Raw genomic sequence first — 63,808 nt, 5'->3', positions numbered from 1 at the left:
TTACAGCGCTGGGGGCGGCTTTACAGCGCTGCAACTCGCAAGTGTAGCCAAGGTCTTAGTATTTGTGATGGGAAACAGGTTGGTGAGAGTTAAGAAGATATAATTCCCTAGTTAAGACCCCACCCAGTGCAAGAATTCTCCCTTTAAACCACTAAGCATAATACAGCTTAGTGCCTTTCTCACTGTCTTGAAGACAAATTGGAAACAAAAGAGATTCTCTCCTCCCCACCTCACCGTACATAATTATGATACAGTCATGCCTGTCATCATATATTAAAATCTTGGTTTCTGCAGGTTGTCAGCATTCCTTGCTTCTAAACTTTAAAAGTGGCTTTGACTTTTCATCAACAGCACTGGCCCATCCCTAATAGCATGTTTGTTTCCTTCTTCTCAGGGCTGGGTTCTTTAAATGGTAACTGTTAAACCTAAGGGCAGTTATCCCAACAGGTATAAACATGAAATCCTGTTTTCACAGATCAAAAAAGGATTGAAGAACAAATTGCATGATGAAACCCCTACTTTAAAACTACTATAAATAAGTGTAGCTTTTTAGAGCTGGAATAAATCTGTGCCAAGCAGGAAAGCCTAGGAGCCTAGCTTAATTATAAATATTTAATTATTCATAAACTGTATGATTAGTAAAAATACCCTTTTAGTGTGTAGCTTATTTACAGTAGATGAGATACTGATTCTCTGTATTCAGATTTTCACTGTTCATCATTGCCTGTATTAGAAGATGCAACATCCATTCCTATGCAGTTTATGCCTAATTTTTGTATTATACAAGAGCTAGTTAATTCCTGCATGGTCTGCTGCACTGAGTTTGCAGTGGAGTTTTTCAGAAAGACTTACACATTTAATAATGTGTGTCAGTGCTCTGGGTGCATGTACACTAAGGAAAACAAATTTTATAAATTAGCTATCAGCAAATTCCAAACACTTCTTCACCCCTGTAGCCCACAAGGAGTAATGCAGATACTACACTTCAATAACCTTACAATTCTGAATGAAACCAATCAAGCAAGAAAACCCATCAGAGGTAAGCTGGTCTTAAAGGAGGTCTAAAATCTGTTTGGCCTAAAATGCAGGTTTTGTTAAAAGAAAAAGGGAAGGAGGGGGGAAAAGAAAAAAAAAAAAGGAAAAGCGTGTTAGGGAGTGGAGGGAGCAAATGACATTTAAGACTACCTAATAAATGCTTTCATGATTTTTTGATTTTTTTTTTTTTAAATTTCAGTGAACACAATTTTTGCTGGGATGATTTAGTACAGAAAATTCTAACCCAACAGGCATTGTACTAGTGGTTCCCAGAGAACAGAGCACTGGTGTGGGACTCAAGAGACCTGGCTTCTATTCTGCCACTGGCCTGCTGGTTGGCCTTGAGCAAGTCACTTCATCTCTATGCCTCAGTTTCCATGTCTGTAAAATGCAGAAAATAATATTTGCTTCCTTTGTAAAGTCCTTTGAGATCTACTGATGAGCTGTTAGCGCACCCATTCTCAAATTCTGCATGGTCCAACTCCCCTTCCAGCCTCAGTCCTATAGCTCCCCTACAACAACTGGAGCACTTGACTACACAGAATTAAAGAAACAAGATGAAAATAAAGTAGTTTTAAATTGATGGATGTGACTGCTTGACCCTGCCCCCCCCTCCATCTATATTTTTTCTCTGACTGTATGACTTTACTTGCATTAGATCTTCCCACAGTGCCAGGAGACACAAGATCTCTAATCTCTTCTGATTCTAGTTTTGTACTCTTGTATGTTCATTGCCCCTCCTGTTTTGCTACTCTGTACAAATGTAATGGCAAGTTGAATCTAAGATACATTTTAAAAAATACAAAGCAGCCATGCAGTGTGGACTGAGGTGCTTGGGGTGTTTTTAGTCTGCAGAAAAATAATCTCTGAAAAGCCTGAATGTGTTCTGGACTAAGTTCCAATTCCCAGGAAGTGTCACTGCTTGGAGACCACCACTTGTTTTTGCTTTGTGACAGAAGACCAAAACTTGGATGACCAATGTAGAAGAATCAGAAAGAGATGATAAACAAGGAGTGAAACTAAACAGTACAGCTAGGGTATCCAAGCTAAGAGGATTTAAAGAGTAAACAAACAGCATAAAAGGCAAATTATTTGCTGTTTGAATGATCCCACACGTAGGTATTTGTGATCCAAGAACCCCTCAATGCCAACTGGCAAGGGGGGGCAGAGTACAAGAATATCCTAATTCTGGTATAGTATGTACATTCTAGTTAATCAAAGAATGCCATAGGAGGTTTAGATGACAGCCAGGGTCATACTGGTCACGAATATAGTTGTGAAATGTATTCACAGATACTATATAAAGGAGTTATGTATATATTGCAAATATGTTTTAAAGTCTGTATGAAAGCAGAGTTAAGATAGGCTTTCTATCAGACATTGGATGTTTATGCTCCTGTCTCTGTCAGCATGTAAATTAAGCATTGTAGGCTACGGGGAGGGAGGCACGCTTACATGTTAAATCAACAGAGAGATGTGAAGTCAACAGAAAGAACTAACAGGTATAGGTACACAACGGGGAAAAAGAACCTTATTTTAACATGAACTTCAAAGCTTTGTTTGGGCAACACAAAAGACACCCCGTCCTCCCCAACCTAGGAAATAAACGGACAGCGGTTTACTTTCATGAAAAAGAAATCACAACCAGTCTGTGTTGCAATGCTGCATAGGACATTTATGATAAAATAAACTTCTTTAGACGGGGTTAGCCTGTTAGTTTAATCTCTAGAAAGCACATTATGACTTTGTTTTATATGTAACCTTTTGTTTCCATTATCCTTATTCACTGTCTCTTGACTCTTTGCTAATAAAAATTATTGTTTTTACCACAAATATATCTCACTGCTGTAGTATTAAGCAAGGTGCTGATCCTGCATTGACTCATACAAGCTGTTCCCTTGGGGACAGCAGACCTAGTATTTCTGTAGTGAGAGGATAAAGACTGGAGCCTAGAGCCCTGCACGGAACAGTGTAGAACCCTGCAGCGGGACTGGCATTCCATAGGTCCAGCAGGAGCTGCTGCCATAATAGCAGGGCTCTAATGGAGACTACAGGGGAACACTTTGAAGGGACTCATGCACTAGAGTGCACTTACTGTTAGCCTGCAGGGCAAAATAAGGGCTGCCACAGGCCGAAGGAGAGTGCTTGGGTGGCTAACAGGCTGGTGGTGTCAGGGAGCTGATACCTAGTTAAGCACAAACAAATCTCCCTCCTCCTGGAGGCAGGGTAGCAACAAGCGACTCTCACTCCTGGGTACCCTGAGAACCATCATAGTATAACATTACAAGAGGCTGGCCCTGCTGTTTGTCAAAAGGCAGAACCCCTGGGTTCCTGAAGCTGCAGCCTTCATTTTAATCATTAAATTATGGTGCCTTGGGAAGGCAACAAAACAAACCAAGACAGACCTTTTTGTATTAGAGTTCTGTATCTGGAGAAGACTACAAAAGTTACAAGACTGGCTACTAAAAAGTTAAGCCCTTCAGATCTGGTTGATAGTTTTATTGCTCAGAAGCAACGAACATCTCTTTTCAGCTTTTTTGTCCTTTTAGTTTTACTTACTGTAGAAATCCATTGTTATTCAGAGCTTATCACATATTTCCTAATTAAACTTTGACATTTTTGCAGAGGGGTGGGGCATAAATTAAACAAAATTAGTCCCTGGTGTAACTTAATTGAGTTCATGGGACTTACACCAGGAAAAAAAAAAAAAAAAGAGCCAATATATTTTGAGTATAAGCAAGGCAGTTTTCTTAATTTTACACTGCAAAGAGAAAACTTCATACTATTAGTTCAGTGGTAGATCCAGAATAAAAAGGGCCCAGTAGCATAATTAAAATGGTAGAGCCAAAGGACTGGAGACAGCATGGCTAACAGACCCCCTCATCACAAAGGCTCAAGGCCACACTTGCCACTGGGGAAAGGGTTCAGCTGCTCTGCAGTTAGAGGAATTTCACCATCTTATTCTAGCAGTTATTTTGGCCCTCTTTGGGCTGCTACTGCCTTATTTCCCATATGATGGTAGAAAGGCATCTAGGTCACTGCAGGAAAGCTACCTGGAAAACAAGTTAACTTTAAAAATATATATATATTTTAACTGCACTCCTGCTGTCTTCATTATCTCGGTGAAGGAGGCTCCTTGTGATCAGTGATAGTTTCATTTTCCAATACAACCCCTCAATAGATTCTTTCATTAAAAATTGTGTTAACTATTTTGAATTAAATGTGCTGAGAAAACACTGCACAGACCAGGCAGATACCAACATTAAAGAACAAACAGTATTTTTCCTGTCAGATCTTTTAATAATGCTAATAAAAAGAAAACCCAGCCTGCCTTATTTTCCTTTGTTCTGCATAATCTGTTGACACAGCAGCATGCTTGATTGCATTTGAAGAATGTTTTTCTGAAAACTTTCCATGTATCACTTGCCTAATTTTTCCCTAACATGCCCTTACATAGCTCATCACTAAGATTTGTAACAACAGATACCCATCATCTATGCTAAAAGGACAACACTCCCAATGTTATGATAAAAACCTGTAATGAGTGTACAGCATCCTGAGTCCTTTCATATTATATTAACGTATTTCTATTTCTTGATTAGTCCTGCTATTACATATCATGCTTTGGAGAAAGTGCTTAAAGAAGCTGATAAAAAAATGATTTAATCTTTTTTTAAATCACAAAGCAGTAAAGCCAGCAGGCAAGCGTGCAAACAGCACGAAATGGCACTCTAAGGCAGAATCCAGGTCCTTTGTTTGGAGAGAGGTTTCCAAATTTAGGGAATCTGAGCACTGGGCTCCAAAGAATCCATCACCTTTGGTATGGGAATAGAAAATTATGCCTCAGAGCCTTCTGCCTCAGCGCTGGCTGAAAAGGTCACTCTTCTGCTCCCTCCAAGAACTGTCAGGGAGAGAAGGAGATAAGCACCACTTGCCATGCTCGGCCCAAATATTTTGGTGTTTTGGCATCAATTCCATCTCTGTGGTGGGTCAGCAGGAAGTGCCAGCAAGAACCATATCTCACTCATGAAAAGATAGAGGACGACTTTCTAGGGTATCTTCGCTCTTTCAACAAGATGCCAGGCAAAGAATCCACTGAGATCCCCTCACAATCCCGTGAAAGAATGAGTAGGTCTCATCTCTCAACCAGCATTGAAAGGCAATGGTTAAAACCACATTGTCAAGAGCTGAAGAAGGGTGTTTTCCAAATCCCTATCTTTTGGAAGCCAGAGAGGGATTCATGTATGCAGCATGACTGACTCAGCATGCTTCTGAACATATTATTGTAGGATAAAAATGACTAAGGCTTATACAGCACCAGATTGGTATGCAATGGAACCAATGACTGTGAATTAGTAAGCTTTAGCTAACACAAACTTGCAGGATGAGGGACACTTGTAGAAGAGTCTGAGAAAGGTCCTGAAGTGATGTCCCCCCATGAGTTATTCAGGGGTATTTAACATTATTAGTAGTATTATCTTAATGCTCAGCAGCCCCAATTAGGGACAATGACTCCATTGTGCTAGGCACTGTACAAACAGAACAAAAAGACCATTCCTGCTCCGGAGAACATACAATTTAAGTACAAGACAAGAAACAACAGCAGGTTGTAATGAAAACTGATGGTCCTTTAGTTATGCAGTCTGATAACAAGACAGTCACTCACTCAGTGGCAAGTAAATTTAAAACAAATACTTCACACAGCACTGGTATAACCAACCTGTGGAATTTACTTCCACAGAAGATTGAGTCATGCTTGTGGAAAGAATTCAAATAGAGCTGAATAATTTTATAGCCAACATTTGCAGCTGTGTATGCTAAGATAATGGTAATCAAATATGACTCAGGGCATAAAGTGTTCCCCAGTGGGAGGGCAGGTATGTAGCACTATAATCGCAACAATTTTGGACACTTACTAATTACTGTGGAATAAGATGATGTATTTTACACTAATCTTTTTGCTTAACTATTGCTAGACATATATTTCTAGGAGTATGGAGTAATTTGCTTGGCTTTTTCTTTAAAGGCTGTTTGAACCATCATGTAGTTCTGGATCAACTGTTTTTTTTGTTCAGTATGTCATTTCTAGTGCCTTACCTCCCCCGTAGCTTATTAAAGAAACATGAACTTCCATCCTCATGTCTTCCTCACCTATTTTAGCATTTGGCCTGTCCCATACAGATTTTTTGTTAAGGTAGGCAGAAGAACTGGCTCCTTATATTAAGGCTTAAAACACTGAGGAGCTTGAAGAACCAGCAAAGAAAGCAATATGTAGAACCTCTTGGTGGAAATAACACCAAATGCGTGTAGGTGATCAATTGAGTTTTCTGCTCTCATTTGATGCAAGAATTAGTGTTACTACTGAATTCTGTATTGCAAAAATCAGTGTGCTCTGCAACAACTCTTTATTGTGAGAGACTTTAAAAGATTACATCTATTTGTTTCATAATAATCAAACACTGCGGCTAAGAGTGAAGAGAATGCTTGAATGCGGAAGACTAAACAGATTGAGGGATCAGGAAAGAGGGACTGATGGGTAAAAAAAATTAAATGGGAGAGACGCAAAGTTTCAAAATGAGTTATTAATATACATCTGAATACAAAAATATTACAATAATTGCAAAGCCTGAAATGAACCCAAGATGTTTTCTTTACATCATCTCTCTGATAGTTTGGCAAATGCTTGTGTTCTTTGTTCTGCTGTCATGTGCTCACAGGCTTCCAAGATATTTGCCACAATTAAAGTCTGTTGAATTGTTTTTGCCTTTACCCATATTCTTCCATTCATTCCGAACACTATCTCAAAAGGGTACAGTTGTCCCAATTCCTGAATGATTTCACAATTGGGAGCTAAAAGCCTGAAAACAAAGTAAAAGGGATGTCAAAAGAAGAAATTGTGTAACAAATACATTTCAGTGTTGCTAGTCAATAACAGGACCACTGCTAATACCACCAGTAGTATGAAGGCATGTGTAGCAACTTCAATAGTTAAGGCTGAGTTGAGAGCATGGATTCAAACTATATAAAACATAGTAATATTTTGAATTTCTTGTTTAGTGCTCATGTAGGAGTTTAATTTAAACAAATTCCAAAACCAAGACGAAATTAAGAGTTAAGATTAAATTAAAAAAAAAAAAATCCAAAAATTACCCTGCAGTGACACCGTGCAACAATCATAATGAAGACAGTCTAGTGTTTGTGAACCAGATTTAATTAAGTTGATTTTTAGCTCCTCATTTGTGACTGAGCAGTTAATAGGATTTATTCTAACCTGGAACAGCTCATCCAGACTCTATGTGAAAGAGGTGCTAATTAAAAATCTTTAAACAGAGGGTGTTTTTTTTGCTATTGCCCCTCCCTTCCCTCATCCCCTACACAGAGTTTGGAGGGAGGAAACTGATTTTTTGTTTGTTTCTTCATAGTCCTTTTCTTGGTTCTCTTTGGAAGACAGATTTCTAAGGATGCTTGAGAATGCCACTGAAGGCTGTGTGAAGACTGTGTTCAAGGAATTGATGTCATTCTCAGACCAGTTGCTATATACAGATTCTACTCTACCACTGAAGACTGAATATGTTCACAGAAAAAATGATTAGCCTCCATAGGTGACGAAAGCAAGTTTCTGATGGATTGGGTTCACAATATTTTCTAAATAATGTAGCAACAAGATCAAGTAGAAAAGAAATTCCACTTCAATACACCACCACCTATTAAAGTTAAAAGGTAAAGTCTACAATAGAATATGACAGGTTTCAGAGTAGCAGCCGTGTTAGTCTGTATCCGCAAAAAGAAGAACAGGAGTACTTGTGGCACCTTAGAGTCTAACAAATTTATTAGAGCATAAGTGTTAGTCTCTAAGGTGCCACAAGTACTCCTGTTCTTTTTAATAGAATATGGTTAGAGTACATCTTTCTCAAGGAAGCAGCAAACATACCAGAGGCTTATTAATTTAAAATGCCAGTTTGTAATTGAGGAACAGAGAGAGGAGCATTTTTAGTTTTGTGACATCTGTTGGTTTCTACTTATTGTATTTTATCATTCATTTCCCCTTTCTTTATACTATATTATATTTGTATGCAGATTACAAATTTAGGATCACAAAGATCAAATAACTTTGTCAAGCAATAATGTTGACAATACATGCCCTAAGAACAATATAATACACATCTGTTACTCCACTTGTCATACTGCTCAGACCTGCTGGTTATGGACATCCAATGCTACAGCATTAAATATTAGGGTGCATACCAGTTTCCAACAAGATAAAGAGTTTCACTCATCTGTCACAGCTCAAAAAATTAACAACATTCAGCTTCTCTCTCATTCCTGGGAAGTTAAAAATTGTAATACTTACTTTCTTATTAGACCTAAAGAAACCTTAAACAACAGGCCTTCGTGTCCAATTACTCCCATTCCATTCGCTCTTCCACTGCTGTCTATACAGACCATCTCTGGTTCCATGTCTTTATTGGCTACAACGAATTGACCATAAATAAGATCTCCCACCTAAAACAAGTGATGGGAAATGTTCAGAGAAACTGTATCACGTCTGTATATCTTTTTTGTTAAACTCGTGCCTAGGTTCTTGGCTGCTGGTGGGTGCAGAGCACCCACTAATTTTTCCCTGTGGATGCTCCAGCCCCAGAGCACCCACGGAGTCAGCGCCTATGGCTCAGGCAGGCTCAGGCTTCGGTCCCCCTGCTGGGGTCATGTAGTAATTTTTGTTGTCAGAAGGGGGTCGCGGTACAATGAAGTTTGAGAACCCCTGTTCTATGCTATAAGAAAATATCTACATTTTTCTTTATAACTTTGAAAATGTTTGCACCGAACTTCTGAACCCAGGCACTGGAATCATTCCCCCACCCCCCACCCAGTAGGGCTATCAAAATCAGATGGGCAATCAAGGAACATTGAGATACAATGGATTAGTTAATGGCCCTATCCCATCTTGGAAATCCTATGTGCAAGAAAGCTCATCATGTGGACTTGGAAGCTGAATGAAGGAAATAAAGTCTCAGGAAAATGTTCTGTCTCCCTCTTTGCTGTTTGAACTCTGACAGGGCCAGAGAGTCTAAGTTGAGGCAGAGATCCCCAGGGGTTACCCCTGGGCCTGCCCTGAAGGGCCCTTCGAATTGACAGATCATTACAGCTCTCATGCGCTGAGGATTTAGGTTCTAACTAATTTATATGTACACACTTACTTGCTTTAACCTGTAAGTAACTCTCTTATTTCTTTTTCCTAGTTAACAAATCTTTAGATATTATTACAGGACTGGCTACAGGCATTGTCTTTGGTATAAGATCTTGGATACCAAATTATCTGGGATAAATGTCTCTTGGACTGAAAGCAACAAAGCAACCTGAACATGGAGTGACTTTTACTGGACCATTAGTCCAGCTTGTCTGGGTGGCAAGATAGACTGGAGAGTCTAAGGGGAGTGTCTGTGATTCCCTGGTAAGACTGTTCCAGTAACAAAATGTAAACTCCTGGATCACTGCCTTGGTGAAATCTAATTATAGAACACATCACCAGGTTTGGGTGGGGGTGGGGGAGAAGTCTACCCTGTTTTAAAGTCTGCCCTGAGATAGGAACACACAATCGGGACCTTCTCCAGACAGCATGACAGTCACATTTCATAAGAGCCTGTTTTATAAAATGTGAATTTTAGGCCTAAACCAGGGGTCTCAAAAACGCGGTGGCCTGTGGGGTTATTTTCTGTGGCCCATGAGCTTCTTGCAGCCCCCCTGCCCTCCCCCAGCGTTTACCTAGAGCGGCTCCGGCCCGACCCGCACGAGGGCCACATGAGGACTAGTACATTGGCCTGAGGGCGCATTTACTGACACCTCCCCCCCGCCGCCGCCCTCGGCCCCGCTCCCACTCCACCCCTTCTATGAAGACCCACCCCTGCCCCGCCTCTTCCAACCTCTTCCCGAAATCCCCACCCCAACTCCGCCCCCTCCCTGCTCCCACGGAGTGCAGGAGGGGTGTGGGGTGTGGCAGGGGCTCAGGGCAGGGAGTTGGGGTGTGGGGTGCAGGAGGGGTGAGGGGTGCGGCAGGGGGTCAGGGTGCAGCAGGGGGCTCAGGACAAGGGGTCGGAGCGCAGGAGGCGTGCAGCAGGGGTTTCAGGGCAGGGAGTTCGGCTGCAGGGGGGCTTTGGGGGCGGGCTCCGGCCCGACGTGCACCCGGACAGGCTCCCTGCCTGCGTGCCCTGCTCCCACGCCGCTCCAGGAAGCGGCTGGAACCTGGGGAAGGAGGGGCGCAGGGGCCTGTGTGTGGCTGTTGCTTCAGGCACCGCCCCCAGCAGCTGCCATTGGCCAGGAATGGGGACCCGCGGCCAATGGGAGCTGCTGGGGGCGGTGCCTGAAGCAACAGCCACACGCCCCTGAGCCCCTCCTTCCCCAGGTTCCTTCTGTTTCCCGGAGCGGCGCAGGGAGCCTGCCCCGGTGCACGTCGGGCCGCAGCCCGCCCCCCGAACACATCCTGCAGCCGAACCCCCTGCCCTGAAACCCCTGCTGCATGCCTCCTGCACTCCGACCCCCTGCCCTGAGCCCCCTGCTGCACCCTGACCCCCTGCTGCACCCCCCACCCCTGAACCCCACACTGCACCCCTCACCCCTCCTGCACCCCTCACCTCAACTCCCTGCCCTGAGCCCCCGCCACATCCCTCCTACACCCCCTGGGAGCAGGGAGGGGGCGGAGTTGAGGTGGGGATTTCAGAGAAGGGGTTGGAATGGGGGCAGGGAAGGGGTGGGAAGAGGCGGGGCTTCATGGAAGGGGTGGAGTGGGGGCAGGGCCAAGGGCGGCAGGGAGAAGGTGTCAGTAAATACGGCCCTCGGGCCAATGTACTAGTCCTCATGTGGCCCTCGTGGTCATTTGAGTTTGAGACCCCTGGCCTAAACTGATTTCTGACTCTCTTTGAAGGGCTATTCCACTGCCATCTTCTGCCAGTAATATCTGAGAAGATACAGTTACAACATCCTCTGTACAACAAACGGCAAAGCCTGGCACCTACTACTGCTGTGACAGTCAGTGATCAAAAGAAGAAAATCCATGATCTGTAACTGACTTCCTCGGCCATTGCCCAACATAAAGGCCTAGGAGAAAGGGAAGGAAACAAAGCCACTACAGAAAGAAGTTTGTACATGTCATGGAAAATCTATCACATATCAGAACATCTTATGACTAAGGGATACAGGCAAATATTTGAGTATATTTTAAATTGTCACTTTGCAAGAAAGTGAAAATATAATACTTTAAAGGCTTCAATACTGTCAATATATATAACAAGAACATTACCTGCACATTTGGTCTGTTTCTTTTGGTTGCACCTTCAAATGCCAAGTAGGACAAAGAAGCTTGCTCACTTCCACCAACATCCACTTTGAATACGTCACCTGCCTTGATAGTCACTATGCCTATCACATGATCTCCCTTGACTGGGACATACTGAAAATTAAAACAAACATGTACAAGAAATAAATATATCTTTTTACATGTATATACACATCCATACAATACACAAGCACCGTGTACAAAAAAGCTGAGTGACCAAGCTTATTTCCAAAATAAAAGTTGCTGAAAAAAAAATCTTGATACAGTATCAAAATGAACTTCTATTTTTAGAAGGCACAGACCCCACTGAAAATACTTACATTTACTTCAACAGGATTATTCATAAAAGTTAAGCATGTGCGTTTACAAGATTAGGGCTTCACAGTCTTTATAAATAAGGGTAAATCTACAGTGTAGCTAGAAGCATGCTTCCCAGTGCGAGCAGACACATACACTAGCTCTGCTTGAACTAGTATGCTAAAAATAGCAGTGTGGCCAGGGTGGCACAGGCTAGCCACCCGAGTACAATAATATCAGACACTGTGGGTATGTACTCAGGAGACTAGCGGCTGCCACACTTTTATTTTTAGTGGATTAGCTTGAGCTAGCACACCTATCTACCTGCACTGGGAAGCACACTCCCAGCTGTAGTGTAGACATGACCTAACTGTTGTGAAGACACCTTTAGGGTAAGTCAGTGGCTCCCAAACTGGGGTTCGTGAACCCCTGGGGGGTTGCGAAATGTTACAGGAGGTTCTTGGGAAAAAGAACTCTAATGGCGGTAAGAGATGTCCCTAGGGATCCTGGGCAGCATGGGGCCAGCAGCCTGGAGCCCCTGGACTTCCAAGAGCTAAGCAGATCAAAGCAAGCAGTGCTATCACACTAAGGAGTGTGACGTTGTGCAGTCTATATGGTTTTATAAAAACTTGATAATAAGTCAATATAATGTAACTGAGATGGTTTTAGAGAAAATACGGTAATAAGTGAATGTAACGTAACTGGGATATGCTTCATGCAAAAGGTCTCTTGTAAGGTATCATTACAAAGCTTATAATCTACTGAGTATGATCATCTGATTTGTATAAATGTACCACTCTTGTATCCAAAACTAGAAATATAAAATGTAACTCTGAGGGCCTATTGTAATTGTGTAAAGTGTGGACCATTAATGATGGCTTGGAATCTTGATGACTCCCATTGTCTGCAGATGGCTGTATTTACCTGTGAGTCTTCCTGTATATGTGTGTGCTGGCAAGTGAGTAATGAAGTCTTGCAGTGACATGTGATCATGTCACCTGAACTGGAATCCATCTTTAACCTGGTGCTTTTCCAGTGAGGTGGGGGTGGAAACCCAGAGAGACAAAGAGTTCCCACCTTATGCAAAAGATATATAAAGGGGGGAAGAGAACAGAGAGGGAGAGAAGCCATCATGAAGAATCCCCTAGCTATCACCTGAGCTGCAACAAGAGCTGTACCAGGGGAAAGAATTGTGCCCAGGCCTGGAAGGTGTCCAGTCTGAGGGTGAGATTATCTGTATTCAGTTTGATTAGGCATAGATTTGCGCATTTTATTTTATTTTGCTTGGTGACTTACTTTGTTCTGTCTGTTACTACTTGGAACCACTTAAATCCTACTGTCTGTATTTAATAAAATCACTTTCTATTTAGTAATTTACTCAGGGTATGTATTAATACCTGGGGGAGCAAACAGCTGTGCATATCTCTCTATCAGTGTTATAGAGGGCGAACAATTTATGAGTTTGCCCTGCATAAGCTTTATGCAGGGTAAAACGGATTTATTTGGGTTTAGACCCCATTGGGAGTTGGGCATCTGAGTGCTAAAGACAAGCACACTATTGTGAGCTGTTTTCAGGTAAACTTGCAGCTTTGGGACAGGAGATTCTGACCCTGGATCTGTGTCTGGAGCCAGATGGGAGTGTCTGGCTCAGCAAGACAGGGTGCTGGAGTCCTGAGCTGGCAGGGAAAACAGAAGCAGGGGTAGTCTTTGCACATCTGGTGGCAGCTCCCAGGGGGGTTTCTGTGATCCAACCCGTCACAAGGAGATTTAAACTTCAAGACTCTTTATAAGAAATGGAAAGGGAGGTGGATATTTTTTGCTGTTTTTAAAATTATATAGTCAGCTAGTATTGTTTTTAATATTATTATGAACAATTTTAAGCTTTGTTGTAACGTGCGTTGTTTGCCTGGACTGCTCAAGACCTGAATGCTTGTGTAGGAGGAACTCTTTGAGTTGGCTTCTTAAATGCCTTCATGCTGTTTCCCATCTGAAACATAGGAGCCTTGTCTTACAACAGGCTTATTCAAAGTGATACAAGCTATAAAAGTGAGATCTTGGAAGAGTGTTGCTGTTTTCATAATGCAATAAAAATACTGTAATGATAATAATTAATAACAAATAGTGTGTAATAAACATGTCATAAAAACAAATTTTATATTTCCAAGATTACTGCTTTTATAATGTATACTCAAGTAAAGGAGAAAATCCCTGGAAATATTCATTTTTAGAAGGGGGTTCACGAGACTTGACATTTGAGTGAAAGGGGTTCACAGGTTGTTAAAGTTTGGGAACCACTGGGGTAACTGTTACCTAACTTGACTTCCATCCACATACAAATCTCTAGCTCAAGTTAATTGTTGCTTTAAACTCAAGCTAGCTGGCCCATTGAGGGAGTGGGTGGGTTGATGCTTGAGTGATGCTGAATCTAGTAATGCTGTGTGAATGCAACAGCTCAAATTACAAGAGTCTCATCAGTAGCAAATCCAATTATTCTGTGCAACTCCAGTGTTGTTTTCTAGTGTGGTGGTCACTCTCACTGGAACTAACCTAGCTTTGAGTACAGTAATGAGCAAACTAACAAGAGCTAACAGCTACAGTGAAGACAAGCCATTAGAGCAGGGGTAGGCAACCTTTCAGAAGTGGTGTGCCGAGTCTTCATTTATTCACTTTAATTTAAGGTTTCGCGTGCCGGTAATACATTTTAACGTTTTTAGAAGCTCTCTCTCTTTAAGTCTATATTATATAACTAAATTATTGTTGTACGTAAAGTAAACAAGGTTTTCAAAATGTTTAAGAAGCTTCATTTAAAATTAAATTAAAACGCTGATCTTACGCCGCCAGCCTGCTCAGCCTGCTTCCAGCCTGGAGTGCTGTTCACCTAGGCCTGCAGCGGGCTGAGCGGGGCCTGCAGCGGGACGCCAGCTGGCAAGGGGTCAGCAGCCAGGACCCCAGACCTGGGGGGGGGGTCAGGGGTCAGGGCAGAGGGCTGGGTGTGTGTGGGGGTGCAGGGCAGAAGGCTGGGGGTGGGGGTGGAGTTCAGGGGTCAGGGCAGAGGGCTGGGGGTGTGTGGAGGTGCAGGGCAGAAGGCTGGGTGTGTGTGGGGGGTCAGGGCAGAGGGCTGGGGTGCTCGGCTCATGGGGGTGCTCCCAGCCCCCTGCCATGAACGGCTCATGGCAGGGGCTGGAAGGGATATGCCCTGTTTCACCCCCTTCCCCAAGGCCCCGTCCCTACCTCTTCTCTGCCTGCTCTACGGAGCAGCGAGCATGCTGATGCTCGGCTCTGCCTCGCTCCCCCCTCCCTCGCAGGGGCCAACTGCTGATCAGCGGCAGGGAGAGGGAGGGGGAGGAGGAGGGGCAGGAAAACACCATGCTGGGGAGGGAAGTGGGGGGAGCGTGGAAGCTTGGCTGCCGCAGGACCAAGCTTCTGCCTCCTGCCCCCCCAGGGGAGAGCGGTGGGGCTGAGGGCAGGGACCCTCCCCCCGACTCTCCCCTGTGGGGGCAGGAGGCAGAAGCTTGGTCCTGCAGCAGCCAAGCTTCTTCCCCCAGCGTGGTGCTTTCCTGTCCCTCCTCCTCTCACCGGGCAGGCAGCGTGCCACTCAAAATCAGCTTGCATGCCGTGTTTGGCACGCGTGCCATAGGTTGCCGACCCCTGCCTTAAAGTGCTAGTATAAAATTAGGACTGCAAAAAAAAGTGCGGAAAAGACATCCTGATTGAGTGTCTCTCTAAGAGGAAGTGACAGGAAAATCACAAGGGACATTTAAAATTGGACGAGACATTGGTAATGATCCTATAACGAACAACCCTAACCCTACAGTAACGGGATAGATTAGAAGTAATGGTCTTCATTTTTAACTTCTATAGTATCTACAAATTTCTGTTAACACGATGGCTAGTGAAATAATCAGTAGTGCAATTTAAATCTTCATTAATTTTCAGCATTAACGCTCCAATAAGGTTACTACAACAATTTACACATCATAAAGATACTGTTTCAGTATGGCAGCAGAATGAGCAAAAACATTACACTGGTCTCTGTTTGGATGGTTTCTCTTTTAGGAGGACCCTTGTCCACATTACCGCTAGAACTGAGAGTTTGCAACCAATTAGGGTCACCGTCAGCTTCACCAATAACAGTTTGCCACCACACAGCAACTTTTCAGTCATTAGGGCCATGTTTCTATTTCTGTAATTAGCAACTCTGCCTAACAGAAGTTTATTGTGAGAAATTTTGGCCAGCTATCCCATAAGTTGCTGCAGCCTGCACCAAGTGTGGTTATTTTAGTACCTCCTCAGCCCCCTTTTTTCCAGATGAGGTTACAGTTAAGTCTTCTGAGTAAGCTTAGATGCTGGGGAGGATTCCCACACTTTTGGCACAAAGAGGAAAAAAATCTCCTATTGTTACCAGCAGCAATGTATTTTTACCAGTGATACCTCTAGCTTTCTCAGCTACCAGTTGCAACACTCAACCACATAACTAGCAGGTTTGTTGAACGCAGCAAAGGGCAGAAAAACCCTGTATACAGTAGCACTCCCACTTTTGCTACCACTAGAGAAACCACAGCAGTGGTAAATTAATGCCCAAAGCCTGGTACTCATGAGGCCCTGGAATTGAACAGCAATTTATGTACACCGTTGGATGTACAACTCAACAACTGTACAGTGTTATGGTAGGATTAGTTATTACAAGAACACAGTTGTGGGTGACCCCCACACAACAAAGTAATAGCGTGCATAACGCCTTACAAGAACTGATATCTATGCCACACTAGGCTTCAAATCAGGGATTATTAGCAGCATCATAAACAGATTGTAGTCAATCACGCCACTGACAAGTGGCACAGTATAGTAGTAATTTGTGTGTGGACGGGGACTAAGTGGACACCAGACGTTGCCTGCAGCCCCGCAATTCCCAAGAAAAGCAATGGAAGGGGTTTCCACTCCGGTTCTGCGACTTTGAGGCTCTGAATGAACGGTGCCACAGCGAGCTTTAAAGAGGAAGCGAGGTGCAGCGCCTGGAGAGTGAGAAAGTGAGACGAGAGGAAGGAAGAGAGGGACCGTCCCAGCAAGGGCGAGCTTCAGAGCAAGTTCACCAGGCTTCAGCCAAGGCGCTCTGTGCGCAGAGCCGCACGGAGCCCACCGGGGGAAAGGCACTCGCAGCACCCACCCCCGCTCCGCAGCGCCGCCCGCCCCTCATCCCTTGGGCCCGCCCCCGCCAGCTCCGGCGCTCTCACCCGCTTCTGCTGGGAGTCCACCCAGTAGGCCCCGCCCGAGCTGCCTCCGGCCCCGCCCGGCTGGCGGTGGCGCAGCAGCCCGCACTTGGTGACCAGCAGCCCGGCCCGACAGCTCCTCAGGCCCGGCCCGCACACCAAGCGGCCCGGCAGAGCGGCGCCCGGGCCTAGCCACAGCCGCTCCCCATCCGCCTCGGGGTGCGAGGGCAGCAACAGCACGTCCCCTGGTAGCACCACCTGCCCCACGCGCTCCTCGGCGGGCAAGGCCCCAGCCTCTGCCGCCGCCATGGTCAGGGTCAGGCCTTTTCTCGGGCCGGCCAGCTTCCCCGAGCCTAAGGCGCGTGCGCGACAAGGTGCCGCATGCGCAGAAAGCACAGAAAAGCGGCGGGGGGGGGTCACATCCGTGCGCAGGCGCACAACTAGTCTTTGCCTGGCTGCTGTTGCGGAGGAAGAAGCCCGGGTGTCCGTCGCTCCGAACTGTCCCAGCCGGGGCCGTGCGCGAGGCTCCTGCCATGGCGGCGGGTGTCGGGGGGGCCCTCAGGCGAGGAGCGTTGGGTTGGTGCAGCCGAAGGGCCTGGCCCTGCCCTGTGTCACAGCTGTGCTGCTAGGCATTAACTAAGGGCCTCAGTGTAGCCCTAACTGGCTACTAAGCCTGTAAAGTCAACCTCCATCTCCGCATAACTGCCCCCCACGCCCGGACTTCACAATGAAACTGTGCGATTGCCGGGCGGGGGTCTGCCCCGGTGCCACACTGTCATAACTATAAAGGGAAGGGTAACAGCTGTCCTGTGTACAGCACTATAAAATCCCTCCTGGCCAGAGACTCCAAAATCCTTTTCCCTGTAAAGGGTTAAGAAGCTCAGGTAACCTGGCTGGCATCTGACCCAAAGGACCAATAAGAGGACAAGATACTTTCAAATCGGGGGGGGGGGGGGGGGAGGCTTTTGTTTGTGCTCTTTGTTTTGGGAGTGCGTTCCTCTTGGGGCTGGGAGGGACCAGACATCAATCCAGGTTCTCCACATCTTTCTAAACAAGTCTCTCCTATTTCAAACTTGTAAGTAAAAAGCCAGGCAAGGCGTGTTAGTTTTACTTTGTTTTCTCAACTTGTAAATGTACCTTTTACTAGAGTGTTTATCTTTGTTTGCTATACTTTGAACCTGAGGCTAGAGGGAGGTCCTCTGAGCTCTTTACGTTTGATTACCCTGTAAAGTTATTTTCCATACTGATTTTACAGAGATGATTTTTACCTTTTTCTTTAATTAAAAACCTTCTTTTTAAGAAACTGATTGATTTTTCCTTGTTTTAGATCCAAGGGGGTTGGATCTGTATTCACCAGGAGTTGGTGGGAGGAAGGAGGGGAATGGTTAATTTCTCCTTGTTTTAAGATCCAAGGGGTTTGGATCTGTATTCACCAGGGAATTGGTGAAAGGTTTCTGAAGGCTTCCCATTTGGGAATGGTGGCAGCGGACCAGAGCTAAGCTGGTAGTTAAGCTTAGAAGTCTTCATGCAGGCCCCCACATTTGTACCCTAAAGTTCAAAGTGGGGATACAGCCTTGACACACACATTGCAGGACCAGCTCCCGGATGCCTGCAGGAATTGCAGGTAGTCAAATCTGCTCACTCGTACGGTTGACTGGTTCTATTTGTAATATACACAAACCAGTTTTTTCTCTCTAATATTTTAATAATTGACTCGTGTACATATATACTAACTTCTAAACTAGAAAGCTGGAGTTAGAATGAGAAAACGGAACAGAAGACTGATTTGCCACTGGATTCTTAACCAGTTGCGACATCACCTGGCCAAAAAAATAATACTAGAGGGTTGATTATAGTACAACCATGTCAAATTGACTAAGGCCTTGGCTACACTTGCAGATGTACAGCGCTGTGAGTTAAACCTGACTTTGTGCAGCTGAGTAGGGAAAGTGCTGCAGTCTGTCCACACTGACAGCTACCCAGCGCACTGTCGTGGCCACATTTGTGGCAATTGCAGTGCTATTGGGAGCGGTGCATTATGGGCAGTTATCCTACAGAGCACCTTTTCCCATTCTGGTGCAGTGGGTTGTGCGAAGGGGGTGTGGGTGCGGGGGATTCTGGGTCCTGTTCCAATGCCCCGTGATGCATCGCTTCGCATCACAGAAATCCCTTTGTTTCCGTCTACCTTTGGTGCCATCTTTCAACGGTTTCTGTGCAGCGCGATCTGTCTGCGGGAAATGGAATCTGAACTGCTGAGGTGTATGCTGACGAGTCTCGCCAGCACGTCACGTTTGGCTGTCGAACTATTCCTTAAGATCCAAAGTGACAGAGTGAGGATGAGGAGTCCGACGATGCAATCGAGCCACATAACTCGTACGACACGAAATTGCTTGTGGCATTCACGGACATGCTCATCACCGTGGAACACCGCTTTTGGGCTTGGGAAACAAGCACTGAGTGATGGGATCACATCGTCATGGAAGTCTGGGATGATGAGCAGTGGCTGCAGGACTTTCGGATGAGAAAAGCCACTTTCATGGGACTGTGTGAGGAGCTTGCCCCCACCCTGCGGCACAAGGACACGAGATTGAGAGCTGCCCTGCCAGTGGAGAAGGGGGTGGCTATTGCAATCTGGAAGCTAGCAACTCCAGACAGCTACCGGTCGGTCGCAAACCAGTTTGGAGTGGGAAAGTCGACCATTGGAATAATGTTGATGCAAGTTTGCAAGGCCATTAATCGCATCCTACTCAGAAGAACTGTGACTCTGGGTAACGTGCAGGAAATAGTGGATGGCTTTGCACAAATGGGGTTCCCTAACTCTTGAGGGGCAATAGATGGGATGCACATTCCTATTCTGGCACCACCCCCCTTAGGATCCGAGTATGTTAATTGGAAGGGGGTATTTCTCTATGGTTCTCCAGGCGCTTGTGTATCACCGTGGGCGTTTCATTGACATTAACACAGGCTGGCCCAGAAAGGTGCATGACGCACGCATCTTTCGGAACACTTGGCTGTTCAGGAAGATGCAGACTGGGACTTTTTTCCCAGAGCGGAAGATCACGGTAGGGAAAGTTGAAATGCCCGTTGTGATCCTTGGAGATCCCGCTTACCCGTTAATGCTGTGGCTCATGAAACCCTACAGAGGGAGCCTTGACAGCAGCAAGGAACGGTTCAATTACAGGCTGAGCCGGTGCCGAATGACTGTGGAGTGTGCCTTTGGCCATTTAAAGGGCCACTGGCAATCTCTGTATGGGAAGCTGGACTTGGCCGAAAACAGCATCCCTGCAGTTATATTCGTGTGCTGTGCCCTCCATGATATTTGTGAAGGGAAGGGTGAAAGCTTCACTCAGGCATGGACCTCCGAGGTTCAACACCTGGAGGCTGAATTTGCACAGCCAGAGAACAGGGCTATTACAGGGGCCTAGCGCGGGGCTGCAAGGATTAGGGATGCCTTAAGGGAGCGATTTGAGGCTGAAAACCAGCAGTGATATCTGGTGCCCTGCATGGGAATGAAGTGCAGTAGTTCCAATCTTTAGGAATCAGTTTCTGCTAAGCAGACAAGCAGACTTGCAGTGCCTGTTTATTTCCTGGGCTAAGGAGTCTTACTTTATGCAATAATAAAGAATGTTTTCAAAGCCAAAGAATCCATTTATTGAAAAAAATATATATATTTATTGAAAAGAAACAAGGGGGTGGAGTGGGGAACAGTATAATCACAGATTCGCGTATGTCCTGTCTGGTGCGCTATGCAGTGAGTGCTGCACTTCAGGACAGCTATACTGCATGGTGATGGGGGTTGAGTGCAGAGGGTAAGGGTTGTGGTTTTCAGGGCTGGGTGGTGAAGATACTGGTGTTGGAGGCAGCGGGTGGCGTGAAGAACACGGAAGTTGGGGAAAGTGGGTTGGAGGTGACAGTGGGGCACAACGGAAAGAGTTTTGGGACAAGGGCTGTAGCGGGGGGTGGCGTTTGCGGTACTGCTCCTCTTTCTGCATGGCTACCAGCTCCTGGATAGTGTCTGCTTGGCGCTCCAGGATGCTTATGAGCCTATCAGTGCTTTGCTGCCGGTGCGCGGTGCTTTGTCGCCGGTGCACTGCGTTTTCCTGGCAGATTCTGCTTTCCCTCTCGCTCCAGTTCTGTGCTTTCTCATTCTCTTTAATAGATTGCCGCATCACTTCTTGCAGCATGTCTTCTTTGCTTTTTCGCGGTCTCTTCCCGAGTCTTTGCAGTCTCTGAGGAGGCGATAAGAGGGACGGCTGAGGTCTCAAGGTTGATGCAGCTGTATAGGCAAAATGGAACATTTAACAGAGGCAGCATTGTTTATACCAGACAGAGTAATGATTCCCCCCGCACTTAAGGAGTAGAAAACACACAGGGTTTGTAATAATAGCATAATTTTCCCGTCTGAAACAGAGTACACATCCCACGGGAGCCTCAAAATGGTGAGTAGGGGGGGCTGATTGTTTCAGGGCTGTACTGTCCTATGGGTTTCTGTGCCTTGGGGAGTGCCAACAGCTTCAGGGGGCACCTACACTGAACCCTGTCCCAACATTTTCCACAGGAGTTCGTCCTGGACGATATCTCGCTGCTGAGGGTGACCTGGGAAGCAAGGGAGGGTCTTCTACTGCAATGCGGCTTCCGCCCTGGCACATATGCAGCTTGCCTGTGTGCAGCAATGGTCCCCCCCGCCTCACGGCACAGTGGTACAGACACGTTAGCCTTGCTGGGACAAGAACCACGGTGGCTCTCCTGATAAACCTGCGCAAGCGCATTGCACATGTTCTGGATGAGACATTCGAGGAGATTACCAAGGCTGATTACCGCGATGTGATAAACCACATCAATCCACTATTCCGCATCTAGGCATGCATGCCTAACCCTCCTCTCCCAAAGAGCCCGCACCGAAAAAATTCCTTCCCAAAAAAAAAACCCACTTACCGGGAACCTGCTCTTCTGTTTGTCCTCCACCAAGTACCGGCCGCTGTGACTGGCTACCTTCCTCCTGGCTCAAGAAGAGCTCCTGGCTGCACGGCTCAAGGGATTCCGGGGTGTCTCCATCCGGCCCATCACCATCACTCCCGTTTTCCTCCTCCTCTTTTTCCTCCTTTCCTCTCCCCCCCCCCCAACCGGCTCTGAAGTGTCCATGGTGGTGCTTGGAGTGGAGGTGGGGTTAACCCCAAGTATTGCATCCAGCTCTTTGTAGAATCGGCAGGTTGCGGGGGGAGCACCCAAGCGGCCATTTGCATCGCGGGCTTTGCAGTAGGTATTCCGCAGCACCTTCACTTTAATCCTGCACTGCAGGGCGTCCCGGTCATGGCCCCTTTCCATCATGTCCTTTGATATCTTCCCAAAGGTATCGTAATTCCTACTGCTGGAGCGCAGCTGGGACTGTACAGCTTCCTCCCCCCGAACACTGATGAGGTCCAGCAACTCGCCATTGCTCATTGCTGGGGCTCACTTGGCGCGTGGAGGCATGGTCACCTGGAAAGATTCGCTGATAGCACGCCACGCTGGGCTGAGCAAACAGGAAGGGGATTTTTAAAATTCCCGGGGAATGTAAAGGGTCGGTCACATAGTTGGTTACCTGAGGCCAGGGCAGTAGAGTTTGAACTGATGACCAGAGTGGCTAGAACAGGCATTGTGGGATACTTCCGAATAATTCTGGAGGCCATTCACAGCGCATTGAGCGGCCACACTGGCGCCGCAGCGCTGCAGTGGCAGCGCAATACTTGCTATTCCTCTCGGAGAGGTGGAGTACATGCAGCGCTGCAACCAAGGAGATACAGCGCTGCAAATGCCTTACCAGTGTGGATGGGGAGTGAGTTACAGCGCTGGGGGAGCCTTTACAGCCCTGTAACTCGCAAGTGTAGCTAAGGAAGACCTTAGAAATTCCCCTGCCAATCTTCTACCATGATCTTAAATAAAAAGAACCCTAAGAGTTTATTTGCGTATCAAAAATGTAACATGAACATCCAGAATATTGAAGAAAATAACATAAGGCAGATGTAATACAAAACTTTTAAATCTTGTCTTGCTTCCAGAAGTTGCATGAGGTGAATTGAAAAATACTTTCTTTTGTTTTTTACAGTGCAAATATTTGTAAGAAAAATAAATATAAAGTGAGCACCGTACACTTTGTATTCTGTTTTAATTGAAATCAATATATTTGAAAATGTAGAAAATATCCAAAAATATTTAAATAAATGGTATTCTATTATTGTTTAACAGCACGATTAATCACGATTTTTTAAAATCGCTTGACAGCCTTACTGCTAGTTAATACATTTTTTAGTGTGTTAGCTTTTGTTTCTTTGTTTTAGTCCCAAGTTTTTAAAATGTGGCTTCTAATTCTACCATATACTTTGGCTGCACAGTCATTTGATCCTGCAAATGGTATAATTTGCATGAGCAAATGAAGGATAGAAGTTAAGGCACCTTTAAAAAAGCTGACTCCATATATAGTAATCTTTCATCATTATCATATAGTACTAAAATGTAAGTGTGCCAGATACGGCAATTTCCTGTGTATTTCTGGGAGACTTACTGAATTAAGTTTAAGGTATTTTTGGGGTCCACAGTATTAAATGCAACTTTTATATGTTATTGTGGACTGTGAGGCCTAGGAATTCAAAGCACTGTTTGGTAACTTGTAATTGCTGGCAGTAACACTGTTCATAGTCTGTGAAGAGAACAGCAAAGTGCAGACACTGGCCGTTTTAGGCAGTCTGGCTTGCTGGGAATATCAGTGTAAAGCAGCTTAAAAAACCCCAGTTAGGTGGGAGAGAGATGGGGGTCTCCACCCAGGACAGGTCATGGCTAAGGAGCCAGAAACCTTCAAGTGGGTGCCTTTGGTGGACCATGAATTGGGAATACAGGTGCAGTTACCCTGAAACTGTGACATGTGATGGGAAGGCAGTGTGTGTGTGATCTATGCCACTATGAATTGCCAGCAGTTACAAGTTACCACACAGCTCTTTGTAAGCAAGTACATTAATTCTTAAGGTGACAGCAATAAAGAAAAAACATATTAAAATAATAAAAGAACCTACACATACTAAAACAGTTACCAGAGGTCATCCCCAGCTCCAGCCACAGGCTCTAGTAGGTGTCAATCCTTAAAAATCCACAACTGGGTTCTTACCCATCTCAGATTCAGAACTAGAACTCCTGGCTGAGCAGTTCAGCTGTTTCTTTATATAGCTCAGGCCTTTAATCTCTAGTCTCTGGGAACAGGTAATTAGCAGGCAATGACCCACACTTCAAGGTGTAGCATCAAAAGGCTGAGATTTTGCATAACCAGAGGTGAGGAATTTGCATTAACCTCTCCTTGGGTATTCTCCAGGAAATCCACTTCACACTTATTGTCCCAAGTCTATTTTTATTTGGCACATTTTCAGTATAATCCTTTGAACTCCCAGGCCACACATCTCCCCTCTGGAGAGATTACGTGCAATCCTGGCCCACAATAATACATACATTTTGCACTGAATACAATGGACTCCAAAGATACTTACATTTAATTCAATAAGCTCTCCCAAGGATGTGTGGGAAATTGTCATATCTGTCACAATAAGCAATCTTCAAGTAACTCTGCCCATATTTCATGGCACTATCTCCTAAAGCAGGGGTGGCCAACCTATGGCTCCAGAGCCACATGCGGCTCTTTAGAAGTTAATATGTGGCTCCTTTTTTAGGCACCGACTCTGAGGCTGGAGCTACAGGCGCCAACTTTCCTATGGGCCAGGGGGTGCTCACTCCACCCCTTCCCGCCCCATCCCCTGAGCCTGCCATGCCCTCTCTCCTCCCCCTCCCCTCTAGAGCCTCCAGCATGCCACAAAACAGCTGATTGGGAGGGAGAGGGAGTCAATGATTGGTGGAGCTGACAGCTCGTGACCCTCATATAACCCCCTTGCGACCCCCTGAGGGGTCACGACCTGCAGTTTGAGAACCCCTGTGCTATCGTGTTGTCGTTGTATGTAAGGTGAAGTTGGAAAGGACACAAGTTTTTCCTCTTATTTCCATGATTCTAACATTAGGGGTGGATGGGGTGTGTCCTGCCACTTACTACCTTAACTGTCATTATATGTAGTTTTTGTTTGCTAATGGTAGATTTAGGGCTTGCTTCACAGAATTCCAGCTGACTTCTGTGGGAGTTACATGCAAATAAGGTCTGTAAAATAGATTCTACTTTCTGGAGAAGCATGATCAGCTATAAAGTATTCTTCTCTTCCTCTCCCTTTCCTCCTCTGGAATTTCTTACATTGTGAAAAGCCTATTTGGAGACTGTGACTGAGGCTCTTACATTCCATCTCTCTAGTTCAAAGTCATGTGCATGTGTTATGAAACTTTTAAATCGTACATTTTTATTGAGGAAAAACCTCAACAACTTTTGATCCAAATTATTTTGATGGCTTCCTGAATACATACAAGAAAACATGATTTTTGACACTTCCCTCATTCAAATTGGATCCAAAGCATGCATAATCGTAAAAAACCTATAGACTAACTGAACATACAGGATAAAATAGCTTTTAATAACCTAGATTTTAAAATAGGATCGGCCATAAGAGCTGTGTTAAAACCTTATTAAAAACTTCAAAGCAGTTTAAACAAATTCTAAATTTAGCAGTAGCAATTACTCAGAAGATATTTTATTTAATTATTTAACTAGAAATCCAGGATACTGTTTTATAGACAAAATGTAAAGTTGCCAGTTTCATTTGCTTTGTGACTGAGATTTAGTAATATCTATCACTTTAAGAAGGTGTTCTAAAGGATGCACTATTTCCAAAATTAGCAATTACAGATACAGTAATCAAATTGGATCCATTAAATATCAGTACAAAATTAGTAGTGTCATTATATTTCCCAGGACATATTTTAAAAAATTAATATAATAGGTGGTGTAGGATGCAAGGATGCAACAGGTACAGAAAGTTGAAAGAAAAAAAATGCTCCAAAGTCTTTTATCGTGCACTGCTTTATTTTACTTTCCCATGCAAATACAGACACCAGTCTGCACACACATATTACATTTCAAGATCAGGGCCTTAGTATCTGTGGACCATCATGAACAGAAAGGAAGACTCTTTCCTACTCATTTCCAAAGCACCGTACACAATAGGAAGATAATTTAGTCAGTTCACATGCCTTATTTTTTGTCTTTCTATTAACTACTGTGTCTTTGGTTTGCATGTCTTATTCATTCCTAGGTTTGCTGAATTCTACCAGTCATCTCAGAAAGCTTTATGGAATCTTTGCTTGCAGTGTTCTCATTTGAGGCTTCCTCATGAGATGTACTGTTAGTGATTCATTCAGCTCACTCTCATTCATGTACTGAGTCGTCTTCCCTGTCAGGTTTGTCCCTTGATGGTTCCTGGTTTGTTTCAACGGCTTTAACATCTGCCAAAATGTTCACAACATTCTCCTTACCCCCCTTCTATGTATGAAAAGAACGATTTTTTCTGTACAGACATAAACAAATACACTCTTTGGCAAAATAATCAAATCACATTATGATCTGTTTTGTAATATTTATTTCCAAAAATGAAGAATGATTTATAATATCTAAAAGGCAGGATTACTGTTTATTCATTGATTCTCCTTTTTCAGTGATTTTTAGCAGTCTCTGGAGATCCAAAATTAGGGCACAATCAAAGCTTTCAAGAGCATTTTGCCCCACAACTTAATCTGTGAAGTAAATCTGACTGTACCAGAAATCTAGTATGAACCTATAATCTAGCACACTTGGGAGTATTTGACCAGGAGAGTATCAGAGCTGGAAAAATAATAAATAAGCAACAAGTTAGGGCTGAGGTAAATTGTCAGATCAGATTGGGGAACACTGCAGTAGCTTGTCTGCTCTGTGCCAGGATCTTGCCAAACACCACCAGCTCTTACTTGTACAAGAGCTAACACTTAAACAAACAGAATTACTTCACAAGTTTACAATGACATGGCAATAAAACACTTTTATGATTATGAAATTATAAGCAAAGATTTGCAGGCAAAGAATACTGTTACTTTTCTATAAGCAAGTAGGCATGAACAATTTCATTTCATTCATGAATTTTAATACATTCAGCTCTTACATTTTGTACCTATATGCAACAGTTGGGTTTAGTGTATGGTTAAATCACATCTATGTAATCCTTAGTTCTCCTTTTGGAGCCAAATAGCCCTATAAAAATCATTTTGTGATTCATAGAAAACACTGTTGTGGTGTTGCTCAAAGGCCTGGAATGGGGACTTAAATCATCATTGCTGCTACCTTTAGTTAAAAATCTCTCACTTGCAGGAACAACGTTTTGCTCTTCTACTTCAATTGACAAAGTTTCATTCAATGGCACTCGTTCCTGAAGAATAATTAACCACCCCCACCTACAATTTTCTGCACTCTCTGAGATGAGCACAAATCCTATCTAGTTACTTAACTCTTGACAATGCTTATATTAACTTTGTAAGAATTATTTGTTTATTTCCTCAGTCCATTGTGTCTTTATTTTTCTACTACTTCTTTCATATTATATGCATCACGAAATCTGTTACCTACAGCCAAGCATTCAGAATATGCTGCAAGGAGTAAGTCCAGGATATACTCCTTAACGCACTTAAAACTGCCATCACCAAACAAGGACACTCCATCTGAGAAGTAGATTGCATTATGGAAGAGGCCACCCAAATAGCCCAAGAAAACATCCTTCAATACAGAAATAAAACCCCCACTCACCACAAACCTAGTTGTCACCTGTTATACCACACTGGAATCCATATTGGGGAATCATCAAACAACTACAACCCATACTTGATGGGGACCCGACCCTGAAAGAAATCTTTTCTGAGCCTCCACTTCTGGCTTCCAAGCAACCCCCAACCTTTTCAAGCTTATCAGGAACCAGCTCCCAGACAAGAACACCTCAACTCAAAGTGGCACCAGACCCTGCCAGCACAACAGATGCAAAACCTGCAGACATATCTCCACTGCTACAATGGTCAACACCTACCAGAACACACCTTTGAAGACCCATGGATCCTACACTTGCCTATCATAACATGTTAAACCTCATACAGTGCACTAAATGTCCCAATAGTAACTAAGTGGGTGAAACCAGACAATCACTATGCTCTCGAATGAACTCACCAAGGAAAATTATAAGACAAAACACCCTATCACCTGTGGATAAACACTTTTCACAAATTTCAGAGTAACAGCCGTGTTAGTCTGTATCCGCAAAAAGAAGAACAGGAGTACTTGTGGCACCTTAGAGACTAACAAATTTATTAGAGCATAAGCTTTCGTGGACTACAGCCCACTTCTTCGGATGCATATATTTTCACAAAGCGATCACTCTCTTTCTGATCTATTAGTCCTCATCCTCAAAGGCAACCTGCACACACTTTCAAAAGACAAGGCAGGGAGTTTAAATTCATAACTTTACTAGACACTAAAAATCATGGACTGAATAAAGACACTGGATTTATGGCTTATTACAACAATCTGTTACCCACTAACTCCCTCTTTTTGTCCTATGACTGCAGAGGTGTTCACGGGCCACTCTAGAATGGTCCCTTACAATATGTGATAACTACTTACACTAAACTATCTATTCCACCTTGCAATTGTGCTATGACTCTGGCCTGGTTTACACTACAGAGTTAGGTTATGTTGACCTAACTCTGTAAGCATTTATATTAAAATGTAGCTCCAACCGATGTAACTCATCTACTACACCTCTTTAAGAGGCTTAGGTGGACACAGGTCAATCCGGTGTCAGTGTAGACACTGTATTGTTTACACCAACTGTTAATGCCTTTCAGAAGCTTTCCCACAGTGCCCCACACTGACAGTTAAATAGGTACAAGGGTTCCTGGTGAGGATGCGCACAGCCATAACAAGGAATGTAGTGTGGATATGAAAAAACAATTTAATTACGGCAGTGGCTGTACATCGACCTAACTTAGGTCGACTTAATTTTGTAGTGTAGACTTGCCCACTGAGAGTACCTTTGCCAGGCCATGTCTACACTACACACTTACATCGGTATAACTACATCAGTAGAATAATCCAAACACCTGAGCAATGTAGTTATACCGACCTGACCCGTTGTAGACAGCGCTGTGTCAGTGGGAGGGATTCTCCCACTGACACAGCTACCACCTTTTGGGAAATGGATTAACTATGCTGATTCACTCTCCTGTCAGCATAAGAGCATCTTCATTTAAGTGCTACAGTGGCGCAGTTGTGCCAATGCAGTTTTAAATGTACATTTGCCCCCAGACCTGAAGAAGACCTCTCTGTGGCTTGAAAACATGTCTCTCACCAACTATTGGTCCAATAAAAGATATTACCTCACCCACCTTGTCTTTCTTTCATATTGGTATGTTGAGTCAGATAAATGATGTTTGGTAATCAATAAACATTAATCACTCATTTACAGTATTAAATATCAGCTGTTCCATTTTCCACAGTTAGAAAGAGAAACAATTACCTAGTGAATTCAACACTGTGAAGACAAAGAAAGTTAAGCTAGCCAGCCAGCTTTATTTAGCCATGTTTTTAAAATGTGGACAGGACATCTGACATTTTTGAATTTTAGCAAACCAAGTCCCCCCTCTACCTAATAGTTTGTAACTTCACCCACTGATCTCTCTTCAATATCCAATGACAAGTGATTTCACCCACTAGCCATATATCCCTTTCCCAGAGCACCAACATTACCACCCTTTTGCCTTCATCTTCTAGGCTTTTACCTAATGCTACAACTTTTTTATTGTTTCATAACAAGTATAACAAGAAATTTGTTGTTCTCATCACTTTCCTTTAAACTTTTTAAAATAAAGTTTTCATTCGTGTGCTGAAATTAAAACTTAATGCATTTACTATTTAAAAACATTCCACATGTATGTTATGATCCTGTAAATATTTCGGAGTGAGATAGGAAAGAAAAAGAAAAACCCGAAGAATAACTAGGTCGCTTTTGTTTTCAGAGAGGAGGAAAGGAATGGATTTTGCACAATCCTCTTTTAAGTCCAAGATTTTCTCCATTTATTTTCACTGTAACTATCCAGCTCCCTTTAAAGATGGAAACAGGAAATGCTTCTGATGTCAGCAGGATCATGGGACTCAAGCAGCTTCTCTGACTAGATTGGAGAAGGAACTTTTTGTGACAGTGAATTGCAGAGGTTAACATTAAGCTAGAACAGTTTGTTGATTTTTAAAAACACACCAAGCATCTTATTTGCTTCCTTAATTTCTGATACACTCTGGAGAGGTACCTTCATGACTCCAGCAGATACAATTTGTTGCACAAGGAACTCTAGTTCACAGCCAATCAGTGTACATGAGTTTATTTTGTCAGTATGCAGTACATTTATCCAGTTTCTTTTCTATTCACATAATATTGCCCACTCAATCGCAAACCATGACTGTTCTTCATTTGGCAATATATAATTTGATTTTCAATCCTTGTTTTCTCACTCTTGTATAGCGGTGTGCTTTTTGAATACATATTCCAATTTTTTTTTTTTTTGGATGAAGGTGTACAAATTCTATTTAAGGTCAGATTTTCCCTCCCTTAACTTCTTCCCACCACGAACTAGAGACATACATCTGTGAGTGTAGATACCATCCATGGCAGTGACTTAAGAGATTAGTCCATGGTCTCAGGTGTTGATTTTTGCCAGATGTTTCATGCTAGGGCTTCTGCTTCAAACTACAATTTTGTTACACTCATAAGGTATCACTCCTGTTTAAAAAGGCATATCATCAGCCCTCCACCTGCAACAGAACTATTGATGTTCACAAAGAGCCTGCACTGAGTGGCAAGGTTCAGGGGTGTGTATGAATGTGAGCTAGGCAATTAATAGATAAGGAGATAGAGTGAGGCCTGGTCTACACTACGAGTTTAAGTCGAATTTAGCAGCGTAAATTCGAATTAAGCCTGGACACGTTCACACAACGAAGCCCTTTTTTTCGACTTAAAGGGCCCTTTAAACCGGTTTCTTTACTCCACCTCCGACGAGGGGATTAGCGCTAAAATCGGCCTTTGCGGGTCGGAATTGGGGTAGTGTGGACGGAATTCAACGTTATTGGCCTCCGGGAGCTATCCCACAGTGCTTCATTGTGACCGCTCTGGACAGCACTCTCAACTCACATGCACTGACCAGGTAGACAGGAAAAGCCCCGCGAACTTTTGAATTTCATTTCCTGTTTGCCCAGCGAGGAGAGCACAGGTGACCACGCAGAGCTCATCAGCACAGGTAACCATGATGGAGTCCCAGGATCGCAAAAGACCGAACGGGAGGTACGGGATCATGGACTGAACGGGAGGTACGGGATCTGCTCACCATATGGGGAGATGAATCAGTGCTAGCTGAACTCCGTAGCAGTAAACAAAATGGCAAAATATTAGAAAAGGTCTCAAAGACCATGAAGGACAGAGGCCATAACAGGGACGCACAGCAGTGCTGTGTGAAAATTAAGGAGCTAAGGCAAGCCTACCACAAAGCCAGAGAGGCAATCGGAAGGTCCGGGGCAGAGCTGCAAATATGCCGCTTCTACGCGGAGCTGCATGCAATCCTAGGGGTGCAGCCACCACTACCCCAACCGTGTGCTATGACTCCGTCAATGGAGAAACACGCAACAGGGAAGTGGGTTCGGGGTACGAGGAAGATGAAGATGAAGAATATGTAGATAGCTCACAGCAGCAAGGAAGCGGAGAAACCGGTTTCCCCAACAGCCAGGATATGTTCATCACCCTAGGCCTGGAATCAGTAACCCCCGAACTCACCCAAGGCGTGCTCCCAGACCCTGAGGGCACACAGGGGACCTCTGGTGAATGTACCTTTGTAAATATTACACATGGTTTAAAAGCAAGCGTGTTTAATGATTAATGATTAATTTGCCCTGGCAATTGCGGCCAGTACAGCTACTGGAAAAGTCTGTTAACGTGTATGGGGATGGAGCGGAAATCCTCCACTGACATCTCCAGAAAGCTCTGCTTCATGTACTCCCAAAGCCTTTGCAAAAGGTTTCTGGGGAGGGCTGCCTTATCCCGTCCACCATGGTAGGACACTTTACCACGCCAGGCCAGTAGCACGTAGTCTGGAATCATTGCATAACAAAGCATGGCAGCGTATGGTCCCTGTGTTTGCTGGCATGCAGACAACATCCATTCCTTATCTCTCTTTGTTATCCTCAGGAGAGTGATATCATTCACGGTCACCTGGTTGAAATGGGGTGATTTTATTAAGGGGGCATTCAGAGGTGCCCGTTCCTGCTCGGCTGAACAGAAATGTTCCCCGCTGTTAGCCACGCGGTAGGGGGGAGGGGTGAAGTGATCATCCCAGAGAATTGTGTGTGTGGGGGGGTAGTTGGGTTTGTGCTGCATGTTAACCCGGAAACTGCAGTCCCTCCTTTTACATTGCAAATCCATTTTAAATGGCCAACCCAAGGGGTGCTTGGTATGGGAAATGAGGGCGCTACTGTTTGAAACCATTCCTACATGTTAAGAAGGTTAAAAAAGCCAAAAGACTGTGGCTTACCATGGCTAGCTGCAAGCCGAATCTGTTGCCTGGCACTGCGTGAGTGATCTCTCACACCAAACCGGCAGGCCCTCAATATAAGAGGAAAAATGCGACCTTGTAACGAAAGCACATGTGCTGTGTAATGTGAACAGCAAAATTTAACGTGAAAGAGTGTACCCATTGTTCTCTAAAATGTGTCTTTTTTAACCACCTCTCCCTTCTCCGCCACCAGCTGCAAATGTTTCTCCTTCACAGAGGCTAGCGAAGATTAGGAGAAAACGGCGGACTCGGGAGGATATGTTCTCGGAGCTCCAGATGTCCTCCCATGCTGACAGAGCACAGCAGAATGCGTGGAGGCAGTCAATGTCAGACTACAGAAAAGCACAATATGAACGAGAGGAGAGGTGGCGGGCTGAATCACGGGATGAACAGAGCAAGTGGCGGGCTGAAGATGATAAGTGGCGTCAGCTTGCAGACAGAAGGCAAGAGTCGATGCTCCGGCTGCTGGAGCATCAAACTGATATGCTCCAGCGTATGGTTGAGCTGAAGGAAAGGCATCAGGAGCAGAGACCGCCGCTACAGCCCCTGTGTAACCAACAGCCCTCCTCCCCAAGTTCCATAGCCTCCTCACCCAGACGCCCAAGAACACGGAGGGGGGGCCTCCGGCCACCCAGTCACTCCACCCCAGATGATTGCCCGAGCATCAGAAGGCTGGCCTTCAATAAGAGTTAAAGTTTTAAAATGCAGTGTGTCCTTTTCCTTCCCTCCTCCCCCACCCATCCCGGGCTACCTTGGCAATTATCCCCCTAGTTGTGTGATGAATTAATAAAGAATGCATGAATGTGAAGTAACAATGACTTTATTGCCTCTGAAAGCAGTGCTCAAAGGGGGGAGGTGAGGATGGGGGGGGGAGTGGAGGGTTCATCAAGGAGAAACAAACAGAAGTTTCACACTGTAGCCTGGCCAGTCATAAAACTCGTTTTCAAAGCTTCTCTGATGCACACCGCGCCCTGCTGTGCTCTTCTAACCGCCTTGGTGTCTGGCTGCGCGTAATCAGCGGCCAGGCGATTTGCCTCAACCTCCCACCCCACCATAAATATCTCCCCCTTACTCTCACAGATATTGTGGAGCGCACAGCAAGCAGCAATAACAATGGGGATATTCTTTTCGCTGAGGTCTGAGCGAGTCAGTAAGCTGCGCCAGTGCGCTTTTAAACGTCCAAATGCACATTCCACCACCATTCGGCACTTGCTCAGCCTGTAGTTGAACAGGTCCTGACTACTGTCCAGGCTGCCTGTGTATGGCTTCATGAACCATGGCATTAAGGGGTAGGCCGGGTCCCCAAGGATCACGATAGGCATTTCAACATCCCCAACGGTTATTTTCTGGTCTGGGAAGAAAGTCCCTTCCTCCAGCTTTCGAAACAGAACAGAGTGCCTGAAGACGCGTGCATCATGTACCTTTCCCGGCCATCCCACGTTGATGTTGGTGAAAAGTCCCTTGTGATCCACCAGGGCTTGCAGCAGCATTGAAAAAGTACCCCTTGCAGTTTATGTACTCGGCATCTTCTGGGTGCTTGGCAGAAAATACTGGCCGCTTGGCAGAAAATAGTGTACTACGACTGATAGCCACCATCATCATTGGGAAGGCAGCAGAATATGACTGGGGGACATATGGAGTTTCATCCATTATCTGATCAAACTGCAGTATGATGATGACGGATTCCAGTCGTAATACACCATCTACTGCCAAAAGGCAAGGGGCTTCTGCTGTGTAGCAATGCAGTACCACGTCTGCCAGCCCCATGTCTGCCAGCACCCAGATCACCGATGAAGGCTACCAGTCATACTGCACTGTCTACTGCCAAAAGGCAATTAGCTGCTGCTGTGTAGCAATGCAGTACCACGTCTGCTGGCACCCAGAGGACATATGGTGACGGTGAGCTGAGCTGAGCGGGCTCCATGCTTGGCGTGGTATGTTGTCTGCATGGGTAACCCAGGTAAAAAGGCGCAAATCGATTGTCTGCCGTTGCTCTGACGGAGGGGGAGGGGCCTGACGACATGTACCCAGAACTCCCCGCGACACTGTTTTGCATCATTCAGGCATTGGGATCTCAACCCAGAATTCCAATGGGTGGCGGAGACTGCGGGAACTGTGGGATAGCTACCCATAGCGCAACGCTCCGGAAGTCGACGCTAGCCTCGGTACTGTGGACGCGGTCCGCCGACTTAATGCACTTAGAGCATTTTATGTGGGGACACACACAATCGGCTGTATACAACCGATTTCTATAAAACCGGCTTCTATAAATTCGACCTAATTTCATAGTTTAGACATACCCTCAGACTACCTTACTTTGGAAATTCCTAGCTTTAATCAGGCTACGGCACAACATTACTTAAAAAGACACACAGACATTTGACTGCAAAACTTAAATTACCTTTGTGATTTTTTTTTTTGTTAAATACATGGCTTTTATTCAAGTTTAGCTGGGTTTTGTTACATTAAAATTCTTCCAGGAATATTTTCTTTTTTAAAACTGGTTCATAATGTAAGTCCCACAAATAGCAAAACTATGATAAATTCTGTTCCTTAACTAAACTGAAAAAAGCAGTACATTTCTAGCATATTGTTTCCCAGGCAGATTAAAAATTGACTGTCTTTTTACTTGTTTGTTGCAATAAGTTTTCTTGTTTTATAGAAAAACATTTTTATGGACAAATCATGTTATATCTAAAACACAAATTTATTTACATAAAAAAGAGGTTGCTGAAGTCATTCTATATTTGACTAAAGATTGGTGCTTGTCTAGTGGTATATGTCAACCCACTTTTTCAAAGTGTGTTATGTACTCAAAGCAGGTTGAGTCCGAAGGAACATTAACTGTAGTACCTATGAATGGAGCCAGTAAGACTGTTGAGAACATGTGGTGAGAAAAACTGTTTAGACATTATTTGTATTGTTAGGTATAATACTTACTCTAAATAACAGTCTCATCATCCTCTACAACCATTGCCAAATTAGGGGTTCCAGACTTGTTGGTCAGATCTGCTGTCATCTTTCTTGGATACTGTTCAATAATTATCTTCTAAGATAAAAGTTACATTTGATTCAAACAAACAGAAAGAAACAGACAGACTATATGCCTCATCTCTTTCCCAATTAAGCCAATGAGGTTTTGCCACTGACTGCAGTGGGAGCAGGATTAGCCCTGTACAGAATATTTTTCTATATTTTTTAACAGTAAGGGTATGTCTCCATTACAAACCTAAGTCGACCTATATTAAGTTGACTTGCATCACCACAGTAGTTACTGTGGTGGCTGTATGTCCACACTACTATCCTTGGGTCGGTGGTGCACATCCTCACCTGAAGGAGGCGGGGGAGGAGGGGAGAGAGGAGCTCGGGCTTCTCACCTCAGCTCACAGATGAGAGTGGAGTCCGAAGCTGCCTCCTCTTCTCGCCCCGGCTCCCAGTTGGGAATGGGGTCCGCCAGGAGCAGGGTCCAGCAGCCCAGCTCTCCCAGGGACCAGGGGGTAGCTGGGCTCTATCTGCCCAGCTTTCTTGTCAATTTCCCAACAGGAGCCGCAAAATTGACAAAACAGCCAATGTAAGGGACACTATCTACATAGACGCTGTGTCACTCTAACTACACCAGGGGTTCTCAAACTGGGGGTAGGGACCCCTCAGGAGGCTGGGAGGTTATTACATGGGGGGTTGCGAGCTGTCAGCCTCCACCCTAAACCCTGCTTTGCATCCAGCATTTATAATGGTGTTAAATATATAAAAAAGTGTTTTTAATTTATAAGGGGGAGTTGCACTCAGAGGCTTGCTATGTGAAAGGGGTCACCAGTACAAAAGTTTGAGAACTACTGAACTACACCAACATAAGCCTTACACCTCTCGAGGAGGTGGAGTTATTATATTTGAGTAGTAGGGCATTGGTGGGAAGAAGGCTGTAGTGTAGACACTAACATAATTAAGTTGACAGAAGGCTGCCTTCTGTCGACCTAACTGTGTAGTGTAGACCAGCCCTTAGTGCTGAGAACTTCAAACTGGCAGGCTAAGTATGACATTCAGCACATTATCTCCTAGTAGCTCACACTTCTGTTCTTCATTTCTGCAGTGTCCAACTTCACTCATGTTGCTGGTTGTGTGATGCCATGCAAGTCATGGAGAGTCAGCCCCTGAAGTCTCATCTACATTGTTAACTCTGGTTCAGCTCCACCAATGGTCATGACTTTCTGAGCCTCTGATGGGATGCACAAACCCCACGCTGGGCTCAAAGGGGGTTTAAGGAAAATACTAGACCCAGATAGCCCCACTCCTCCAGATCAGCATGTTCTAGCTGGGGAGGAAGCTTAAAAGGGAGCAATCCAACTCAGATCGGGGAGGAAGACAGACCTTTCCTGAGGGCTCCTGAACAAGGGTGTCGAAGAAGTCTCCCGGGTTGGAAGGGGACTGAGCCCGGTTTGGGCTGAAGGTTTAGTTGTCTTTTTTTTCCCTTTTGTTATCTTTTATTGTACTTGGAGCCATGGGGAGAGACAGATGGTAGGAAGTGACCCAGGTGGTAACTCCGAGAGTGCTCCGAGAGCCAGACTCTGATTGGCTCTTGTAGGGCCCTGAGTCAGAGCCTGGTGGAGTAGGAGGACCTGGGCTCCCTTATCAAGTGCCCCTCCTCCAAGAGGTGTATAAGCCTCATTCCCCACCGCCTTCACTCCCTGTAAAAAGAGGGCAAGGATATTGAAAACCCAAGGCAAAGCTAAGCCCATACACACAGGTGAGGAACTGGACTGACACCCCAAGGGTCCCTTTCTCCTCCTTCTCTTTCTTTCTCTTGCTCCCTCCCCCCAGTCGAGTCACAGTATGAGTAGGAACAAAGGAAGCAGTCGTTACACAGAACAAGGGATCCTGGTATAAGGAATTTGGCCGGTAAGATTTTGAGAACATATGGTGAGAAAAACTTTGCTTTGAATTTAACATGGTTTGCTAGGTTAGGCAATAGTTGTGTTTTATCTATATGTTTCTTGTAACTCCATTTGAGATAACAAGATTAGTGCAAATCAGTTCTATTAATAAAATGACAGACTTTATATACGACCTTGTTTTATCCAGAAGAGGGCTGGGCAGTACAAGACCTACCTTTCTGGGGAAAAATCTGGGAGTGGGGGTATACTGGGGTCACCTTACAGTATAATTCAAGTTGGTAAGAGCCTGAGTGTGACTGGCAGGCTGCAAGTGCATACAGAGATAGCTCTGAGTAACTTACATGCTAGTGCATGTTTGTGAGCAGTCTTGAATGGAGGCCATAGCAGCAATGCACTGTAAAGAGCACCCCAGGTTAGAGGGCAGGAGTGACACATCTACTCGTTAGTTTAGTTTGTACCCTGGCTATGTCACATCCACTAGACCACCTGGCCCTCCGCAGACCCTATCACACTGCCCTAGAGCAGGGTTTCTCAACCCCTAGATCAGGACCTAAAATTGGGTTGCCAGAATGTTTCAAAGGGTAGCGTGGCAGTTCCTGTGTCTCCTGTCCCATGAGACTAGTTAGGCTTGCCTCTCTGCTCCAGGCACTGCAACCGCTGGGGTCCCAGCACAACTCAGGCTTGGTCCAGCAGTCATGATGATGGGAGTCTGGGCAGGCCAAATTTGAGTGAGTGGCAAACTCATGCGCCAGGTCACAACTCACACAAATTTGGTCTAGTCAGGGAGGTAGGGCCAAACCAGAGCAGTGCTACAATCCTGGAGGTTGCAATGGCCAGAGCCAAAAGCCAAGCCTAGCCAGCCCCACAGCACAGGAGCTGCCACTGTGGGGTGAGTGCTGGCAAGACCCTTTCCCCCGCCCCAAGGGGGCAGAACCTAACCGAAACCACCCCAGAGCCAGGGCCGGCTCCAGCTTATTTGCCGCCCCAAGCGGCGAAGCAAAATAAATAAATAAATAAAGCCGTGATCGGCGGCACTTCGGCGGTAGCTCTACCGCACCGCTTCATTCTCCGGTGGCAATTCGGTGGCGGGCCCTTCCCTCCGAGAGGGAGTGAGGGACCCACCACCAAATTGCCGCCCAAGACCCGGACGTGCTGCCCCTTTCCATTGGCCTCCCCAAGCACCTGCTTCTTTTGCTGGTGCCTGGAGCCGGCCCTGCCCAGAGCCTCCACCCCCCAGACTATTTCCTAGGTTGTGACAGGGCATAAACATTTACAAATGGATCTTGAGCCCAAAAAGGTTGAGAACCACTGCTCTAGAGAAGACTAACCAAAGGCTGCTGCCAGCAATTAAAGCAGTGTTTTGGTTAGATCTCTTAAGCCATATTCGTAACACTTGGAGGCCAGAAGGGACCATTAGATCATTCTGATCTCCTATGTATCACTGGCCATTAAATTTCACCCAGCTGTTCCTGTACTGAACCCAGTAACTTGTGTGTGACTACAGCATACCTTCCAGAAAGGCATCCAATCTTGATCTGAAGACATCAAGACATGGAAAATCCACCATCTCCCTTGGTAGTTTGTTGCAGTGGTTAATCACCTTCATTGTTAAAAATGTGTGCCTAATTTTTCATTTGGGTTCAGCTTCCAGCCATTGGTTCTTGTTACGCCTGTCTCCACTAGATCAAAGAACCCTTTAGTGCCTGCGAAGGTCCTTACATACTGTAATCAAGAGACCTGAAGAAGAGCTCTGTGTAAGCTCGAAAGCTTGTCTCTCTCAACAACAGAAGATGGTCTAATAAAAAATATTACTTCACCCACCTTGTCTCTCTAATACTGTCACCAAGTCACCTCTCAGGCTATGTCTACACTACAGACCTTACAGCAGTACAGCTGTGCCGCTATAAGGTCTCCCATGTAGCTGCTATAATCTAACGGGAGAGCTGTTCACATCAGTGCTTTTGTCAGTGAAATTTATGTCAGTCAGGAGTGTGTTTTTTTCACACCCCGAACGACAAAAGTTTTACTGACAAAAGTGCTATCGTAGACATAGCCTAAGTCTTTTTGATAAGCTAATCAAATTGCACTCTTTAAATCTCTCACTGTAAGGCCTTTTCTCAAGCCCTCAAATCATTGTTGTGGCTCTTTTTTACACCCTCTTCAATTTTTCAACATTCTTTTTAAAATACGGGCACCAGAAATGTATGCAGTATTGTCGTATCTGGCACACAAATGCCTCATACAGAGGTAAAAATCACCTCCCTATTCCTTCTCACTACTCCCATTTATACATCCAAGGATTATATTGGCTCATTTTGCCACAGCATTGCACTGGGAGCTCATGTTGAGTTGCTCATCCACTGTGACCTCTGAATCCTTTTCAGGGTCACTGCTTCCCAGGGTACAGTTCACCATTCTGTAGGTATAGCCTAAATCAGGGTTTCTCAAACTTCATTGCACTGTGACCCCCTTCTGACAACAAAAATTACTACACGATCCCAGGGAGAGGGACCGAAGCCCAAGCCCCGCCTCCCTGGAGTGGGACTGAAGCCAAAGCTTAAGGGCTTTGGCCTTGGGTGGGGGAGCTGTAACCTGAGCCCTGCCACCCAGAGCTGAAGCTGAAGCCTGATCCCTGCTGCCCAAGGATGAAGCACTCAGGCTTTGGCTTCAGCCCTGGGTGGTGGGGCTCAGACTTTGGCTTCAGTAAGTCGAACGCCAGCCCTGGCGACTCCATTAAAACAGAGTGGTGACCCACTTTGGGGTCCTGACCCACAGTTTGAGAACCGCTGTCCTAAATTATTTGGTCCTAGATGTAAAACTTTGCAGCTGGCTGTATTAATTTGCATTTTGTTTGAATAGGCCCAGTTTACAAAGTGATGCAGATCACTCTGCATGAACGCCCTGTCTTCCTCATCATTACCACTCTGCCAATCTTTGAATTATCTATAAATTTTGTCAGCTGTGATTTTGACATGGTATTCAAAATGCTGGCAGTCTCTTTATACTAGGACTTCTAATGTGTCTACCACTGATGAAACAGGACCAATGTTACCAATGTTTAGAAAAGATTTCCCAATGTAGACAAACTGCTTTTATGACTTGTGACACAGCGGACAGGGAACTGACAATATGAGTAAGCCTGGACATTGCAAGGATGAAGAATATAAATATGAGCTGTTGGATTATAATCTAAAATTCCCTCTTGGGCAGGTAATTGGGGATACTGTGAGAATTCCTTATCTCTTGTCTGTAAAATGGGGATAAAAATTATTTACCTATCTATGCTAATTTCAGGAGAATTGTGAGGATTAATTTTTTAATATAAAAAAAAACATTTTAGATGAAAACTACTGCATTATTAGATTAACAATGCTATAAGTGTTAAATAGCTTTATTAAGATTCAATTTTCTTAAGCATGTAAAGATAATAAGATTTCAGTTTTAAAATGTAGTACACAAGATTAAATTCTGCCAGACCTGATAATGTGCTTCAGTTTTCTGCCTGATCAGGAGCTCTTCTGCTTTCAGTTTTTGTACCATTTCCAGTTCTAACAGGGCCTTTGCACGATCTTGTATGAGCTGGGCCCTCTCTACCTTCCTCTAGCATTGCAGAAAAATTATGACATTGACCAATGACAAAATATGGAAACTAAAATCAGCCAAGTTGGGATTAAATGTCAAAAAAGATTTTTTTAAAATGAAAGGAAATTCACCTCTTCTTCTTTATTTAAATTTTTCTTGTATTTGTAGAGCCAGTATGCCAGATAATTAATTGGGTCTGCTGGCCGATGCTCTGCCACCTCTGCAAGTCCCTCAGCTAAGCATTTTCCTATGCATTTTTTGAGGTACTCTGTATCCATTCTTATCTTCTACCAAGCGCTGCACCAATATATTAACTGAAATGTTTTAGACATTATTGAGTGAGAACATGTGCACTAACAAAAGGTTTCATATGGACATTGGTGGTCATACAAATCTATTTACATTGCCTTGGTGATACATCTCAACCCTGACATGGGGAACCATTTCTCGTAGTAAGGGAATAATTCAGCCTTAATGGCCGATACATTCTTGAATGACACAGCTAAGAAAGGTGGCAACTGAGTTGTTGGTTTTGTGAGATGAACATCACTATACTGATACCAGCAACTCATTTCACCTAGCCTATTGGAAAGACATTCGCTGGTAACCACTTTTGGTTACTACCATCTTGGTTCTCTAGAAGTGAAAGTCCCTGTATTGCACTTCTAATTAAATTCTGTATCGATCTTGGTAAAATATTACTTCTTAAGTATTGTTTTATTCCTACTGGATCTGCAGTATAGCCCTAACTAGCACAATCTGCATGGCACTGAATCAAACGCAATAGTCTTAGTTTTCATTTTTCACAAATAGAGTACAAAATGTTGGATTTATAAAGAAGCTTCCAGGCTAATTTAGACAGCGTAAGTGGCTTTTACAGAAGAAAGTGTAAATGATAAGAAACTGACAGTGCAGTGACAGTGTAGGGCAATTATGGGAGTAAGTACTAAGGCTATGTCAACACTATGGACCTTACAGCGGCACAGCTGTACCACTGCAGCTGGGTCGATATAAGGTCTCCCGTATAGCCGCTCTATGCCAGCGGATGAGAGCTCTCCCGCCAGCATAATTAAACCACCCCCAACAAGTGGCGGTAGCCATGGCAGTGGCACTGTCCACACCAGCTCTTTTGTCGGTGAAACTTATGTCGGTCAGGGGGGTGTTTTTTCCGACAAAAGTGCTAGTGTAGGCAAAGCCTAACAGTATGCCTATATTTAAATGCTATATTGGCACAACTCTATAATGCGTCAGTGTAGACACTACCTCAACCAATGGGGAGGGATTTTTCCATTGGTGTAGGTAATCCACATCCCTGAGAGGTTGTAGCTAGGTTGATGGAACAATTCTTCCATTGACCTAGTGCTGTCTACATTAGGGGTTAGGTCGGTATAGCTACATTTCTCAGGGGTGTGGACTTTTCACACTGTTGAGAGACTTAGCTATAGTGATGTAAATTCCTAGGGTAGACTGGGCCTCAGACTGAGTCTTTACTCCTGGGGGAATTCTGCACTACTGTGTGTGCGCATAATTAATGAGCTGTGCATATTTTTATTTTTTTGCGCAGAAAAAAGCTTCTACAGAAATGTTGCTGCAGTTCCACCTTTTTCCCACCAGAGGGTGCTGTGGTGTAAGAACAGTAGCAGCAGCTCCCAGCCAGCTGGGGAAGACAAATAGCCTGCCTTCTTTGCAGTGCCTGTCAGGCCAGGTCACGAAACAGGGGCTATGGGGAGACAGACAGCATGGGGTGTTGGGGGGTGATGTCAGGGCCACATTGTGATGGGGAAGGGGGTGCAGAGCTACATAGAGACAGGGGAGTGGCTAGGTGGGGGCACAGAGACACATGGGGACAAAGGGAGAGGGTACAGAGCCACATAGGGATGGAGGAGAGGGTGCAGGGCCACATGGGGATGGGGAGACTGAGTCGGGGTGGAGGGACACATGTGGACAGGGAGTGTGGGAACACATGGGGACAGGGGTAGATGTGCTTGACCGAATGGGAGATGCTAGGAGTCAGCCATGGTCTGGAGGGGGGCAGCTCCCTAACAATCCTCCCCGCCCCTCAAAAACATACTTTTCCTACCCATACCCATATTTCCCACCCATTCCCACAACCCTCCAACTTCACACCCAGGTTCCTTCCCAGCAATTTACTCCCCCAGCTCCTCCATTACCACTGACTCCCCCAAGCCTTTGCTTCTGAGGGGTGTGGTAAATATGGTTCTGTATTGTAGTTTAAATGAATTATTACTCAGAGTTCTGTATTAATATGCCTAGTAAGGAATCTATTTGTCAAAAAACATTTCCTGAATCGTTTTTTTAGTCTGTATTGTTTCAGACATACTTGGTGACAGGTATTTTGAAATAAATGACCAAAAATAATTAAAACTGGTGTGATTATTCTGTGTTATTTTGACAAATAAAATATGCAGAATTTTAAAACACTGTACACATATATTTTTTTTTTTTTTTTTTTTTGGTGCAGAATTCCACCAGGAGTAAGTCTTGTACACTGGAGTCTGTTTGAGTGGGAACCCCTTCTGTCCAGGTTACTGAGGTTATTGTGTCCTCTCCAGGAACAGACCAGGGGCTCTTTACCTTCCCTATGGGTAGCTACCGCAATGAGCAGCGGGGAGTTGGCACGCTGCTGGTATTACGCGAGGTAAAGTAGCAGAGGTTTCTGTTGTGTAAAGATCAGTCAGTCACTCACCGCTGGGTGTAGGGGACGGGACAGTCCTTTGTACACATGGTGACAGGCTCCCGAGCCGTGCTGCACGCTGGGGCCCCACTATCACTCCCCCCCCAGCCAGGCTGCCCGCCCGGGGCTGACTGACCCCACCAGGTGCCCGCTGCGATGCCGCAGCCCACGGGTGGGCGGAGCGCGGTCGGTTCCCCGAGAACCAGGCGCGCCCGGTCCGGCCCACACGCCGGGATCCCACCGTGTCCGGCTCTCCAAGGCGAGCTGCCCTCAGGCCGGGCCGATGTTCTGCCAATACCCGGCCCCGAGGGGGTTAACCCCCACCTTACTCACGTGACAGCGCCTGGCACCAGCCCCACCACCAATCCTACCGCCCGGGTCACGCGGGCGGCTGCCTAGCGACGGGACGCTCTCGAGCAGGCCCCTCCCACTCCGCGCGCTGCGGGGGTGCCCTCTGCGGCTGCGCGCCCCTCAAAGCAACGGCCGGCGCCCCTTTCCCACACTGGACGCTCGTTCGCCCGCCGAGTCCCGCTTACTCATCACACGCGCATGGTTCGCTGGCACGCGCTGCACTGCTGCTTGGCGAACGCACCCGGTAGGGCGCCCAGGCCGCAGCAGGGGGTCGCGCCCCCCAGAGAAGTGGGGTGGGGGCATGAGCTCGGGCCTTGTCGTCCCCAGTGGGGCTCCGCTCCAGTGAATCTGGGCTGTGCGCGGCGCCGCAGCGTGGGAAGGGGCGCGGGGGAACCTTTCAAAGCGGTTTCCCCTCGTGAAGGGGGCGCGGGGGGCCGTGTGCGCGGGGGAGCGGCAGGGGGCGCCATGTCCGGGGTCCCGTGCGGGTGGCTCTGCCCTGCCGATGGGTCTCCCGTGAGTCTGCGGGACCTTCTCAGCACACTCCTTTCCCCCAAACCGCCTCCAGGCCGGTTATAGCAACAATGCACCAGCCGCAGCCCCTGGTCATCTGCTTCCCAGCAGCCGTCCCCCAGCCAGCAGGACCATCGTGTTGGTTCATAACAAATCATATAAACCAGTGGTTTTCAACCTTATTTCATTTGTGGACCCCTAAAACATTTCAGATAGAGGTGTGGACCCCTTTGGAAATTTTAGGCATAGTTTGGACACCCCTCCGCCCCCGGGTCCACAGATTGAAAACACTGTTTTAGCCCAAGCTAGATAGTGCTACAGCTGTTGAAAATCAAAACACAAATACACACAACTATAATTTTGCTTGCATTTTCACCTTCCTGGAAAGAGTTGTTTTTCATCTCCATTCACCAGCATTAAAAACTGACAGATGATCATTTTTGCCCTCATTCTTTGCTTATACAAAGAGAACAATCTTAAATTATGTTTTAGCGCACCACAGATTGCACTGTGAACACTCCTGGCCTAAATAAAACGTTGACTAGGTCTTTTACATTGTTATGGTGCTTAAGTATTTGTAAGGGAGCTATTATCCTTGTATCTAAATTAGAAATATTCTTTACACTTGATATATTTTCTGCTTTCCAGTTTGACCCTCTACTTTAACTGTATGTAAAGGGCCAGTGCTTACTAAAGGGTTTAGAAAAAACTGATATTTTGCAGATGATAGCAAAAAGCTAAATGTATTTTGAGTTCTAAGTTTAACACTAAAAATGAAAGTGTGTCAAACTATTTTTTTTTCTGTGATCTTTTATTACTTTCAAAGCGTTGGGAATCATATACTAAACAGACCGTGATTTCAGTACTGTATCTACAATAAGCAATATTCGGTCAGTGTTCACACACAAATCCCAAAACAAGGATGTTAGTATTATCATTGTTATAGTCGTATCATTATTATATTGTATAACAGTATTGTAATAGTAGTAATATATTGGGTCCTGATCGTACAAACACTTATACACATGCTTAAAACTTAGCTGACGTGAGGCTGTAGGAAAACAAAAACTGCATTCTGAGTCAATATATTTTTAATCTCATGAGTAGCAGAGATGAGACATATGCCCATAAATGAAGCCTTTTATGCTATTGATATTTGTCTCATACCTAACTGTTCTTTTCTTGTAGAAATGGTTTAAACAAGAAAATCAAGCATCCCAAAAACAAAGTGTACAAACCATGCCAAGAATGTAAATATATTTGAAGAGTGGGTTGCAGAATCCTTTGAGGTGAGAGGAAACTATAGAACCTTCAGGAGGTAAGTGTGTTCAGATGTGCATTCTGTGGAGGTGCATTGTGACAAAACACTGATATATGCCAGTGTGCCAGAAAGTAAGATTTGAACTTAACAGGAAGCATACCTAAGGGGTTTCTGTGCAAGAGACCAGAAGGAAGGAATAGTCTGTGATGTTTCTGTTCTCCTGCATTTGTGTGACTTGCCTTTAGATAAGGTCTGTTTTCTTCTTCTTAAATAGGTCATACACAGAAATTATTTAAATTCTAAGTAGCTTCTAGGTTCCTTTGGAATCCACATTGAATTCAGTGAAGTGTGTATTTAGGGACAGAAAATAGCTATTTGGGACTATTAGAGAAGAGCTAATAGAATTTAGCACTATAAGGAAAACTGTAGTGATCATGTACTATTGTAACTGGAGATAAGTGAATATTTCCTAAACTAGGTTAAGCAACTACTGCTTCGTGGAAATTACATTTTGAAACAAATGGAGCAGAATTGTACTCTATGTTTTGGATACATACAGGCAGGTGTAAGAGAGGTATTTACCTAACAAGAATGGTCCCTACGCTGTACATATTTTAAAAAATTCTCTCTGAACTGATGAGTTATGTATATCTCATTGTGCATCTCCATCTGAAGTTCTATAAAACTAGTTGACAATGAGCCATGTTTAAGAGAGTTTGTTGTTTCCTTAAATGTAATCTAGTTAGAAAGATGGTTAAAAACTTTTAAAACAACTGAAATGATATGTCCTTCAAGAAGTTATAACATTGTAAAGAAATTGGTACAACATAGATTCTAGTATCCTTTTAATATTTTACTCAACAAGTAGTCCCAATTACCTCAATAGGACTTTTTTTTGTGGAGAAAGGTTATACTCAACATAAGTAAGATTTTAGAATCTGGCCTTACATAAATAGAATATAGTAAGAATAAATTTTAAAGCTTGTTTTTATTATTTCATTATCTGTATAACTATGGACGATGGTGGTGCTTCACTGGACTGGAGAACAAACATATCCTGGGAAGTATATTAAGACAAATATTATTTTACAGTCTGAATGAACAGAGAATCAGAGATTTTGACTTCAATGGGAGCAAGAGCAAGCCTCATCTGATCTGCTTTTAATATGCTTCAAATATAGTCAGAAGACAGAGGGTCTAAGATTCAGAGGAAATTAAAAGCCAAGTTCATGAATAATCACTGTAAATCATAGTTGAGAAAAATGCTCTGTGAATGATGTTTTTTCTCAAAATATCTGGCAGATTGGAACTCTTTTGGCAAAGGGGAGCACGTCTAAAGTTGGGGAGAAGTACTTTCTTAGGCAGTGTAAGTTCATACCAACTTCCAGGGTCTGCCTATGCTTGCTTGTAAATTAAAGATGTTATTTGTTTTTAGGAAGGATGGTCTTGTAGTTAGGCACAGGATTGGAATGTCTCTTGCTTTATTTAAATCATACCATACTGGCATATAATATAGATTATTTATTTCAGAAAGTGCACATCCACTTCATTTTCTGATTAAAATACATCAGATGTGTGCATGCTCTTTGTCAGTAACGCAGCATTAATGAAGATTTTTATGGCTATAACCTACACATTTGTTTTGATTGTATTCATGACTTTTATTCACCTAGCCACAGAAGAACAAACTTTTATTCACAAGAATTCTTTCTGGAAGCAAAATCTCTCAAATCCTAGTATGAATACATCTGTTTATTAGAGCATTTGTATTGGGACTACTCTCGTAGTCATTTTGCAAAGCTGTTTTAATTACTCTCACATTAGTCTAACAATTACAAATATTCACAGATAATTTGTGAACAAAAAAGGGAATTCTAGTTTATAAAGCTTAGGCCATCTGATCAGGGAGCAGACACAATAACATGTGACTTAGATGTCTAGGTCATAAAGTATGCATAGCAAATATTAATTGCAATCAGCTCAAAAACTCTGTGATAAAATGTTCATGCACAAAGTATTGAACACTTGTAAAAAATGAGCAAACTAGTATTTATTATAAGTAATACTACAGTGCCTATAGACCCCAACTCAGATTGGGACCCCTGCTGCTAGGCATTGTTCACACAGTGAGAGAAAGTTTGTGCCTTGAAGAGCTTGCAGTCTAAATACGCAAGATGGACAAAGGGGTGAGAAGGGAATCGACACAAATGACCTTTTCCAAAGTTATCCAGCAGGTCATGGCAGAACTGACTCCTAACCTAGTGCCTTGTCAACTAGATAACACTGTCTTTAATACAATGCACAACCTCTTCAGAGCATTCACAAAAAAAAAAAACGGCTGAATTCATTGGCTAAACTATTTGCAACAAACTATTTGATATGGTCTAGTCAGTAATTCTTAAAATATATTTTAGTTTAAATCGGGAATCACCATTTAGTGTCTGCTTCCTTTACATTTTTCAGGAGGTGTGAATGGAGTCTGAATACCTCAAGAGATGCCTAGGAATATGCTTGGCAAAGGGACTTGCAGAAGTGGTAGAGCATCGGCCCATAGACCCAATAGAGTATCTGGCATACTGGATTTACAAATACAGGAGAAATTTAGATGAAGAACAACAGGTGGATCTCTCTGCATTTAAAATGATTACTGTTACTCTTTCACAAACTTTAATGACAATATAGCCAATATTAGTTAATCTTTTTTCTGATTTGTCAATATCTTGCAATGACAGAGGAAGCAGGAGAGGGCTGAACTTGAGCAAGAGCGTGAGGAGGCCCTGAAAGAACTGGAAATGTTAGAAAAAATGAAGGAAGAAGAACTCATGTTCCAGCAGAAACTTGCAGAGGAGCAGCAGGTCTGGCAAAATATAGTCAATAATAAAAGTAATTAAAATTTCTAGCAGATAATACTGTGGCATTGACATCTCATAATTAAGGCTAAGTTTTAATCACGGGTATTTTTGTAAAAGTCATGGACAGGGCACAGGGAGTAAACAAAAATTCATGTCCCATGACCTGTCTATGACTTGTGCTATAAACGCCTGACTAAATCTTGGGTGCTATGGGGGGATGAGAGGTGACCCAGTAGTGCTGTGGGTGCTCGGGGGTGGGGGAGGAGGAGAGTGTGGCCCGGGACCCTCGCTGGTGCTGGGTGTGGGGGAGGTTTGGCGGGGCTGGCAGGTTCCCTACCTGGTTCCGTGTGGCTCCCTAGGCAGAGGCGTGGCCAGGGAGCTCTGCGCTCTGCCTGCACCCCAAGTGCTGGCTCCGCAGCGCCCATTGGCTGGGAGCTGCGGGGTCAGTGCCTGCGGGCAAAGGCAAGGCATAGAGCTGCCTGGGCATGTCTCCGCTTAGGAGCCAAGGGAGAGACATGTCACCACTTCCAGGGAGCCCCCTGAGGTAAGAGCTGGCCAGAGCCCTCACCCCCTCCCATATGCCAGCCCCTAGCCCTGAGCCCCCTCCCACACCCAAACTCCTGCTGCTGCTGGGGAGGGAGATAGTGGCCAGAGACTGCCCCAGCAGCAGCTGGTGTGGCTGGCCCAGGGGCTGCCTGAGCTGCTCAGGCGGTCCCCGGGCCAGTTGCACCGGCCCCTGCAAAAGTCACAGAGGTCCCTGAAAGTTACGCAGTCCGTGACTTCCGTGACCTCCACGACAGACTCGCAGCCTTACTCATAACACTGGAACCAGCCTAGGTATGTATCTTATGGTTGACATATTGCATATGTCTGTATAATGGTGTTACAATAACGCAGCATAAAAGCACTATAATGTGACTTGTATAAAGTGTCTATGTGCCAAATAATAAGTGACATGACCATCCAGAACATGGAAGTGGCTAAGCAAGGAAACTGACTTTGCAGTATGATCTCCTTAAATAATGCAGAACCCTAAGGCAAAGAATACCCAATTTAAGGCTTCTCTGAGCATCAGTAACTTACAATTGCTGGCGTTCACTATGTATAGTTGCCTGTCAATTAGGCTGTCAATTGCAGTTAACTCATGCGATTATCTAAAAAATATTAATGGCTATTAAAAAAATTAATTGCGATTAATCGCAGTTTTAATTGTACTGTTAAACCATAACAGAATACCAATTTATTAAATATTTTTTGGGTATTTTTCTACATTTTCAAAGATATTGATTTCAATTACAACAAAAAATACAAAGTGTACAGTGCTCATTTTATATTATTTTTGATCACAAATATTTGCACTGTAAAAATGATAAAAAATAGTATTTTTCAATTCACCTCATACAAGTACTGTAGTGCAATATCTTTATCATGAAACTGCAACTTACAAATGTAGATTTTTTTTTTAATTACATAACTGAAGTATGTCCTCTAGAATGGTGGCCGAAGCAATAAGGGGCATACAAATGTTTAGCATATCTGGCATGTAAATAACTTGCAACTCTGGCTACAAAAGTGTCATGGGAACACTTGTTCTCACTTTCAGGTGACATAGTAAATAAGAAGCAGGCACCATTATCTCCTGCAAATGCAAACAAACTTGTTTGTCTGAGCGGTTGGCTGAACAAGAAGTAGGTCTAAGTGGACTTGTAGGCTCTAATGTTTTACATAGCTTTGTTTTTGCGTGCAGTTATTTTTTGTATGTAATCTATATTTGTAAGTTGAATTTTCATGATAAAGAGATTGCACTACAGTATTTGTATAAGGTGAATTGAAAAATACTATTTCTTTTGTTTTTTACAGTGCAAATATTTGTAATAAAAATAAATATAAAGTGAGCACTGTACACTTTGTATTCTGTGTTTTAATTGAAATCAATATATTTGAAAATGTAGAAAACATCCAAAAATATTTTAATAAATGGTATTCTATTATTGTTTAAAATCACGATTAATCGCAAATTATTTTTTTAATCGTTTGACAGCCCTACTGTCCATGCACATAATAGGTGTATTCAGTAGATGTGGACTGCTCCCTATATTGTGGCAGACAATCAACAGATCTGTAATTTACATAAACACACAACTTTACAAGTGGTTGCCATTGTATGATCATGGAGCACATCCACTGTGGTTCCCTGATCTGTGATGTAGCCTCCTATCCTATGTAGAGTGTAGAGCTGAGAATTTTTTTTTTTTTTTTTTTTTTTTTTGGCAAATATTTGTTTGAATTGGACGTTGAATTTTGATTTGGTCATGTATGCATTTTTGTCATGTTTGCTTTCAACAAACATTATGTGAGCATTTCTGTTATGAGTGTTCATGCAAAGTGAATGTTTCAATATTTGTAAAATACATGTGTAGGATGTATATTTGAATATATATTTAATAATTCATACTGTGTTAGTTATATACAAGGGCAGCCTCAAGCAGACCTAGGGAACCACTTGCATGTCTGCAATTTAATGTGTAACCTTCTTCGTGTTACTTTGCCCAACTGCTCTGCTCTAACATCTGCATGTGGGAAGAGAAGGTAATAGTGAATGTATCCAGAAATTGTGTGTTTGTGGAAAGAGTCGGGATTAGTGGATGGAGGTTTCCTGTTAAATAAAAGAAGGCAAAATCTGTGTTGTGGGATAGCATGGGCTAAGGAAATGTCCTGATTCTTCATACGTCTCAATTTATCATCACAGTAGAGTTATTTCAGCATAAAAAATTATATAGAACTGAAACATGAGAAATAAAGACTCACATTTCTAGCTGGCCTTGATAGAGCAGACCTCTGCCTCCCATGACCTGAAGCCACCTGTTTGAATGAGCAGTGTCTGAAATAGCCCCGTTTGTATATTGCATGGTATTGTTGCCATTCCCAGATTGGGATTGCTTACATAATTAACCATAACAGTGTAATCTAAGCATATGACAATCAAATATAGAATTTTAAACTCATGCTGCTCTCATTAGTTTAGTTGTGTAAGTTATAGCATGAATTGCATATTGTATATTTTTATACTTTTTAATTTACAATTTAAAAACCGAAATATTTGCTGAAGAATTTCATGAATAATTTCAAATAATTAATACATATGAGTATATGATGTTATATCTGCAAGTGGCTCACAAAGAAAGAAAAGGCTAAATTAATCAAATAAGTTATTTGTTATGAATTTTCGCTCAGCTTTGTCACAGTAAAGTCACATTTTTCAAGGGACTGGTTGTGTGTGGGTCACAGTTTTGAGCGACTAGCTCTGGGCACATGCATGTGCTCTATATGACTGCATATGACCAAAGAGCATCTGAATGCCACTTTTGGACTTAGTGGTCATGTTTGTTAATATATTTTCACAAAATATTACAGCGAATAAAACAAGATTTTTGCTGTCAGTATTTGATTCTCCAGCATAAGTGTTAATGAATAAAACATTATTTATACTTAAATTATGCAATTTCTGACATATGATGGCAGCAAAGACCTGAGGCCCAGATTTTTAAAGGTATGTAGACGTTCATGCGTTCAGCGTTGCAACAGCTAACTGATTTAGGAGCCTAAATCTCATTTTCAAGCCAGATTAGGCATTTAGTAACCCAAACCCCATAGACTATCAATGAGATTTTGGCTCCTATGTGTTTAAATCCCTTTTGAAATGAGATTTAGCCACCTAAATCAGTTAGACATTGCAACGCTGAATGCAGTAGTACCTAAAACACCTTTAAAAATCTGGGGCTTAAATTCTTGTGAGTTCTAGTTGTCTTCAAATGGACATTGGATTTGATCTTTAATGAGTGTGTGTGAGGGATGTATGGAAGGGTAAGGTCTTCAATTGTCTATTCTGTTTTCCCTTTGACAATCAAAAGACCTTGCTCTCCATTCTGGTCCACAACTGATAAGATTGTTGAGTCACCTGATATTTCAACAAATCTAAACTTCTTCTTATTTCAGTTATTGTATGTTTATGTTTTCAAGCATAAAATACATTGTAAATGGTGACGAAAAAGCATGCAGTGTTGTTGTAGCCATGTCAGTTCCAGGATATTGGAGAGATGAGGTGGGTGAGATAATGTCTTTCATTGAACCGACTTATATTGGTAAGAGAGACAAGCTTTTGAGCTTACATAGAGCTCCTCTTCAGGTCTGGGAAACTTACCCAGAATGTCACAGCTAAATACAAGATGGATAAGCCCCTTCATTTTCAGTTTAAACCGTTTTTACTGAAAAAAATCTTTTTTTTTTTTTTTCAAAAAGTAGTATTTGGTTTTTTTTCTGTATAATTCAAACATATAAAAAATAGCGTGTTTTATTAGGAAAGTACAGTACATTGCATGAGATATATGTATTACAATAATATATTAGTTTTTGTGTATATGCAAAGCTGCCTGTTGAAGTAAGGCTATATATTAGTCTAGAAGATGCACACAATAAACAAACAGGCATGCACGCAAGCGCTGAAGTGCATGCGCATCTGAACATCCTAATGAATCTCACACCCACCATATACACATTTCAAGCTGTTAGCAGATAACGGTTTAAAGATTTGACACACTAAAATGGGAAGAAAACGAAAATCAGAATATGTTTCAGAACATAAGGAAGTATTCAAAAGTTTTAAAAAAACAAAAACGGGAGAAAAGGGTGAAGTTGGGTGTATGTGCTGCAAATGGTGTGGCATCGTACTTGACACTCAGGCCAACCGGATTAAAGAACATTTCGAGAGCAAATGACACTTAAGACATTGGAATCAGCATTTGTCCGGGCACGGCAGAAAGAGCGAGATCAAAACGATGTAATAAGTGAATTTGTACATGCCCTCTGCTTTTCAGGGCAGCCGCTAAGCCTTGTTGATGGTCCTTTGGAGGACTTTATATAACATTTCTGTCCAGCAGAAAAATCTTTGCCAAATTCAATCAATATGACCAAGAAATATCTGGAGGAGAATGATGATGCTCTGACCAACAAAATTAAAGAGAGGTTGACTGGAAATATAGTTAGTTCTTTGATATTTGACGAATCGTCAGATGTTCTCAACTGCCCAATCCCAGTGATTTTGTTTTCATTTTTCATTTTGTTTTGGAGAAGCCTGCACTAATTTTGGCAGATCTGGAGTTTGTAAAGTCAGCAGTCAAACAGTTGCGGCAGGTGTCAGTAAAACTTTAAATGAATATGCACTTATGTGGAAGGATTTGAGCTACAGTGAATTCTGACTCGGCTTCTTACTGCGTGAAGTTCAAACACAAGATGTAAAGCTGAATGAAAAACCTAAATTGCTTTGTTTGTCTTGCCCAGCTCACCTGCTGCACATTGCTGTCTCTCATGCAACAGGGGTTCCCAAAATGGCTGATTTAAAAAATTCCGTAATAGATGCTGGTGCAGTTTTCAAGCATTCAAATAAAAAAAAAATCTTCTATGATGTTTGCGAAGAGATCGCACTTGAATACAGCATTTCAGCATTCCAGTTGTACCGACAAGATGGTTTAGTCTGTATTTGGCTGCACAGTGTGTTCAGAATGCAATAGGTGTATTAATGCAACTTTTAGATCACAAAGAGTTCAACAGTGGAAAAGCCAAAAAGCTGAAATCTCAAGCAGCTATGTAAGAAATTAGGCAAAGCCTTTGTACAAAACTCAAATTCCTGATTGAAACACTTCAGCCATTACATGAAGCACAGAAGAAATTGAAATCCAGTTCTTTAACAGTTGTCACATTTTCTAATACAAAGGTGTCTGGCATTCTGGTTAACAATATCTCTGCAGAACTTTCTCACAAAAGCACATCTGGGGAGATTCCAGAAAAAAAATATTTTTTTTTCATGTCTGTGTTGCCTGTCACTGTGCAGGAGGACCACCTTGCAAAAACTTTCAAAAGTTTTTACAAAGAGCTGTCAAAGAAGTGGAAAGTTATTGACGCTTGCAATATGTCCCCTACAGCTTTTCAGAGAGAATCATCATTCTGGAAAGTCATTGTGCTGTTTGACCCTCATTGTAAAAGTGTGGCCTCAGCTGATAAATTTAAAGAGTATGTTTGTATAATCTCCCCTTTTGTGGCTTCTAATGAAGAAAATACAAAACTGGAAAGTGCCTATATGGCAATGCCTTCCACAGACAACCACTCCATCTCTCCTCTTGAATTCTGGGAAATCCACCACACTGACTGTCCAACTTTGAGCCGTGCTGTCTCTCGCATCCTCAGTGTCCCACCTGGCTCAGCTGATGTGGAAAGAGAATTTTTGAAATTCAGCTACATCCAAGACTGTAGGAAAATGGGCCTGGGAAAAGACTGCTTAAAAAGAGTGCTGCGAGCCTACACTACTCAGGACTTTTGGAAATTACACTGAAAGACCTCACAATGAGTGTTTATAAATATTTTAAAATATTGGGCCCAATTATTAAATGTAAATATTTATAGCCTAATAGTTCTAAGTCTACAACAGTAAACTGCTTATTCAAATGAAAAGCTTTATTTGGGGATTAGTGATGTATTGTTTTCTTGAACTCAGAGGTGGCATTGTGTTTTGAGTTCTGTTTTAGTTCTGCAGCAAACCACATTGAATTCCATTCATGAAAACATTAATCTATTGAATGCTTTCCCCCCGCTGTCCTTCAGTCCACCAAAATAAATCCCAATATTTACCCAGAAAAATTAGTAAAAGTTTTTGCACTGATTTTCAGCTGTTTTTGTTGTTGTAGTAATAAACACCGATACATTCCCGAGAAAAAATAAATAAAATAAAAACTGGAAACGAAGGGCCATAAAGATGGGACAGATTGTTTAGCCTAAGTAGTTAACACACACTTCAGGGGACCATTCAAGGTGAAGTGGTCTGTTAACACCCCTCCAGACATGGGGAGAAAACAAACGTGGGAGGTTGCTAGTGGGTGATCATTGTAATAAGCCATAAATCTAGTGTCTCTATTCAGTCCATGAATTTAAGCCCCCTTGAAATATGTTAACTACTTATGCTAAACAATCTGTTCCATCTTGTATTTAGTTGTAACACTATGAGTAATTCCCAGACCTGAAGAAGAGCTGTGTAAGCTCGAAAGCTTGTCTCTTTCACCAACAGAAGTTGGTCCAATAAAATATATTATCTCATCCATCTTGTCTCTTGACAAAAAGTACATATATAAAACCTCTGCTTTGCAAACTTTAACACCAACATAGGTCAGCCTACTGTAGTTTACCTTTTTTCCCCTCAATTTGTCCATGTTATATTGCTTCCATAAAATGACTGCAGGCTCAGCTGGAACGAGAACATGAGGAGGCTCAGCTGGAACTAGAAAGGGCAGAGAAAGAGAGAGCAGAAGAGCTGTCCTTGCAGCAAAAAGCTGAAGAGGTCTGACAAAGTTCCATTAATAATAATAATTAATAATTAGATAATGTCACCAGCCAGCCTTTCCAAAATCCATGCTTAGATATCAAACATCCTCTCTGATCAGTGCAGGAATTGTGTATGTATGCTTTTAGCCTATGGACATTTTACCAAACTGTCAAAATCTGTGAAAGAACATTTCTGGAATGCATGTCTAGCCCTGTAGCTTCATTTCAAATTTCCTGAGTTAGACACTGGGCTGTACTATCAGTCTCTTCAGCATAATTTTCATAACCAAGTATAAATGGTTTTAGAATGCAACTTAGTATACATTTGTTTGCTTAGTGGTGCTGCAGTCTTCCTTGGTTATGGTTATGAGAGTGTTTTTGTTTAAATGGGAACACAAGTGAATAACTTCCCCAGTCCTCCTATTTGTAAATGCAAACACACTTAGGGTTTGTCTACTACTACAGTTTTGTTGCTTTAGCTATGGTGTAGCTAACGCAGTAAACCTTCCTACTGTGGATGCACTTATGCTAGTATAAAAGTGTTTATACCAATATAGCTTATTCTGGTTTGTGAGCAAAATAAATTATACTGTCATAAGGGATCTTTCTGCTCGTATATCTTTGTCTACATACGGCTTTTTTAAAAATAAAAAATCACCCCAACTGACATGGCTATATTGGTAAAATTTTTAAGTATAGACCAGCCTCCAGTATATGGGGTTCATCACAATCTAAAGGAGAATATTTTTCTCAGATCATTTTGTCAAAATATTGACAGTGTATCACTTTAAATATCAAACTTTATGAAAGTGAAATAGAGAAAAGGTACTACATGAAAACCTAAAGTTGTTCAAATTCCTCTAATAATAACTAATATTAGCCCTAACGGTAATACATAGACCTTTTCACACTTTATTTATTTATGCCAGGGGATTGTTACCATAAATCTCTAGTCTATGACATCTGTTTATTTTCATTAGTTTAGTGCAAACTAAGATTCTTTAACATATCTTCAGAGTTCTTAAATATTAGTAATTTTGTCACAAATGTAACTCACAGTAAGCTTTGTAATTCAATTGTAGGAATCGGGGGATAAATCAAGGACATTAGCTGAGCTTACAGATAAATATGGAGCCCCTAATTTGGCCCGAGTTGAGGAGATAGATGAGAGTGGGCAATCTGACGTAAGTACCAAAAAAAAAAAAAAAAAAAGTCTAAGTAATCCCTGTATAGAGATTTTTCTGTCCCCACTAATGCTATACAGTTAAGGCTGTGTCAGCACTTCCATTATGGCCTAAAAGAGAGTATTTGGGCCATATTCTCCAGACCTTCTGAAGAGAGCTTGATCCCCAGTACATGTTAAAACAGCCTTTGGAATGTTCTCTCTAGTTGTTGACTGCCAGTGGCCCCCACAGGCCATTCCCACAATCAAGGATGAGTTGATTATAGGAACTCTCTTGCCCTGCCTCATTTTCCCCCAGCTGTGCCCCTGTTTCAGCAGTTGAGAAAAACGGTGATGGAGCTTATCCTTAAATTTCTAACTTTGTACATTCAACGTGTTTTCCAAATGAAAGTTTCAATATTCCCAGGGGAGCAGCTACCTCCCTTTGCCCCTGTGATCATATGGCTACAATAAGTGCTAATTTAATCAGCTGGAGGTGAATCTTGAGAGTAATTAGAGGCTCTTTCTTTCCTGGTGTGCTAAAGCACACAGTCCTCACAATACTCCTTGAATCTGTCACTATAGGGAAGTGAGGGAACGTGAATCAGATTTTGACTTGTGCAAGAATTGCAGCATGTATAACAATATCTCTTGGGTCAGCTACTAGAACTGAAATGTATCCAGTTACATATATCTTGCTGGTCAAAAGAATGTGTTAGATCCCACTTTTCAATTTGACATTTTTTAAATAAGTTTTCAAGTAACAAATATATATATTTTTTAAATGATTGTGTAACTCAAGATACTGGTAAAGACTGTTTGTAGTTCTAGTATGCTGTTGCCAGAATTTTTTTTCTTTGAATTTCATTAAATTGTCTTGCCCTTCTTATTTTATTGTCAGTAATGTAATTTCAGCTTTGATTTTACATTGCATGAGGAATGTTTGTTAACATGTTTTGGATGTAATAACAGCCTGTTTATTTTACAAATGTTTTACAGGTGGCTCTTATTTTTAATGAATCTAAGAATACATTTGAAGTCAGGTTTTCACAATTAAGCTTATGTAATCATATGTATGCAATTGCAGGCATATTTGGTATGTAGTTATTACTGCATTTGCACATGCAAATTGGGTAATGAAATATACAAATAAGTAATAATTATGTGTGTAGCCATTTCACCTATGTAATTACCCAGTGTTAGGGCATATAAAATAGGTTCACAATTGTATAAGTATTAGTCTGGTGATGACACATTCTTTTTGCATTCTGGAAAGATATTGTCAGTGAGTTTACATAAAAACGGTGGGACCAGATCAATATTCTTACAGTATTGTATCCACTTTCACCCTTTAGTACCCTTTGTTAGCTTGGGAATCAGAGATATTTGTCTCTGTACAGTCTTACTTGTTGATGGTAGAGGGGAATAAAAACTAAAGTGTTATTTCACTGAATAGGAGAATGCATAGTCATGCTGAAGGTTATCTAAACACGGTTTCTGTTTGCTTTGGTTTGTAGCATTTTTTTACCAATTTCTGTTAATGCTGGTGAGTAATTCTTCTTTTTCCTATCTTTTTTTTTTTTTTTTTGCTCTTAGGCTGCACTGAATCTCACGGCTGAATCAGAAGAAGAAAACCCAACTGACATGAAAGTTGATTCCTGAAGTTTAGTGACTTACTGTAATTGTGTATTTAATATATGGAATGAATTTATCAGTGATACCTGGGGGTTTGAGAGTTAGATAACAAAATGTTTTAAGGCAGCTAATTTAAGGCAAATATCATAAAAATAAAAATCATTCAAATTCTGGGAAAAACTGATTTGACTTGCTACTGATTACTAATTCATTTAGTGTTCTATGCATCAGGTTGTAAATACTGTACCTAGATTCAATGGAACCAGGAGAGACAATCTCTTCTAAAGCTGATACACTGAATTCCACGTAGTTCACTAAATAAGACACTTTCAGACAAGTATCCCAAAACCTAATATCCTGACTGGCCTTCATGAATATTAAATATTAATGCTCTAGAAGTAATCTTAGGGATTCATCCTGATGTCGTTGTCCAAAAATTCTCCTCTTCTCATTTATTAGATTGGTTACTGCTTCCATCCAGAACTAGTTGCATTTCATTAGTGGAAGAAGTGATTCCTGGATGTACACTGTTTATAATAAAGGTCTTGATCTGAGTTCTCTAGGATCAATGGGGTTACTCATGTATTGAAAATTTTACAGCTGCTTAAGTGCTTTGCTTTATGTGGGCTACAATGCTCAGTACCATGTAGGATAGAGTCCAAAATGCTTTCAAATGAAAGGTGCTATCTAGAATATTAAATGAGAGTTGTTATCTGATGAATTCTTGTTAGTAATGGGCAAACTTCAAAAGGTTTTGAAGTTCACTTCAAATAGGCATCAGATAATCATCATATCTGAACTTAGCCTGATTTCCTGATCAAAGAGATTTCCAAAATTCTCTGGTTTTCTCCTGGCCAAAAATTGCACAATTGTGGTATTTTTTTTCTATATTTCATTACTTATATTCCCAGTTGAACCGAGCAAGTGCTGATGTGTCCATTTAAAAAACAAACTATAAAACCTTTACAAAATTCAAATTTGTTTTGAGTTTGAGCTGGATATTTGATTGTTCAAGTTTTATCCAAATGGCTTCTTCTGTTCTTAATCAGATTACTTTTAACAAGCAAATGATGGTGCGTTGTTGCTGATTGTCAAGGGTATTAACTTGCCTGCTCTAAATAGACACTGACTTGTCTGGAAAGGATACCAGAATTGAGAAACTGGATGCCTCTTGGTTATAAAATAAAAAGGTTTCTTTCCACCTCAGCATCTTGTAGCAGTACAGATTAGTTGGGCAATCAACATTCAGTTAAGATCAACAATATATAATAAAATATTACTCCATTACAAATTCAGTATATGGTTTCTTTAATTGATATTTTTGTGTTTGGGGATGAAAGAGAGATTTTGGGATAGCTTAGCAGTTTGATAATTAATCTGTGCTAAAGCTCGTTCTAGGATTTCTTCTGCCCTTTATAAGATAGAAAATATGTAGGCCCTACAGGCAAAGGTCAGTCATGCAATAAATACTTTCCTGTCCTAGTTTGACTTGCTCTGTTCATATGGCAAAGCTGGCACTGAGCAGAAACCTGTCAAAATGTTGTGCTTTTAACACTATCAATTCATAATGAAATTCTCCAAGAAAATCTTTGCTCCTTGTGCACTCTGCTATTGATTCCTCACTTCAGTGCATTAGTGTCTTTGGTTCCATCCCTTAAAGTCAACAGAAAGATTCCCAGTGACTTTGAATCATGCTTTAATTACATGCTGGAAAGTGGCATGGGGCTGATAGGTTAAATGCATCTTTGCAAAGTGCTAAAAATGCTGCATTGTAGCAACAAGTACAAAAATATGTAAAATAGCCTTGGATTTCTGTTGGCAAATAAATATTGAAAACCCAGAGCTATACTATTGCCCATGCATGTTGATAGTTTTATGCTGTTTATTGGCATCTGCCTGTTTTAGAGAGAACTTTGCTATAAAAACACAACAGTAGAGCAACAATAGTCTGGGATGCATTCCTACAAACTTTGATTCATGTAGCTATCCTTAATTATGTAAATAGTCTCATCAAAGTGAATGGGACTATTTGTGTGAATAAGTGTTTAGAGATTTGGGTTCCAATGTTGCAGTGCATACATTTATTCTGAATTGATGCATATTTGTCTAATTTTAATGGCAGCTGTGTCTCCATATCCTATCCCTTAGTCAGCTTTGAAAATCTCAGCCTTGATATGTAATTAGGAAATACAACTAAAACACAAGACTGTGGCCCTTAACATATTAGTTAATGATTTCAGCCATTAATTCCCTATCACACCAATAGAAACACAGTACCTACTTGTTATTTCATTCAGTCCCATTCCAATCACTTGGTTTGAAATAAACTGTTGATCTTGTTACACATATGTCCACCAGGGTGCATATTATATCTTGGCATCACATGGCAGTATTTGTAATGTCCGTAACAATCTTGTAACAGTTTTTTTGTTTTGTTTTATAATTGTGGGTTTTCTTTGGATTCTTTCTGCTTAGAACAAATTCTGAATGAGCCCTCTTATTAAGTAGCAAATAGGCAGTGACTTATTTTCCAATACTACCTGCTTAGAAGTGATTAAAGTGGATCAAATAGAGGGCCAGATTCTGACACCTTTACACCCTGCAGTTCATGAATACTGCTGCAGTAGCCTAGAGGGCTCATAAAAGGTCTCAAATGGCTCCTGGGGGAATTCTGCCCCCACCCCTTCAGGAATAGAACAGAGCTGACGTTTGTGGCCTTTCGTAGAGACATTCCTGTGTGAGGACGGGGTGAGAGAAGGAGCAGCCATAGCTCAACACTACTCTGGGGTGCAGAGTAGTCCACAGATGGTCTGGGCAGGGCTTTTGCAAATTACAGAAGAGACCACTCCTGTCCCCAGTGAGTCCTGGAATCCAGGGGTGCAAAGGTGGCTTAAAATCACCTTTGCCCTCCCCTATTCCTGGCTGTGCGTCCTGTGAGGCCCACGGAGTGGCATTTGTGTTTGTTCTTAATACACACAATTTGATTTGAGAAATTGTAATCCAATTAAATAGAGGATGAAATTTGACCATTGATTGAATAAAATGGAAGGCACTGTATTGAGAACTGCAATCAGTAAGTGAAACTTAAGCTGTAATATGATTTACCCTTAAAATATATTTGTGGGGAAAGGTTAAATTTGGGAGCAGGTGTTAGAAAATGTTGGGAAAAATATACTGCCAAAATATTGATAGAAGAATCATTAACATGTTCTCTCTTCCTTTCCTCAGAATGCCTGCAGGTTTATTTAGGCTAAAATGAGACCCTATATAGAGACCATCCAAAGAATGTGCTGATAGTAGTGTGCTCCTCACAGCTGTTGCCATTCCTCCAGAGCTGAAGCAAGTGTAAGGAGGAAAGCAGATATGAAGACCAGAATAAGGTCTAAATGAATTAGTTTAGCTAACCAGACCTCCAAAAAAAAAAAAAAAAAAAGGGGGAGGGATGCTCAGTCGCACACAGTGTGAAATGCTTACCTTTCAGGAGAAAAGGAATGTACAGCAAAATAAGGGGAGGAGGCTCATTGTTACTTCTTGTTAAAGGGTGGGAATGCAAAACTCACCTTTCCCCATAGATCCCTGAGTGTCTGATGTCCTGGAAAATGAAAAGATACATCCAAAATTGTACTCAGCTGTCATGCTTAGTAGTACAGAATTCTGCAATTAGACTCAATCCCTCAGCCTTAATTCATTTTGTTAATAACAGAAAATGAATTCTGTACCCTTTTGTGATGGCATCAGAGAAATATACATCTCTAAAGGAAAGATTCAGTCATTTCCTTTGCAGCTTCAAACACATTGGCCTAAAGTGGCTTGTTAATGTATGCTTAAACCTCTTGCAAACAGGTGGCTAATTCTGCAGTTTCAACAAGAGTAGTGCCAGAAGTGAACTGATGCATGTGAGCCCTCCCACTAAAAAATTGGTCTGAAAGAAATAACTCAAATAACTTAGATTATAATGTTTTACCATTGTAGTATAATGTTCCACCATTACAAAAGTGGACAGAGCCCATTAGGACATGTGATGCCATGGTTATATCAAAAGGTTTGGGACAAAGTTGTTTCCTGGATTATTGTCTTCTGATTCAATAGATCTCAACCTGCTAGCTGCTTGTAAATCCCCGGTGGGTCTGTGGCATGGGTAAGAAGACTGTCATGAACAAAATGGATACTCTGGTTACTTTCTCCAGACCTGAAGAGGAGCTCTGTGAAGTTTGAAAGCTTGTCTCTTCCACCAACAGAATTTCATCACATAAAAGATACTACCTCACCACCCTTGTCTCTCTCATAATGAACAGAATTATTTTTTCATGTCTTGGAGCAAATAAACTTGGAAGTGGGAGAGTTAGAACTGGGAGTTATATGTACCAATTGTTAGTGAAATTGACTAGCATGATGATTAGTCAACTTCACTCCGTAGGGAATCTGAGTAAAGCATATCAGTGCTGCAGGAATGCAGCGTACTAACTCTAATTTCAGGCCAGCAAGTGAAAAGGTGGAAAGTCAAGGAAGAAACAAGAGGCACAGAAAGAAGTTAGGGGAGGACAGCAGTGGTAATTTTTTCTGCTAACTTAATTATTCCATAGAATTAGTTGCGTAACCAAAGTTTACAGGCAGACTAACCATAACTGGCCTTTTGCTTTTGGGAATATCTCTGATGGGGGCTCCTATAAATTAGTTGTGGCTTTGACAAAGGACTTGATTCCTGATCAGAAAAGGAACTTCTATTCCAATAGCCATCAAAATCATCAACTTATTGTGTGACCATGGGCATGTAACTTTAGCTCTGTATACTTCAACTAGTTCAGGTACATATTCGAATTATGAAAAAAGAATCAAGTCTTAACTACAGGGGGAAAACAGATGTTGCATCTTATCTGAGCAATTGAGTGCGAAGCAACAAATAAAAAGTCTCACTGCAGTCTGTAATTATATAAATGATTAACTATAAATTGAAATACACCCTCTCCCATCGTTATGCATCTAGCAAACTTAAAACTAGCAATAGGTGAATTTGAAAAGGCTTGGAGCTCAGGCTCCAATAGTTTCGGGTATCATACCAAGCTTATCTGATTT

At 42.8% G+C, this 63,808-nt stretch overlaps 3 protein-coding genes across 4 annotated transcripts; 1 reads left to right on the top strand and 2 right to left on the bottom strand.

Annotated features, from left to right (window-relative positions):
- Positions 1 to 6,401: 6,401 nt before the first annotated feature.
- On the bottom strand, positions 6,402 to 17,413 carry EXOSC3 (exosome component 3). Its single transcript, XM_054036126.1, has 4 exons — positions 16,894 to 17,413; positions 11,330 to 11,479; positions 8,387 to 8,538; positions 6,402 to 6,893 (listed from the first exon to the last, which is right to left on the bottom strand). The coding sequence occupies exons 1-4, from the start codon at positions 17,176 to 17,178 to the stop codon at positions 6,692 to 6,694; spliced, it is 789 nt and encodes a 262-aa protein (XP_053892101.1). The 5' UTR covers positions 17,179 to 17,413; the 3' UTR covers positions 6,402 to 6,691.
- Positions 17,414 to 25,863: 8,450 nt separating this feature from the next.
- LOC128841253 (DPY30 domain-containing protein 1-like) lies at positions 25,864 to 41,179 on the bottom strand. Its single transcript, XM_054036128.1, has 4 exons — positions 41,033 to 41,179; positions 40,797 to 40,919; positions 35,371 to 35,479; positions 25,864 to 26,330 (listed from the first exon to the last, which is right to left on the bottom strand). The coding sequence occupies exons 1-3, from the start codon at positions 41,177 to 41,179 to the stop codon at positions 35,372 to 35,374; spliced, it is 378 nt and encodes a 125-aa protein (XP_053892103.1). The 3' UTR covers positions 25,864 to 26,330; position 35,371.
- Positions 41,180 to 44,033: 2,854 nt separating this feature from the next.
- Positions 44,034 to 60,030, top strand: LOC128841084 (DPY30 domain-containing protein 1-like). 2 transcript variants are annotated; one of them, XM_054035789.1, is made up of 7 exons: positions 44,036 to 44,191; positions 45,646 to 45,775; positions 48,182 to 48,337; positions 48,451 to 48,573; positions 55,856 to 55,954; positions 57,021 to 57,122; positions 58,697 to 60,030. In XM_054035789.1, the coding sequence occupies exons 3-7, from the start codon at positions 48,191 to 48,193 to the stop codon at positions 58,760 to 58,762; spliced, it is 537 nt and encodes a 178-aa protein (XP_053891764.1). In that variant the 5' UTR covers positions 44,036 to 44,191; positions 45,646 to 45,775; positions 48,182 to 48,190; the 3' UTR covers positions 58,763 to 60,030. The 2 variants fall into 2 exon arrangements, with proteins under 2 accessions (XP_053891765.1, XP_053891764.1); XM_054035790.1 differs by lacking the exon at positions 55,856 to 55,954 and having other exon boundaries at positions 44,034 to 44,191.
- Positions 60,031 to 63,808: the final 3,778 nt, after the last annotated feature.

This window comes from Malaclemys terrapin, chromosome 7 (assembly GCF_027887155.1).
Source record: "Malaclemys terrapin pileata isolate rMalTer1 chromosome 7, rMalTer1.hap1, whole genome shotgun sequence".
In the NCBI taxonomy this organism is placed as follows: domain Eukaryota; kingdom Metazoa; phylum Chordata; order Testudines; family Emydidae; genus Malaclemys; species Malaclemys terrapin.
Note: the sequence above shows the minus strand (reverse complement) of the source record. Positions and strands in the feature narration are given on the sequence as shown.

Bases quoted from the DNA above. Each gene is read 5' to 3' on its own strand.
- LOC128841253 (XM_054036128.1), bottom strand. From the start codon at position 41,179: ATGGATACAGAGTACCTCAAAAAATGCATAGGAAAATGCTTAGCTGAG. The intron at 40,920-41,032 runs GTGAATTTCCTT...CTGCAATGCTAG, and splicing joins ATTTAAATAAAGAAGAAGAG to AGGAAGGTAGAGAGGGCCCA. The intron at 35,480-40,796 runs GTCTGGCAGAAT...CTTTTATCTTAG, and splicing joins AAACTGAAGCACATTATCAG to AAGATAATTATTGAACAGTA.
- EXOSC3 (XM_054036126.1), bottom strand. From the start codon at position 17,178: ATGGCGGCGGCAGAGGCTGGGGCCTTGCCCGCCGAGGAGCGCGTGGGG. The intron at 8,539-11,329 runs GTAATGTTCTTG...CACTTGTTTTAG, and splicing joins GAAACAGACCAAATGTGCAG to GTGGGAGATCTTATTTATGG. The intron at 6,894-8,386 runs GTAAGTATTACA...CTTTGTTTTCAG, and splicing joins TCTTTAGGTCTAATAAGAAA to GCTTTTAGCTCCCAATTGTG.
- LOC128841084 (XM_054035789.1), top strand. From the start codon at position 48,191: ATGGAGTCTGAATACCTCAAGAGATGCCTAGGAATATGCTTGGCAAAG. The intron at 48,338-48,450 runs GTGGATCTCTCT...TTGCAATGACAG, and splicing joins ATTTAGATGAAGAACAACAG to AGGAAGCAGGAGAGGGCTGA. The intron at 48,574-55,855 runs GTCTGGCAAAAT...AAATGACTGCAG, and splicing joins AACTTGCAGAGGAGCAGCAG to GCTCAGCTGGAACGAGAACA.